Source organism: Tribolium madens, unplaced genomic scaffold, assembly GCF_015345945.1.
Source record: "Tribolium madens isolate multiple individuals breed KSU strain unplaced genomic scaffold, Tmad_KSU_1.1 Scaffold_20;HRSCAF=117;Tcas5.2_LG4, whole genome shotgun sequence".
In the NCBI taxonomy this organism is placed as follows: Eukaryota; Metazoa; Arthropoda; class Insecta; order Coleoptera; family Tenebrionidae; genus Tribolium; species Tribolium madens.
The window spans coordinates 6811017-6871964 of NW_025400985.1; the positions used below are offsets into that span (position 1 = coordinate 6811017).

Here is a 60948-nt window from a genome sequence, read left to right on the forward strand (position 1 = left end):
CATTCCCAACATCAAAGCAAAAAAACCTAATCAATAAAAAATTTCTTTGAAGTTAGCGGATATTTCCCGGTCGCATTTAATCCCTCCTACATGATTGTATCAATGAATAAAACGTGAATTTCCGTCAAAAACGTGTCTAAATTTATTCAGGACGCAATTTGTACCTCTTTTGCTGTCTAACGTAATTTGTGCATGTTTGCAGTTGATTCCCAACATTTGTAATATTGCAAACTGCTGTCGGCGTTGATAAATGTGCACAAGAAGTTATTATTTCACCTGTTGAACGACATAAACAGAATCTTTATGTTGCGCATATATGTAAGATGAGAATTTATTACACACTCGGTACAAAAATCGCCCCAAGAAAGAATATTTCTCTAATTATAAGGAAAAATTGTATAGTTTGGAACTTCATTTTATATAGGGTGTGTTTCAACTTTACCAACGAAAAAAGAAATTATACTAGATTATAACAGTAGTGTTATATTGACACTTTGTATTAGAGCATTTCGAAATGAGACACATAAACAACCCTTTCAGGGATATATTGCGCCATACAATAATTGTACGTCTCGTAATGTATAGTTTCCGGTCCATTAAATGTCCTGGGTGTGTAAGGTGTGAGCGTCCTCTAAATAATTTAGTATAATGTCGAAAATTCCCTAAAACACATATCATCTCGATCTTCGAAACCGCAGATATCGTCGAATTTATGTCGTCGTTAAACTTTTCCAACAATTACACCAAGCGCGCATAATTCAAATTAATTACTTTGTCCTTTATTGTTAGCGTAATCGTTAATACTAGACCGAAATTTGATTGGAGACATTGTAATCGAGCACTCATTGTTACCTAGGAGTTTTGTCTAAGGAAACCCACATGGGGAGAGAAGAGCTTTCAGAGTTTCACCTTGAATGATGTTTTATCCCGACAACAAAGCGATCGGATCGTTTCTCATTAGATTACTTGCCGGCAATAGAATTATTCAAGGATAGGTGAAGCGAGGTTTTTTCGGGATCTGTTAACAATTCTATTTAATTCGAGAACATGCTTTGCCCATTAACGCAATTCATGAATAATGAAACGCAAGCTTTTGAGCTTTTTGGGCAAAAGAGTGCGATGTGGTAGGCTTGATCGGGCTTGTGTAATAGGAAAGTAGCGAAATAGCAAAAAGTTGATTTCTAATGTGTTATCGTCTATTTTGTTTCATTATCGTATTTTGATATTTGGGTTTAACTGACCAAATGCCCGAACATCATGCTACCCGTTTGTAAAACAATTGATGACTTGATAAAGATTGAATAAAAATCGAAACGTTGCCGAAAAATTATATTTCCCAATACAGTTCAAAAACACCAAATACTTTTTTTCTTTACTTTAAGGATGATATTTTTTATTAAGCAACCAGAAACATATAAAGTAGGTGTAATTTTAAAACTCTGTGTAACAAAAATCTAATTTTTCATTATATTATATGGATTTCAAAATAAGTACAAAAATTTTAATAGAATAATTTGTTTTAATGAAACCAGAAAAGAAAAACAAAAGGATAACGGTACAAATGTAAATACAATTTGTAACTCTAAAATAAAATACACAGTGTGCTGCAAAATTATATAATAATCAGTTAAAATATCACGTCAAAAATTGTCGAATATTCGCTTATGAACACCATGAAAGCGTAGCAGGAATGGTGTTCCCAAACGTAATGACCATGAATTAAAATATTCTACAATCTTTGATTACAAATTATTTTCAATAGACTATTTAATAAACCAAATGTCAAATTTGCGTTACACATGATTTCATTTTCATAGCAACCGGTAAAAAATCAAGTTAAATTGAATAGTCTTATTTGTTAAAACTGAAAATATTTTAGATTATGTTACCTAATGAAAATATTTTCTTTTCACAAAAATGCTCGAACAGGTCAATTTTATTTTAAATACAAAATTTTCAACTTAATTTAAAATTGTATGTTTGTTTATATATTTTTGGACTTTTTGGATTATATTTTTTTTCGAAAACTTTATGTAATATTTAATATTTTGGTGTTGTCATTTCGACAATAGTTGTTGAAGTTAATTATTAAAAGATCTATCAAATTAGCTAAAAAAATTAAGGGTTTTTATTTAAGAAAATATCACAACAAAGTGTGAAATTTTACATCAAGTTGAAAATAGTGTATTTTTTAAAAAGAAAAGTGACCTGTTCTAGCATTCTTGCCGAAACAAAATATTTTCAGTTTTAATAAGATTATTTCTTAATTTTGCCACTCATTGTATATGTCACATATAAATTGTTTCAAATAGTTTATTTGAAAACAGTGACTTAAATGTATTTTATATGCTGAATTATTTGCCTCACTGCGTTCGTCAAAATAAACGTTCAGCTTCTCCACATAACCTTTTACTACTAATAACATAATATAATATTGACCGACTGCATTTAAAAAAATTGTGAACTTTTTAAAAGTTAAACAAATCTTACAATAATTTACTGAGAAAGGACGTGCCAAACAATACAAACTTTTTTCTTATAGAAGTTATTTCCTCGATTATATAAAAAATTTAAAAAAACGAGAACTAAACAATAATTTATTGACGATGTTTTTAATGTTGTAGGAAGGAGAAATGTAAATGTAAAATATTATAAAAATTATTTGAAAGATCTCGTTTACGCTTACATTCTTATATATTTCTTCTTTAGCTTTACTTTCAATCATCACAAATTTATTAATACGAGTTTTTTGATTTAAAAGAAACACAAAGATTATGCTGTTTTGAAACTATTTTTATTTTCAATAGTGCCAAAAACAGGATTCATATTAATAAATACCTAATTTATTTTTGTTGCTGTATTTTCAATTACAGAAGTCGTTTTGAAATTTTTTATGATAATGTAATGTCGTTTGGAAAATTCCCTAAAAATGTGTGGGGAAAGTGTATGGGATTTGGGTTTCAAGATGGAAGATGTTGATATATAAGTAAGAGGAATAAACGTCAGGTAGATAAGTTATAGATTCGGAAAGAGTAAAGTAAGCACAAAAAGAGTGAATTCTAGGTCGAAATAAGTCCCCGAATGTGATATATTCGGAATAATTCTGTAAAATATTTCCTGCGAAGAAAAGAGACATGTAAACATGCCTTTTTATAACTCTCCGTTCCGATCGATGTTCAACATCTTTATGCTGCTTCACTTGAAGTTCCGCTTGAATAACTTCGAATAGGCATAAACTTCATCCCGAAGAGAAGATTTCGTTTGTGCAAAAAATTCTTAATTAATAGTTGAATGCGTCTAGATAAAAAGCCGCGCATTACAAAGTCTTCGCAATTGTAAACAGTGAGGGAAAATTAATTACGGGCTCTTTCGCTGATTTGGCTTCCGTCGATATCAAGAGGTTGCAGGCCAGTTTTACCACCGACGCAATTAAGACAGTCAACTTATAACAATAACGGCCGGAATTAGAGTCGAGGGCGCACATTACATGGAAATTAGAGTGAGTGTGTTGACGCTTCTCGAGGAATTTAAATTGTAACGTTTTACCCTCGCACGAGGAAAATAACTAGGGCTTAGGTGGGTGTGAGCAAAGTTCATCTATTATTGCACAGATTCAGATTAGATATTCAAGTCGAGCGACCTTCACTATTTCTGATTCATATTTTATAAAGCTTGATCCAAACTTTAATTTTGTTAAGTCTTCGACGAGGGGTTCCCGACATTTATTACGGCCCCTTTTATTTGCTTATTTGTAATCTTGGAAATGCAAGAGAAAGCTTCGTACTTATTTTCATGATATTCGAGCGGAAACTAAGTGAAAATGTTCATTTATTTCATTCGACGAGAACATTTGCAAACGACCGGAGAAATACGATACAAGGGAGCCAACGATTTACCCATTTTTTTTTCCACCAATTTAGTAAAAGCCCAAAGCTATACAAATACGAAGTACTACTCAAAAACTTTTTAATTTTATAAGTGATAATTCAGATGATTTTTGCAGAATTTAATAATTCGTAGCCCAAGGACATGAAATAATATTCCAAATACTCATCTTGTATTTCCATTCCGACTTCAAAGTTTAAAATCGTTGCCCATAAACGAATTCTTTGATTTCAAACATTATTTCATTTTTAAAACAACCGGTAGGGAAAAAAATAACTTCATAATGTCGAACTAAGTCGATAAAAGGAAGATAAAAAAATATATATTGGTTGGAGCATCTCTCCTCGTTAAAATTGTTTTGCTGGACTGAAAAATTTGCTTATATTTTTTTAATTTTATAAACGTAGAAACGTCTTGATATTTTTTAATAAAAACATTGAAACACATTTAAGTTTCATTAAAAAACCTTCATAAATTGTAAATAAATATGCAAAGAAATTTTTCATAAATTTGATACAATTGGTCTTCAACCTTCAATATCTCAACCACCGTTGAGAAAAAGAAATTAGTTTTGGAAAAAATTACAGAGGAATTCTGCAGAGCGGATTTTAGTTCGTCTTCCTTATTTTTTCGATGGTAGAGTTTTCTGTGCGATGTTCTTAGAACGGAACGTTGCTCTTTTGTGGCAATATTGAATGGCAGACCGTGAACTGGCGACCTACTCTGGGTAAAACCACACCTAAATAAAGGCTCAACTTGACGTATCTTGGTCAGATTTTCTAAATATGTGTCAGAGTATTTGAAAATTTAATAATTTCGAAAATTCCATTAATAATTTTAATTGAACGTCAAACAATGTGATCCTATTACGCTGACATTTTTATCAACGTTGTTAAATTACTTTGGGCTCGATTAAGTCGTGGTGACGAATATATTAAATCATTTAGTGTAAAGCATCGAGTGACAATATATTTTATAAAACAAAACTAAATCAGCTTTAAAAAGATAAACAAGATTCTAATCTAGTCTAATGAACTGGGCCTTTAATTTGAAAGCTTCCGTATATTTGTAAAGTTAAAAGTCACTCAAATGTTGGTCCACAAGCAAAAAAGATTTAATTGAAAAACTGTAGAATAATAAAGCACGCCATCGCGCTACTTGTCAACTTTGCTATGCTTTATCATTTGCATACAAATTGAATTGGTAGGTCAAACTAGAGCTTTCTTGCAACCGTAAAATTGTAAAGGTGTACTAGTCGTGAAAAGCGTTCATTTAGATGCGATCATTACGACTTTTCCCGAGTCAACATTTCCAGTTTTTCCCCTCGCAGCCGGTTTAATGAATAATTAAGAGAGAAAAGTTCTGTCTGATTCGATTCCTGTAAACAGTTTAGGTATCGTCTTAATGATCTCTGGCCGTTAATTTTCCACGTGCTGTTTTTTTCCCTCGCCTTTACTTGATCCTGATTGACTCGCCCTCCATGTGTAGCCAATAACATCAAGGCAAGAGATTTAGAAAAGAGGATTCCTCCTGGTCACATTAAATTAGATCCGGGGTTTAAACTTGACGTTTTCCTTAGGTTATCGTCTGTTCTTTCTAACATTCTCACCTGAAAAAAAATCGACATGAACACTAACTCAAAGCAAACAGAACAAATCGTTCAGAAAACGGGAAAAACGTGTAATTTCATTGGAGCTATAGAGGAGATCTCTAGCATGAACTCGCTGCTAGTTTCGACAGGGTGATCGACATTCATGGCTGCTATCTAACTTTGACCATTCGGATTCAACTATCTCTTTTGCCACGAACTCTTTTAATAGAAAAGACAATTCGGATGGAAAAATATTCGACTGACAGACGGCAGTTTCTTGACTAATCGATCAAGTTTCTTATAAGTATGGATTGAAAAACTTAATTTAATTTTTTTTAAATGGAGATTGAAAATTTTCTATAAACTTGCTCGATGTAGAGCACTTTTCAATTTGTATAGAAATAGAAGGCTTGCAATAACAAATGTAGGTTGGGTATTAAATCAAAATTGGTTTTGCTCAATTGAACTGTCGTACAAGATGTAATGTCGCTATTTGCTGAAATGAATTTTACATTTTTTAAATTTCTACTCGATGTAGGTACAATTGGAAAACAGGCGGATTGAAAAAATACATACAATTTTTTTATGCATTTATTTATTCAAATATTCAAAATACTCAGATAAAAGAGATTCTTTTTAAATTAAAATGTAGTTTAGCTTGGTTTTGGCAATATTTACTTAATCGTTGAAATAATTTTTCTTTTCCACTCACTGTGTGTCATTTCTTGATTGATGAATTGTTCAAAGTGTTTCAGTTCGCAGTCCCATTTCCCATCACAAGTTAAAGATTATGTGAGAATTTAAACAATGCCGGTTTTAAGTTTTAATTACGCAAAATTGCTTAAACATAATTATCCCATTCCTCTAAAATGAAGGCGAAAATATGTTAACGGCAGACAAAGTTACCTAACAACGTGTGTTATCATTCACGCAAGAATTTCCAAAATTTTCCTTTTCTTATCTCATTAAACCTAAATAGAATTCATTTCGAATAAAAATCATTTTATCATTATTCTGGCACCAGGAAAAAGCTTTATCAAATCTAACCTTGTCAACACATTTTGCTCTGAGAGAAATTTACGTGATTTTTTCGCGCAATCATTCACACAAGGAGAAAAATTGTGTGCGGGTGTGTACCAGGAAACGTTCTTGAAAGTGGCAAAAATTCGACCGATTTTTAATCAGAACGCGGAAATTACAACAATGCGCGACGAGTTTGCACACTAAACAGTGAAAAGAAATGAAATTGGATGTGAAATGAGCAAAAAACTATTTTCTAATGATTTGGAAATTCGAAAAAAATTCAAATCGCGACAAACTAGTCAGAATTTCGCATTGCGAATTCGGTTTTAGTGTTTTAATTTAGCCCTGGTTTTACGTTAAAACTTTTCTAATAAAATGATTTTACGTTCCTATTCGAGTGTGGTATACGTTTCACTTGTTGTAATAACAGAGAAACTGCTTCTTCTTATTTTTACTTTAGATTTGTCCACTTTATGATCGAACCTTTGTTAAAACTTTTCTTGGTTTATTATTATTGCAGCAAGTTGACAGGATGCAATACAAACTTTGTTAACTTTAAAACTCTATACTTATAAATAATTTATATGCATTTGGGTTGCAATTAAAAAAAAACTTTGAGTATACACGTAAAAAACTGACTGAATTTATAGTGAATTTATAGTTAATTTAAAACACTTTTGAGCGCTTAAAGTAGACGACAGTTTGCAATCTACCCACGTAAATGATTCTCACAAACCTGCTATACTCATGTTGCTGTTTTAGACAATTAATATAAAATTCCATTTGTTTTACTACTGATGGAGGAAAATTTAGATAATAATTAGATAAATATTTAAAAGCTTCAAAAGGTTAAATTATCTTGTTTGACTTCGATATTTATAAAATTCTAGGTCAGTTTTTATCTCCACAAATTATTAATTTTCTTTGTCTCGGTTTCACAATAGGAAATAAATTTGACACTCATTTTGTACCATTTGTATTATAAATTTCTGTTTTGCCTCATTTTAACGTCATGTACTTTATTCCTAATAAATATTAACTGGTTTTTCTTTTCTGCAAACGTTTTTCCGGGTCACGATTGAAAATAATTTATTGTCATTTCTGATGGAATTATAATTACAAAACGATTCGCAAATAATTTAACAAAAATGGAAAATGTATCATTCAAAGCCGTAATCAAATACACTCCCATTCATTTCTCTCCAAATGACAAAAATCAATACGAATTTCTTGAACCGTTTTCCCTGTAATAAGGAAAACCGCTGTTGTTGCGTTTTCACATAAATCGCAGGCTTTGTCTGCGCTAAATTTCGGATGCAGAAATGGAAAATTTGAATCAGCGTGATGTTTTTCTTTCGCTAATGAATCGCGTTGTTTGAATATCAGAATTGCAATTTCGGCAAAATTAACGCACTTTATGCATCAATTTGTTCAATAAAAAATAAAGTGTGACTCGGAATTGTTTCAAGAGCCAAATTGTAATTTTAAATTAAACTGAAATAATATCTCAATTATTACTATAATCGTTCGGTGTTTATTTTCGGTAATAAAAGAAGACTAGAATTTGTGTTGCTGTATCTAAACAGGAAAGGTTTGTGCGTATGATCAAAAAAAAATTAAAACTATTTAAGATGTCTGCAAGCGTTTAGTTAGAAAACAGACCTGAATAATGTATTTCGAGTTAAATGCGACAAGTGCCGAATGTGAATTTAATTACCAACGACAGAAATCGATTCGGTTTGCTTCAATGGTACCCGAATAATTTAATAAGAAACCGGACAGAAATTGAATTAATAATTTTGACAAAATTTGATTAAACTTAAAGTCGAATCAAAACAGAAACTTATAGGGGTGTTATTTTTGTTTTCAGAACACGGATTCTTTTGATTGGTTTGTTTTGGTTTAATCAAGAAAATTTATTTTTGTTTTCTACGAATTAATAAAGTCATCAAGACTACATATTAACATTCTTATTTCTCTCCAACCCACTTTATTATGAGTACCTAATCTAATATTAGTTTAACTAAAGTTTAATTGCTGTTGATTCATTACCTATAGTAGCTAATTATAAAGAAGTGACTGGCAACTTTCGATCACATATACTTTATTGATTTTTTTCCAATCGAGAGGTATTTATTTAAAACGTCCTTAGAACGATTTGTGCACACAAGAATTCAATTAAATGCACTCTTGTTTGCAAACTTATGATTGACATTTCATATCGCTGCATGAAACTAATAACTTTTGTCATTTTCCTAGTGAATGTGAAACCTATTTAAATGTATACCTACTTTAATTAATCGATCGATTAATCAGAAAATTTTATTTCAGTCCGTAAAAACATTTTCTTATTTCTTTGTTGATATTTTTGTAAAAATAAAAAAATTCTTGGGGCTAATCCTCTTAACAAGTTTCTTTGAAGTCATATTATTTCTCCACTCTCGAAAAACATGTTTTTGATTCTTTTAACAAAAAAATCCAAACATACATGCTTCCAACAAACAAAACATTTGGCCAAAGCTCCCGTATCTTAATTACGGCCGTGTGTGTAAACAACAAAGGTGTGACCCTTGCCTGATTTACACTTTTCCAGGTGCACCAACATTAGCATATTATCTTCGAGCGAATTGCAAAATCCAGTTCGAGTCCTTAAACGCCCGAAATGTCAATCAACTGAGACAAAGTTATTGTTTTCGGGTGTGCTGGTGTCAGCTCATCCCCTTGTATTGCTCTCGGGGGAGTCGGGGCGTGAGTAACGAGGCGTGACGAAACTGTACTCCGGGTATCTAACTTGCGGGCCGACAATTATTTTACCTCACGATATCCGCCGGAGGAATCAGAATGTTTAAATGTTAGATCACGCAACGGCACGTCTTCGTAATCATAAAGGATTTCCTTTTTTTTTTTCTTTTGCAGATGATGTGGGGTATTGCGACCTCGGTGGGTGCTGCCTCACGATGCAGAGACAAAAAGTCGGCATTCCGAAGAAGACAATCAAATGCCAAACGAAATCGGAGGTGTGGCGGCAGCCACGAACTGAATTGAGAGCAACGGGACGGAAAGGCGAACCGATTTTAACGATGTAAGTGATTCGAATTGCAGGATAAGTGATTCAGATTTAGAAACAGCTAATTAAGAGCCAGTAAAGTGAAAATTTTAGCTGCTGTGCGAAATTTTATTAAAAAAATATATGTGTAAGAATAGATTATTTGCAATAAATTTTACGTTTACGGTTAACATATACAGGCTGTTCCGTTTTTATTGTTACTTTAAACAGGTGGTGGAATATTCAGTTTTAAGATAAAAGATAAAAGTACAGGCTGTTCCGGCTAAACCCCACATTAAACGTACTGGAAATTCTAACAATGATATTTATCTAAAATTTTGTTTATTGCTGTAATTGGTTAGGTTCTGCTCAATGAAAATATTTCCAAGATGGCGGCACTTCCTGATACACCGGATCTATCAACTTCGTTATTTTAAAAATAAAATTTAAAAAATAAATAAAAATTATAACTTAATTATAACATGAATTATTAATTATAAAAATTGATTTCTTCCATTGGAAGTCAAAATAACTTGGAAATCATTAAATTTAAGTATAGGGAATGTTGATACAGATCAATGCAGAATTAAATTCTCTTTTATTCAGTGAATAAAAAATTGGGGCCTTCCATTTGAAAAAATTCAGTTGCGGGTGGTATTTGAAGTTTCCCAAACGTAAGCTTAAATTTTGCAGGTTTGTTAATTATTTTATTCACAATCACTAATGTAATATGCTGATTACTAACCTTTTAAAAGTTGGGAAACACATGATTAAATCTCATGAGGAGTAATAATATAACTTCCCTTGGGCGGTAATATGTAGGATAGCCAACCTTAAAATTACAAAAATACCGGGAATTTTTTCTTTCATATTGTCAAGTTACGCATAATATTTTGCTAAATTAGTATTCAATTGCTTTTGTAGCAGTTTCTCTTACTTTTGGGGGAGCACACTGCTCCATTTCGACGATTTTAAATCCGATTCACTCATTATTTCAATACTTTCTTTGACATTTCTAAAATGTTAAAAATCAAACGCTATTTGGATGGCCAACCTCGTTTGGACCTTAACTTTGTTAGAATTTTATTTTACTCAAATTTTTGACTGAAAATAATGTGATTGTGAATAAAATAGCATACAAACCTCGGTGGTAACGGCATTACCCCTTGTGCTTTATCCGATCTCGAAACTGGCGCCTATCGATCGTATACATAAGCACTCGGGGTAATGCCATATTTACCACCTCGCTTGTAATGTATTATTTCCAATCATAAATACACGAAAGAAAAGATCTAACTTTTTTTTTCATATGTCCAAATACGATTTCAAAATAATTAAAAATGGTAGAGTTATCGATTTTTGGAGAGGAAAATACAAAATAAAAAAAATTCAAAAAAGTCTAAATATTTAAAAAACGGTTAAGTTTAGGTACAGTAAAGTCTGATAAAATTCTCTCAAAATCACTTGAGTAATCTGAAAACGCAATAAAAAACATAACTTTCTATTTAAAATAACAAAGTTGATACCCATTTCTGGTGTAACCGGAAGTGCTGCCATCTTAAAAATATTTTCATTAGGCAGGATCTTATCGACTATGGCTATAATCAAAATATTAGAAATATCACAGTTAGAACTCCCAATACTTCTAATCTGGGGTTTAGCCGGAACAGCTTGTATAAGGGAGCTACATCCTCTGAAAGGAGTGCATCTTTTAAAAAAAAAATTCAATATTTCAGAAACCATTACAAATTACAAAATTTGGTACAACTGATAACCTTTATACACCCAAGCGAATTCAAAGATAAAATGTCAAAATTTTTACTCAGGGTAGTCCGAAACTGGGGGGGTTTAGGGTAAAAAGTATCCTAACTATTTTGGCTGTTGGTTCTTGCCACTTTTAGCTACAAAATTCTGAATTTCATAGTTTTTCACAAAAACAGTTCTCTTGCGTTTTTCCGGTATAACTTACCGTTTTTGAGTAAAATCAGTTTACGGTTTGTCTTACAGACCATAAAGAAGATAAAAATTAAAAATCAAATTTGTTTTACCGTTTAAGACGGCCGTGATTAAAAAAAAAGACAATTAATCTTTGAATTCCTTCAGGTGTTTAAAGCTGTACCAACTCTTGTAATTTTATCTATTCTTCAATAGTGGGAAAACCGCATTAAAAAACGCATTTCTTTCAGGGGGTGTAAGCTGGCTTACATAACATTTTTTGATACATGTTTATAGGAAACTTTTGTCTTAAATTTGTAACAATGAAAACGGAACATCCTGTAGAATTGCTAACAAATTAGAAATATTGTTATGTGTTTCTAAAATCGTGGTGTTTTTTCACTTCAGTGGAAGTTCCTTGTTCCGGCTTGTTTTCGTCGTTTGGTCTCTGTCGTTCTTTTGACGATATCTCGTCGTCGTCTAGGTGCGGAGATTCAATAGTAAAGGAAGAGTCTCCATCAAACAGTCTGGCTTCATAAAAACAAAGATTTCATAAGGCTGCGAGTCCTTTGATGTCCGCAATCTAAGGGGGCTTTATGTTCTTCCCTTCATTCGCGATACATATTGGTTGGTAAGCGCCGGAAAATCAAAGGAACGCTATGAATAACAGATCCGTGCGATTGCAAATCTAGCGCGAAGTAAATCCGAAAGGGAAAAGGGCGGCTTTTCCCCGCTGGCGGCGGACGTAGTAATTGTGGCTCGGCCGTTGCCCTGATGTAAAATTCATGGAAACGTCACCTTAAACCGCGATTTATAGCGCACCTTCAAATAATTGACAGCCAAGAAATAGTGCCGATGATATTCGGGTGGAGCTGTTGTTTCATCGATCAATCGACTCGAAAAGGCCGATTTTTAACGATCGGTGACATTTCATGACATTGTAAACATTTCCTTTAAAACATAAAGTTCACAAATGGAATGAATGGCGGAGACCTATTAACTAATTAATTTATTGCACGCGGACGAGAGTGGAACTGTTAAGGAGTTATTCAATTTGCTTTTCTAATCATTTTCAAAGTCGATACTTGATCTACAATAATGGCACAAGTGGGTCACTTGTACGTACTTGCTTTTGCTTGATTAATTGCAAACTAATGCACTGAGATATCTAATGATGACTGTGACTAACAAGCGTGACTGACCACACACTCATTTATTTTATTTCCGACGGGGAAAAGTAAACATTTCACAAAAAAGTGGTAATTTTATTGATAGAAATACATTTTGCTTTATATTTTATATGTGTATTCTTATTTTATTAAATTCTTAGAGTCTTCGCTTCCGCATATTCTTCGTTACATTTTTACGTTCTTGCTCTTAACGTTACTGTCGTCTTACATTACATTCTACGTTTTTATGTCAACGGAATACCTTCTGTTTTTACTTAAGTGTACTTAACTAAATTACTAAATACTTAAGTACAGTTTAATTGCCTTGCATATTTTTTTAGTTTTTAATTCATTTTTAATTAAACATGACCACGATACTTTATACTTACTACTATGCTGGGTTAAGTTGGTTAGGCTATTGAGCCCTTAGCGAGTTTCTCTGCTGTTTTGTATGCTTATACAGGGTGATTCTTAAATAGACCGACAAAATTTTATCCTTGGTAGTATCAAATGAGAACATGCTAGAAAACATATTTAAAAAATTCTTTGTTTAACCGTTCTCCAAATAAAATTTATTAAAGTTATTTTCGAGGTAAAGCGTACGCTACTCATGTGTTCGTAAACAGTATTAGCACAGGTAGTGGAAACCAAGGTATTAATTTGATGAAAATGTACTTAATCATTACAACAATTTGCAATTTGCCGTAAGTGGCAAGGATCAGGGGGGTTTTGCCCCTAAAAGATATAAACGAGAAAAGGGTACAGTTTGTAGATATATTTAGATAGATTTATTCTTGCAAAGCTACGATAAAATTTTGTCGGTCTATTTAAGAATCACCTTGAATTTCGATTTTGTTTCAATATCTATTATTTTTCACTTTTTTTTTAGTTTTGTCAAAAACAAACCTTATGAAATTAAATGAACATTATCTATTCTCTATGTGTCTTATACATTACTAGTCTTAATTATGTATTTTAAATTGAAAATGAAGTTACTTCGATTGAATAGTTGAAAAAATGAAATTATTTAAAATTTTATAAGCAATTCTCAACATTGTTTCAAGTAAATATCTTGTCATAATTTGTAGCTATACAACAATCTGGACTACTTAGTAGTACCTAAAAAATAACTAAAAACTATTTTTAGTCACAAATTTTTATTAAGCTTTAAAAATAGCTTTTCTTATAGTTTCTATGGCTTAGTGAGTTATGTTTTTAATTTTTTGGTAAAATCCGATCTAACTTTTCAACATATTTTTTTATTATAATAAATAACTAAATTCACTGCCCAATATTTTTGTTGTGAATGAGGCAAGTATTATTAAATAAAAGAGTGTGAAAAAAATTCTTACTTTTTGCAAGAATAGAGGGATTCTTGTGTAGGTATAACTTGAAGACTCATCTAGCCAGCATTAGCTTGAGGATGGAAATGGGGGAAAAGTAGGCACACTAAACCAAGTCGTACAGAAGGGAAAATAATAACTAATAATTACACTTATATAAATAACTAATTGAATACCTGGCCATGGCGCTTATCCGAGTAATAGTATTCCATTATGAAATACTTTTTAAATAAAGTAAACTAGTATCATTAGTATCCTTTTGGCCTATTTTTTGGTTAAAACTCGGTTAGCTAAAATCCCTTTAGCCGGTCCCTGAAAGCGCGGTTTATGACCGAAACCGCTCAGGCCCTTCTATAATAAATAATTCAGGATCTATAATTCTTGGTCCGAAATCGAATCATAAACTCGTTGTAAAATTTCATTAGTCGTAAGTAACACAATAAAAATATTTTATCGACTATTAGTTAATTTAACGTAACTGGCAAACAATTTCGACTCGACATATTAATTATCGTATCAATTTTGACAGGTTTCGTTTAAAATTCAGTGTAATTACGTGCTAATTTCTTCAGTAATTAACCTGCTGGCTCTATTGAAGCAAAAATCTGACACATAATTAGATTTTTTCCGAAATCGTGCTTGGCTAATTTGAATGCGTGTCGTATTAGAGCGTTTTATTTTATGTTTTTTTTGCGATTGAAAGCAAATCCAGGATATGGTAATTCTGGATACGTATCTCACTGAATTCTGATATTGTATTACGGCGCAAATCCCCGCTTTAAGGGGGCCACCACCACCTTCATGCACTAAACATATGCACCCTCGTCGATAAATCAGAATCCGCAAGCGACAATATCTTGGACTTGAGGGAAAATTTTTAATTAAAAACTGTAGAATAACTTAATCATAAAGAGAGGCATGTTTACGATTCTTTAACGTCCACAATCTGAAAGAAAAATTAATTTTCAACGTGTTTTTCAACACACAAAATAATTAATGTAAGCGGCTTAAGGAGTTACGATCTCGTATTGTTGCCTTGTTTTAATTACGTTCAGGATAGAGTTTTCGACGGCAAGCTTTTTCGAAAAATTATTAATTGGCCGCTTTTCCATCATTAACTCAGGAAATGAGCCATTCAACAGCAGATGCAAAGATGCTATTTACGGTGTCTTAAGGCTTAGAATAATAGCCGCTTGCAGTATTTGCAACAACTGTTACCTCAATTGTGGTTTAGGGGCCCTAATGACACAAAAAAAAAACGGAAAACAATGACATTGATCATTAAATATATTATAATAGACACTCATTAAATTAAATCAACATTCGAGTAATGAATATTTTACTTTGTAGAGATATTTAATGTAAGACATGCAAATTAAATGTAAATAAAAGGAATTAACTTGCTGTTTTAATGAATGCCATACTATTAAAATATTTGTTGTTGTGTGACTGAAAATCGGTTTTTTATTTATTTTTCCGCTTAATAATCGGGTCATAAACTAAAATAAATTATTGCGACAACTGGAAGTACAAGCATTTATTTTATTTAATTGACATTTCAACAAGTAACTTATCAAAACTTATAAACTACCACACAAATTGCATTAATTGATAATATATAGGATATTAAGAAATTTTCTTGAATAAATATGTTATAAATACATAGTTTTAATTAATAAATGAAATACCTAACAGAATTAATCTCTATTTTGTAAACACTTCTAAAATCGTATACCAGCTTTATTTACGCCATGTTTTCAAATCCTGCTTTCCTGTTTTTATCTCGCGAATGTTTTTTTTCTCCTCAAAACACAAATGTGATCTCGAGGCAATCCTTCAAACGTAAACCAGCAATTTTATGCTAATGACGCGTAAAGCAGAAGCAATAAACACAAAGTTGCAAACTGCTTCATAATTCAAAAGCTTTTATCGTACAGATCCCAAGTATCGGTAATATGCTTATGGCATTTTATTGACAATTTCACTGACCATAAAAGGTGTCAATTGCGATTTTTCCTTTACAAGTAGCTAACCACGTATTGAACAATAAATAGCGGTTTTATAGCCGCCATTACATAATTTTCTGGGACCACAGGAAATTATTAATAATTATATCGTCAAGATTATGACAGCAAAAATTTAAGTAGCAAATAACATTAACGTTAATTAACTTATTCCACGGACGAGGAATGAGTTCTTGCCAAATATTTGATCATCATTACGACTCCATGTTTAACTTAACCGCAATTAATTCGAATTAGGTGATTCGCGCTCCTTCAGAGAAATAATTAAACGTTTGGTCGATAAATAAGCACCCATGTCCCAGCATCCAATTTTACGCTACCATTGTTAGACAGACTAGCATATAATTACAACTGGCACTAACAATAGTGACCTAAAACCTGGTAAACTAATTAAAAATTTTGATTTATGAAGGTAAATACCGGACAAGCCCTCTAAAACCCGATCAAAATAAATCCAACTTAGTGACCTTCTTGACATCTCTCCTAATCCTTTTATTTATTTAGGAAGTGTAAAATGAACGGACAGAGGTCACGCCTAGCTCATAATTAATGAAAATGAAACAAACACTAATATCATAAAGCAAGATTATAATAATTATTTCTGATTTATGCGAGTATAGGTCACATTAAGCAATTGTTCTTTGTCGCGCAATAATTTGATTTTTTAATATTCGCGTACGCTCACGATGTAAATTGAATGCTATTCCGAATTATTTCCCGGCAATTATCCTTATGAAAGCGCAATTACTAGACATTGTCCTGTTAAGTAAACAGCCATCGATCGTCATTGGATAATTCGAGACTAATCCTCAAAGCCGTTTGGTATCATTTATCCCGAGATTAACTTTGTTCCTTTCGCTTCAGAGGTCACTTTTGACTCACTAATGGCCGAAGCTGATCAAAATTAATTCGAGTAAATTATCCGATTGATGAGGAAAATCAATCATTGTACGTATATGAAACAATGGAGGTGAAAACGGCCGTAATTAATGGAGCGGAGCTGTCACATGCCAAAATCTGACACGGATGCATAAAATTTCTTATTTTCTTTGCTCCAGTAAAGCTTCATAAACGCGAACACTTTTCACAATTGCCGGAATGAGTTTTTACGACATAAACCGGAACAGAACGAGAAATTGTGTACCTTCTGCGACTCAATTAATAAAAAGTAAAATAAATTTATAAAATTTAAGCTTTTCTTGCCACGACGATAAATAACACGATATAGTAATGTATGTGGGTCATAATTATTGTATCAAAGTTATGTGTGGAACCCCATTCAGGTAACAACACCGGAGGGAAATTTTATTTTCGTCTTGCGAACTGAGAGCGTTTTTTCTTTAGCTCTCAAAAGGACATAACTTTATTAAAACTTCCTTATTCGGATATGTAAGTGCGGCTTTATTGAGAAGCAGTTACATATTTTTTGTGTGGAAGTATTTCGAGAGAGTGATTTGATAAAAAGTTGACTTGAAGAGTGGAGAGTTTAAGAATTTTTTACTGATGTTTCAAAGATACGGCGAAAATATTTCAGAAACTAAAAAATGAGTTGTTGGAAGTTACCAATTTTTTATTTGTTACACGAATAGACAAATACACTATATGATGAAAAACATGTAACATTCCATGAATGTTTTTTGCTAAATTTTTATCAGTAACTACTAACTTAACCTTTTTTTAAATCGGGTGGTTTATTTAAACATTTTTTACGCAAATGGCCTTCATGTGGCGGTTTTTATTCGCCAGTAGCTCGAGTAATAATTTTCGACTATCTGGTCATGCCCTCGCCCTGTTTTTTCCTGACGACTTAATCTGCATACATGCAATGTGATTACGTCACAAGTGGAACAATAAGTTCGCGTGCCTGTCGAAATAATACAAGCTTATTGGCCATTATATATTGTTTTGTTTACATTTTCCGTCGAATAAACAGAAGAAGTCGTCGATCATGACTCTGTCAATTATCCAAACAAAATGATTTATTATTTAAACCCGCCCGAATCAAATCCGAATTATTTTAATTGGTTTCGGCAATAAATTAGCCGATTGTGTATTTTATCAAATTGGATGCATAAATCTGGACACAAATTAATTACATCGATTTTATTTACACTTTTATTTGTTTTACTAATTTAAACGGCGTCGTAAATTTACGCATAAACGGGAATTATTTCAACCAGCTGGAAAATATTTTTTAAAGTCGCATGTACCTACGTAAATAAGGCCAAAAATGGCAAAATTCATTTATTCAAAGCTTTTATATCAAATTCCTGCAAGAATTAATTTTGATTTATTTACCATCTTGCTGTCCGAAAGAAGTAATTCCATTAACGGTTTCAGTTATAGAATAAATAACTGCACTAGTGCCATTAAAAAGATTAAACTCTTGCCTTTGATAACTTTGAGGGAGAAAAATTTAAACAATATTTTAGAGTAAACTTAAAACTTTCTTTTGATAATTTTTAGTGGTGTAAATAGTAAGAATTTTAATTAGTTGCAAGGATTTATTTACAAAATTGCATTTCAACCGGAACTCAAGTCAAGCTTTTTCTTTTTAGATTTATATCATTGCATTACTCGCAATTTTATTATGTAAGAGATCATAAAAGTAACTCTCTACTTATGCAATTTAGTCATTTTAATATCCAGTGCCCATCTGAGGATTTCCTCCGTTCACATCAAGCCAATAGGAAAAAAATCAAAGAATTATTGTTTTCTTCGAACGGAATAAACGAAGCGTTAAACGTTTATAGTTCTAAGTAGTCGGTTCTGTCGTATATCTATTTCACGCCTACAGGAATTCGATTCAAATTTTTCGAAAATCCGTGATTCCAGTCTTATTTAAATTTATTTCGTTCCGAGTAATTTCATTTGCGATGTGGCAAATTCCTTCACATTTCACACAACGTTTTTATTGTTCTTGTATCTTAGAAATTATTTCCGTGACATTGAGCTGTAGTGTGGAGTGTACAAAAGTAATAAATCAGTGGGCACGTTCATGTCGCGGACGCCACATAAGATTTTATTGTAACAGAGGGAAAAGTAGATTAAGAGCAAGGATATTCATGTCTTTACGTACATCAGGCGAAACCTAGAAGAAAATTATTGCCTGACGAATGCCCTCGCATACCTTCGTTTAATGCTAATGTTTTGATGTTTGCCGGAGATAGAACTACGGATTTTATAGCGATTTTAATGGAACAAAAAATGGGTTCGAGTAGAAATGTGGCAATAGTATTTCGTTCAGAGGTTGGGAAACAAAGTGCCGAAATAAAGAAATGGTCCACAGCGTTCAATTTTTTAGATAAAGTAATTTATTGTTTAATTTTTAGGCTTAACTGTCTAAATTAATCGTAGGGTAATTTTGCAAAAATTGGGCTCCAACATTTACCATTTTTGCAACTACTCTATTGTTAATTATAATTTACTTTGAACGTTTTATTAATTAAATTTAAGGCAGTTTTTATAGTTTTTGTAAATTACAGAATACCTACTTAAAAATATATTACATTTTTAGCTATTTTGTTTATTTTATTTTACCTATTCCACAAAAAATACATACATACATATGTATTAAAATATACAGTGAGCGGCAAAACTATGGAATAATCTTATATATTAAAACTGAAAAAACTTTGTTTTGACAAAAATTCTCTAAAAGGTCGATTTTCTTTTTAAAAAATACAAAATTTTCAACTTGATTTAAAATTGTTGTTTTTTGTTGTTATTACTTTACTTTTTGGATGATTTTTCTTTCGAAAACTTTATGTAATATTTAATATTTGGTGTTATTATCTCGACAATTAAAAGATCTATCGAATTGGCTAAAAAAATTAGGAGTTTCCATTAAAAAAATGTCGATCACGTCATTTCTCAAAAACCATAGAGAGTAAAATTGTAAATCAAGTTGAAAATTGTGTACTTATTTAAAAAAAAAATTGACCTGCTCGAGCATTTTTGCCAAAACAAAATATTTTCAGTTTAAGTTGTTAAAATTTTGCTATATTTCAGTGATGTATTTAGAAATTTTGTATTTATTACTTAGGGTGGTACACTTGTATTTAGAGCGAAATTTTTGTATGATATTGTAATTCAATCTTTTGGAAAAAAGCGTTTTAGCGGTTGGAATATTCTATTTCTTGATAATAGTTATTTGTATTACAAGGGAGGAAAGTGTATCTTTTTCTCCTACAGGTGAAAGTTACGTAGGGAGGAAAAGACACTTTTCTCCGGTACGATCCAGCAAGAAAAGCTTCAAAATAACAATTTTTCTTGATATCCCAGTTTTACCTTTAAACCTAGCAGCATGTTTTTCTGTTTCTATAGGAGAGGTAAATTTTTTCCTTCCTGGGGAGGTAATTGGCCACTTTCCTTTGTGAAATAAAAGTGGAAAAACTTACGTTCTGTGAAGGTCGTGGGAAAATATTTTTGTGTTTCGCGTTTAATAAACTCAAGCTATTATAGTTGGTACCAACAATATTTGAGACTCATTATATTTAGAATAAGACGATTACCCCCCACGGTGGTTCATGGGGCTTGCGGTAGAGATACCATAAACAAATTTGCATTTCTTAGGACAGGCACGTTTCAAAGGTTTGTAGGAAGAGATGGTCCGTAACAGAAATTTGTTTTTGGGCTTTCATAAAAAAAAAATAATTTTAATATTCAACCATATTTTGAGATTGTTTCTTTACAAATTTGCTTTATCACTTTAATATTAAATTAATATATAAATTCCCAAATGTTTGCCTGTAATAAATTACCTACCACGAAAATTCCTGAATACGGCTCTTTGTAAATCTTCAGGGTAGTACCACCGGCAGTGAAAAATTATTACGGCCGACCGCAAGGCTGGTTAATCCTCAATAAGGCTTTGCATACGTCAATCTCAAATATTCCTGGTGACGACTATATTTTATTTAGTTTTCGTATTCCTGCAAATCCAAATTTCTGCTCGAGAACCCCATTTCAATTTTCAGGTGCATGCCAGCAGATAGCGACACATCTGCTCAATCACACGCCTATCAATGCAAATTTCGGCTTATATTTGCTTTGCTAATAAAGTGCGGGAATCAAGCTATATGTGTGTCACTGATTTGAGATCTCGGGATCAAATTAATTTGATATTTGTGTAGCAATGGCAGCGGTATGTATGTGTGCGCTTTCGGCAATCTGTGTGTGTGCCTTTATCCCAATTTGCTTCTAGCGTGATTAGTCGATTTCATGCCTCACCAAACCCCTTACCCTACGCCGCTGCTAATGGCAAGTGTTGTTAACTTTATAGTGGCAATATTTGCCTACATCCTAATTAACGTCTTTGTGAATTAATTCAACACTGATTTGGTCATATACTCATTTTATAAAGTTTCATTTTTAAGTGTTTCATTTTCACGTAAACGGGTTTTCTAAAAGCAGTATTAGCGAAATTTCTTGCTGAAATAAATTATTAATGCCTCAGAGAGTATTATATTAAGTTGGAGAAGCAGCTTGTGTGGTCTTGTTAGAGAACGAAACTCTAAGTAGATTATTAGTTATCCTTAAAGGATATGAAGCAATTAATTGTTTTATAAAAGTTGTATTTTTTTGTCATAGACCTCAATGAGGTTTTAACACTTTTGTAGTTTTGTAATTTATTTATAAACACACCGTATAAATACTGCTTATATCATCTTATACACGTTTCTTGAAGTGACGAGGTCATTACTAACACTAAACAATTTTTTAGGTAATATAAGGAAGATAATTGTTTTGTGTTCAGTGAATGTAATTATAGTTTTTCAGGTTGGAATGTTTGCAAAGTCATGACAGTGATACCAATCGGTAATTGTTACGAATCAATTTCCGGCATTCCAAAAGCTTTTCGAGCTTTTTTCAAAAAATAATCAAATCGTGCTTTTACGATTTTGTAATTTTATTAGATGGTTGATAAGGCCGTGAACATTAAGAAATTAAAGGATGATTCAACAATTGCAAAACGTATCAGTAGTTTCATCTATTAACCTTGCATATATTTTATTGCAAAATGATATCGACAATTACTCAATCAAATATTGTTTCAAAATTTTACAATTGGAACACTTTTCTGGCGAGAGTAATATTTACCCGGCCTGAAAATTTTCCGGTTTCCGATTCACCGGAATTGGAAATTGCGTTCACTGTCACTGTTCACACACTGGACCAAAATCGTGGGTGCGGTGGGACCTTGCTCTTCGGCTCCGTTTTCGGTGTTAAAAATTGCGTAAATCTTAAACACTCGACGGTTTCAAAGACAATAGTTGAATTCTTATTGCATGACCTAGAGAGGAAATCAAACGTTGGGATTGGAGCGCCTCTTGTGAGCTTCTGAAGGTATGGTGTTGTTCAGTCGACCAGTAGACTTCAAGACGTTCACTTCTCCCGCTGATTTGAGCTTTCCCCCGTGCTCCTCCACCTGGTGAGTAATGACATTTTACCCCCCGATGACAACACCCTCGACATTTTTTAATCGGCGTTCAGTGACATTCGACGAGAGAAAGTGCGCGGACGGGCTACCGGAAATAGTGACGAGCGACTAAGACACCAACCTAATTAAAAAAAAAAAATATTAAGCGGTTATTTAATTTTTTTAAATTGCCTTTTATACATCTGTGGCTTTTAATAAATTAAAGCACTTATTTATAAATATTACCAAATAAAAACTGGAGACATCAACGCGTGGTGAAGACACGAACCCAACTCAAAATATTTTAATATATTTTTTTTAAATTTAATTTTAAATAATACTGAAGATATTGAAGACGTCTAATGTTTTTTTAGTTTATGTATAAACATTATTTAATCCAAATTAAATTTTTTTTTATTGTGTAGGTATGGAATAAAACCGTTACCTAAGAAGATGGTTATTGGAAAAAAATTAAGACACAATACGAATCAATTAATAAAATATTTTTGAAAACTTTTGAATATAAAATACCTAAATTTATTTTATTTAGTGAAGTGATTAAATTGATTTCTATCAAGGGATAATTTGGACACAAACACATTTTTATTAGAGTTGTTTTTCCTTTCTTTACATCCGCGTGCGTGTTTTGAGTAAAAAAGCGAGTCATCCGAGCTAATCTCTCAATGGCCATCGGCCATAAAATCGTCTGGTTGTTGGAGAAAAGTTAACAGTTCTTGTTACAGACGAAGCGAAACCGTTTTAACAGTTAAATTTCCAAGGCCATTTCACATAATCATTCCGGTTAATTTAAATAAGTGCAATTTTTTGTAGATAGAAATTAAGAGTCTCGTAACCTAATTGAAGATTAATTTTTATGTTTAAGTGATTTACGAGTTAGAGAGGAATCAAGGAAGTTAGAGCCCCACCTGAAATAATTAGCACCGAGCGCCCCGTCGGGACAATTAGTTTAAAAGGTGTTAACATTGGTGCCATTTCCTGAAACAATTTTTTTGAATTTTTCACCAATTTATTGCCAGGATTTCGCTTGTAATAAATGTTTGCACCGATTGTCTCAAAAGTATTAATCAAAGCGGTCTCTGGATACGTTATTTAAAAAAAATTGCACACATCCTAAATTGTCCTCGTAATTGTTTACCTGTAATTTATGGCCGCGAAAGTGTCGCTTTTAATTAATCATCATTTTAGGAATTTGTAAATTATATCATTAATTCGAAATGAAAATTTATTGAGGCTCGAGAGGTATTTCAGTGTCAACGGATTAATCAAATTGGGGGGCGTTTTTAATTAACGAATTTGAATTTATCGATTGTAGAAATGTCAAGTTTGGGGGTTAAACGATCAAACATTTTTATCATTTTCAGATTTACTTGTGCAATCCAGAAATTGGAAATGTCGTTTCAATTTGTTACGATTTGTCTCTCTAAAATGATGGTCGAGTGCTTGCTTTATCAAATCCTTTAACTAATTTCGTTAAAAATCGGCGGTTTTTGTTCGTCCGCTTCAGTATTGCTTTGTATTATTTTCGTTCCTGAGCATTTCACGCTACATGCTTCAAGATTGATATCTTTTAAGAAATATAAATGATTCTGTCACAAGCACCGTCTATTGCCCCTCCGATTTAATTTCGAACGTTGTCGCTGGTGAAAAAATCGAATTTTCTCATAGACTCTCATCTAACCTTTCAGCGTGTTCCATAATTTGATTTATACATTTTCAAGTCGCAAAAGTGGATATTTCAATTTGATAAAACGATCCAGATTTGGCGATAGTATATCGTATCATGTTTGAATTTTGCATTCAGCGCAATTTCAGCGTCTGCTTTTGAAATTTATTGAAGAATCGGAGCGATGACATCCGATTATAGTTTGATAACACGTGAAATAAGGCGAACGGTTGTGACAGAGCGATATCGACAACAGATGCTCAGATAGAAAGTGGACCGTGACTCGAATATGAGATGCTGCAGATTGCTCGGAAGTGAGCGCTGCAAAGCCTCAACACTTTCTTCGAGATCTTCCGTGTCACGATACACCAAAGAAAACACTTTGAAAACTGGTCATAAGCGAAAAAATTTCTTAAGACGAGAGCTACTGTAGGTATGTTCTGCATTGCGTAAGGTGCTTAAAACGGTAAACACGGATGGGGTTTAACATTGCGGAAATCTTTAATTGTCACTACTTGACTGAAGGACGGGAAAATTTCAGTTTTTTTTGGCTGTTGTGTAATAGAATGTCATAATCAAAAAAATGTACACGAAAGTAGAAAGTGAGAAAATAGATAGAAAAATAAAAAAGAAAAATGTTTGATCTGATGGTTAAAAACCACTTCCTGCTAAGCGAAGTTTTTAACGTACGACGTTTTGACAATACCATGTTGTTGTATACTGGGTGATTCATCTCAGCTCCGGTCTTCTGTAGCTCAGTTATTATTTAAGTGGGAATTTTGATATTTTGTAGACTTTATTTATATTCTACAGGGCATTTCAGGAAAATATTTTTGATTATACAGGGTGACCCAAAATAAGTTACTATACAAACTTATGTTTTTTATATGTAGCGTTTCTTGGCATTTTTGAATGTAGCTTTTAATTTGAATTTAATTTAATTTATTTAATTAAACTTCTATTAGTCGATTTTGCTTAGTTTTTGCATTAAGTTGTTTTTTTTTTTGGCAAAAACATCCTCTTTTTTAAAAAAAGTGTCTATAATTAATAAGATAAAAGATATTTAACTATAAACATAAAAAAAATCATTATTTTAATAGCCAAAAAGTGCACATTTGCACTAGAGATGGAAGAAATATCACTCAATAATCACTTTTATGTTACACTGAATCCATTATTCTTTATTTTTACAATAAACCTATTCAGATTTCGATATTTATGTCGACTTTTACAATTTCTGATTTCTGGGCAAATCCCAAATAACTGATCAGTGGTGAAATTACTATGGTTGCAACAATGCTCATTTTAACGATAGGCATTGTTGCTACAATTATAAATATCTTTTAATTTATCAATTCTAGACATCAAAAGTTTATTTTTTTGAATAGATAATTTATCAGTTTATGAGATGCAAAAATAAAAAATAGGGTGTTCCATTTAAATTTTTTAAGTAGTTATTTAACTGTTAACAAACTTCGACATTTTTTTAACTTTTTGACTGCAATATATTAAAAAAAATTATAGTTTTAAACTTCGTACTTTCTCCTTTACAGTAATATTTTTTTTTCAGCTGTCTTAACTTTCTTTGTAATACATTTTTAAAAAGAGGATGTTTTCGATAAAAAAAACAACTTAATCCAAAAACTAAGGAAAATCGACTAATAGAAGTTTAGCTTAAAAACACTGAAATTAAAAGCTACATTCAAAAATGCCAAGAAACATATGGTGTTTTATTAAAAAAAAACATAAGTCTGTATTGTAACTTATTTTTGGGCCACCCTGTATATTCAAAAATATTTTTCTGAAATGCTCTGTAGAAAATGAATAAAATTTACAAAATATCAAAATTGCCACTTAAAAATAACTGAGCTACAGAAGACCGGAGCTGAGATGAATCACCCTGTATACTATTCTTGATCTCATTATTTAATAAAATTTTCAATACTTATGTAGACTAGAAAAATAAACACTAAAAAAACAAATCAATATTGTCAAACCATTGTCCTTTTTCTCTTGCATTTTATGATTGGCGAATAGTAAACCGATTAAAACATAGTTCGTTAATAATTCAAAGATTAACATTGAAATCAGCTTGTGTCACAAATATTTAATGAACTATTAATAATTTAGCTGATTTTTCAGGTCAAACTAAACAAGATTATGCAATAATGATAAATTCAAAATAATGCATAATAAAAACAATCAACTAATTTAGTAGTTCTTTTATCAACTATATATTTATTGAAAAGATTCTTTCTCTAAACATAAATAAATAAATTTTGAAATCAAATTTTTTACTATGCAATTGTGACGAAAAGTTCTTGTTTATTTAAATAAATTGAAAAGTAATGTTTTGCTTTGTTGCCAGTACTTTAGTACTGTCTAATTGATTCACACCACCAAATTTGATCTCCTCGCCGCACCTGATCCTTGTAAACGTGCCACAAGGCTGCTTTGTCGGGGCGATCGTGTATCAATGCCTAAATGTCACAAAGCCTGCAATTGTTTCAATTTTAGTCACGTTTCGCTTTGAACAATCCTCATGAACTTTATCGATCTTGCCGAAAAATTTTCATTCACTGTCGTTATGGTCAATGATCCGCGCGAACTGCGCCATACGGAAGTACATCATTTATATCATCCCCAATTTCCCTCCCACGTGTGTGCTTACTATCGATCGCGTCTTATCAATCGTAACGACTCTTTGATATTCCATCAATTCATCAGCGACTCTATCGGTACAAGAACCGACGTCGAACATTTATCTCAATCTTCTTCGACTCTCTCTTTCACGGGTGGCGTTTTCGCTTTACCTTTCTCCGGGTTATGTGTGCCACACGCACGTAATTACGCATTTAAAAACCGAAACGTAAAAGCATAATGAGCGAACATCAATTTTTATCTTGCCAAACAACTGAGTTTTTTGTGGAGAGTCGAATTGGATAACTTCCAGATTTCGGATTGCCGGAGGAATCAAATGTTATTGTATCGCGGTAATTGAAATTTCAGATTTTAGATGAAATTCTAAAGTTTCATGTCGCTTCGAACTATTATTAAACTACTGGTAGGAAGTGATAAAAAAATCAGGAACTTGGTTTTGAAAAAATTAGAGAAAGCAAGAGAAAATAAAAATTCTCGAGATAACTGTACCTAATCGGTATTGACAAAATTATAAATAAATTTTAGGTAAAAAAAATCAATAAAAATTTCGTTAGATATTTATTATTATTAATCCAAATAACATAATTAGCTATTCATGCACATAAATTTCACACCGCGATACAATTAATAGAAAAAAGTTTATGTAACTTTTTATTAATTTCAGGTTTCACCTGTATTTTCGTAATATATTGTAAGATTACAAATATGCTATTGTAAAGTGAAACAAATAATATTTTCTTGCACCCATGATCGGTTTTATTAATTTTTATTTTCAGTCTACATGAAAGTCAATAAAATATTACTTAGTGTTGAAATGAGTGACTCATACGAAGATGTCCTATTTAGATTTTATCAGTTAATATCTCTGTTAGTAATTAATAGCATGAGATGTACCTATGTACACATGTGCAAGAGTAACAAACTTTATGAAAGTTTTAATTTTGAGCAACATTTAATATAATGTCTTTGTTTCTGTTTTTGAGTGTGTCTTATTTTTTTGTTCATTTGTAAAATCCGTAGCTTTTTAATAAATTAATTATAGCTGTAAGACAGTTTTGGCTTTCTTTACTTCAACCGCAGGCAAATAATTTTTTTTTTAAACTTTTCAAAATTTTGTTTGTTTTGTTTACATTTCGCGTTTGGCGAATCCTGCTAAGGTCACGGCTGAGGTCGCCCCAACCAGTCTTAGGCAGCAGTGAAGCAGAGAAAGTATCCTTAGCAGATATTGAGTCGAGCGGTCAGGTTCAAGGCGTCGAAAAAAATGTGAAATCGTTTTTTTCTCGGAGGATCTTATCTCGTCCGAAACTGTACCACAATAAAACTGGAACGTTTCCTTATATTAAAGAGTGTCACTCGCATCATAAGAGTTGTATTACCGTTCTATATGGCGGCAGTAATTTTGCGCCGAGCTTGGCGAGAGAGTTAATATTACGAAAAGTCACAAGAAGCCAGCTCTGGTGCCGACAGCGCCTCTTATTGATAGCACTCGTTGTGAAATACAAGCCTCGACGACGTCTCAAATTACTGTTAATAACGAGCGAGGCCCGCAATAATTCCAATGAAAGTTTAATGAAAATTTTCAAAGACGAGTGAGTTCATTAATAAAAGAAATTTTATTCATCGGTTTGTGTTTATAACTGGAATTTTGGACGAATTTAATTGGATTAGGGGGTAATATATTCGTTCGGTGTAATTAAAAAGGAAATTGGCCGTAACTGAACCGAGAGGTATTGAATTTGTGGAATTATAAAATTACAAAGACGGGATAAACGCCACCAAAATACGAACAGATTAAATCGTAATTCGTGTCAAAAAGTACGACTCGCTGTCGTGTATTATATTAAGTTATGCGGGTTATTCAGCTCGTATTTTACCCTAAATATATGCTCGTGACAAATAATTAAACATTACGTTATACACATGCATGGAAACTTGCCAGGTTAAATGATATTTAGTATTTATGGGGTTTTCTAGGACATAATGAGACAACAAGCCTGTTGACTAATTGAAGGTTCGTGACATCGTAAATTTATTCTAGGGTGGGTTACATTCCACTACTTCTTGCCTCTTGCAACTACGCCGACATTTTTACCCTTATTTTAAAACGAGAGGAACGCTAACAAGACGTTCAAGCACTATCTATTGAATTGTTTTCATATTCTTGCGCTAGTAAAATATGAAGTTATGGCATCTCATTCACTAGTTTGCTATAAATTGGCTTCTTGGAATTTCATGAAAAACATCTTGTTACGGAAGAAATCAGCACAAAGACCTTACATGAAATATTAATAGGGGAGGAGGCGGTACCATTGAGTTGCCACGATATTAAATATGGGAGAGATGATAAAGAAATTATAATTGGCAAGGTTCTGCATACACAATGAGATTTTTTACTACTTACCCACGCTACGTACTGAATGGTTGTGGGTTTACAACATCGATATTTTCTCGCGTGAGCGTCAATAACAAACAAGATGATTAGCAAAAAATTTAAGAAACCAATCAACGAAAAAATAAAACATAAAAAAAAAACGTTATTTGTAAAGCAGTACTGTAGTAGTTTTGAATAGAAATCATCTCTAATCGAGTCAATGACAAGCGCAAACATCAAAATAGAATGATAATTAATATTTATTTTTATAATGAGCAAACAAGTCAATAAATTAGCGCTTCTTTCAGTATCAATCCAACAGGTATGTACCTCTTTAGTTTATTTTATCTGACCCAACTTCTCTTAAATAATCGCTTAATTTTCTCTCATCACAATCCGACTTTCATCGAAAACAAACGGTGGGAGTCTTCCTATTTGCAATCCAAACTACAGACCCATGTGAAGACGTGTCAAAATGCAAATGTGGTAACATCGTGTGGGAGAGCTTATAATTAGTCTAAACCCGCATCTAAATAGAATAATATTGAGCAAGATTTATTTATATCTGTGTAATGATAGGTTCCTCTAGAAATAAAATTTTCTTGTGTCCTTGTTCCCACAGTCACTGGGCAAACATCGCGACAATTTATTTTCTCATTATAAAAGCCACGCTTTTGAACACGAGATTACCGATATCATGCCGATTAAGACCTTCAACTTTACACCACGCCGATGCATTTTCCTTCTAAGAAAAATCGATCGACATCGACCCAGTTCTCAACTCACGCGTTGCAGTAACAAAGCTCACGTGCTCTTTACCTTATTTACATTTCCCGGAGTGATAAAAAGTCTTTCATTTAGCTCACCAGCTGACACTACTTCACTTAATGCCTAGATTTCGCTAAAATAAACACAGGCGAAAAGGGATTTTTCGACGGTTAGTAAGTAGATTATGAAAGGGGCGAGCCGCTTGAGTAATTACTCCACATGTTTGCGGTTTGATCAAAAACACAAAAATTGTTTTGTAATTTCGTTAAGCAAACTCATGTTAATATTACAATTATTATTATATAATCTTGCCGGCGATTCGATCTTATTATTATTATTGCTATTCCGCCACCGCTGGGAGGCAATCGAATAATAATCAACAATGCGCCAAATTAATCGCTCGCTTCACACACAAACTGAATTTTTTGACATTGAAACGACTCTTGAATCATTCAGCCTTGGTTCAACTCGAGAAAACCTCTTCCACATTCTTGACTCTTTCTACTGGTACTAAATTGAAATTGCAGCAACTTATTCGGCACTAATTGGCGGAAGATTGTAGCTCACTGTGTGTGTACAAACTATTGGTGCGAATTGTTGTTCCAACTACAAGAAAACACAAAGAATTATTATCCCGAGAATCAGTCCAATTTACGCTTCCCTAAAATTGTCCGGGAACGAAAAAACCTAATTGAGCAACAGTGAAAGGAATGATTATGTCATTAGAAAAATCAACACTCAATCACGATGAAAAAAGGACGAAATTGTTTAGTTATTTTAAATAACGAGGGAAGAAAAAAATTAATGAAACTTTAAAAGAAAGTGGTGAACGCTGAGCTAAATTTATTACCCGACAGAGTTTCTAATCGGCCATTAGAGATTATAAAACATTTAATACCAATTGAGGAATTTGGCTCTTTGAAGCAAAAATCCCATTACGGAAAGTTAATTATTTACAGTTCAATTAGATCGGGTATTCGGAAGTTAATACTTTTTGAAGATAACGCATTTGTAACACTGTTTTTAAAAATCAAGTAATTAAAAAATACTTTCAGAGTAAACAAAAGGGTTTGTTGTTGAAACACAAAAAAATTGAAAATTTTTAAACTGAAATATTATTTTGGTACTACCAAAAATTTACAACTTTGTCTTTAAAATCTATTAAAATTTGAATTCTATGTTTGTCGTGTCTTTGTCCCCAATTAACACAATAACGCCATTCAAATTGCCATTTCGTCAGCCTCCTACGTGTCCCTCATTGCACCCGCCATACAATATCGTCAATTTTCTTAATTTACGTGCAGCGAATTCAGCGTCGCATCAGTTTCATCAGTCGGCATTTCGGCGTAATTGTGTTAGAATACCAGAATGTCAACAATCCAATTAAAGATCCAGTCTTTCGACACTCTCTTGTTTTGTATGACATTATTCTCCAGGAAAGCGGTGCAGTTTTAATTGTTTCCGTTTCGCGCCTTTAACAATGCATTATATTCTAGAATTTTTTTAGGGAAAATATTTTATATCATCGTCGTAATTTATCGTAAATGTTTTATATCTGCTAAACCAGGCAAATGCGCTTTTGAACATTAAAAAGCAATTTACAGTAATGTAATCATCAACGCGCTAACGCTACGGATCGAGCTTTCGCAATCGCCCTCTGCGAAAAATTTTATTATTTTCTACGGGACGTAACGTAACAGTTAATGGGCCGCAGACGAGTCAAGAATTAAGAGTAAACGGAAGAAAGGAATTTGATGGGTTAGAGAGGTGAATTTGCGCGACGGCTCTGAAGCGTATAGCCAATTTTAGCTTAGGGCTTTTTTACTTGCAGTGATGGTGGCAACCAAAGAACATCACACTGTTTTAGGCTGTTTATTGTTTTTTGCATCTGATGTTTGCAGTACTTAAAATGGTACCGTAAATAATACTTTAAAAAATTAAACTAGTGTTGTAGAAACTTCTTATAGTTGCTTCTGTTTAAACACTAAAAATGTATGTTTGTTGTAACGAAATTAGGCCAACATATGTGCGATACAATTATAGTCTCAATAGGCAATGAGAAAATAACTACATATTAAAAAAAAATATTCAGATGCTTATAATTATTTTTTTTCCCAGTTCTGATAGTGTTTCTCAAATACGTAATATTTTTGGAACTTGGAAAATCAGTAATTTGATTTATTTGTTAAAAGAATTAGTCAGTGTTTCTGCTTGAAAGCCGTAATTTTTTGTCTAACAGACTGGCTATTTAGCATTTGTTTAACTCTCTAAGTTTTATGTTTCATTAACCTAATATTTAAATTAGTGCATCTCGCTGATGGCACACATGTCTTAACTTCTCTATTTATGTTCCGCCGTCGGCTGTAATTAAAATAAACGAAAAAATCCGACGGTAAACACCATTCTTTGCATCTGTCCGAGCAATTTGTTGGAAACGCGGTCTGTTCAACAATCAGACCGCAAACACAGAATTTCACCTAAATCACCCGCAACGTATCCGACTTTTGGGCGATTTCGCGATTATTTTTCCTCAAGTCGTAATGACAATTTCTCAATTGTCGGCGACGGCTATTGAATCCCAAACACTTTGTTATACGCTCTTTTGTAACATTTTAATACAATTGTGCCGATTTATGGATCGTCAATTAACAATGCAAGACTCCAATTAACTCTAATGGCTTTCGAATAAATTATTTGTTGCCACATGCCGATTTTCTGAAGACGGGACAATGTCAAAGTCGATCACTGGACCGGGGGTCTATTTACATTACTGTAATTAATTGCAAGGAGGGAATTCTTTCGAAATTAATTTTGTAATGGACTGTGCTCAACACGCTATAACTATGATTGATGATTCAAATTCGTATTTAATTTTTTTCCTAATTCCAGGTAGGAAACGGGAATAATTCAATTCGCTTTGATTCATTGTTGGAGGCTTTCTAATTGGTAAGTAAACTTTTTCCTTGTAAACATTTACTTTTCCTACGCATTGAAACAATGGCTATTCTTTGGATGGAAAAACAATAATTGATTAATATCCACACAAAGAAACTTTCTTTTATTATTATTATTTTAACTTAAGACCGATGATATTAAAAAATCATTGTTACATTTCTGGTGAGATTAAATTCAAACACAACAGGGTAAATCATCCTAAACAAATATTGGCTAGAGTCGGAGATTTTTAGATGAACCTATTCGAATCACGGAAAATTTCAAAATTAGGTTGAGTGTGGTTCTGTTTTATTGTGGCTAGAGGCGTTCTGATTGAGTTTGATAAATTGGAATGGTCTGGAATCTTAATTAAGTCGTAAAGTAAATTTGATTGAACAATCGAAAGTTAAAAAAATGGTTACAAATCGAGTTAAAGTAGTATGTTTAATGTGGGCTCTCAGCCCTTAGCGAATAACGTCCAACTTTCAAATTAATCTGCAAGCGTTTTCATCAGCTAATAAAAAAATCTGTTTGAAGTTAGGGTAAAAATCCAATATTTCAAGTTGAAAAGAATTTTTAATATTTGTAAAATAGTATTCCGCGGGAAATTGGCGAGTCTCTTGGGGAATTTTGATATTAAATTAAACAAGGGAAATAAATGGAGAAACACATCGCAAAACGCAACGATTGCCTCTTTTACTTATTGCTAATATTTGGTAAGAGCTTCACGCTCTGTTAGTTTATTCGATTCGATGATTCCCTTCATAATCTAATCCAATCGGCAAAACCGAATTCGGATGTTGCCCGCCTAAAAACCCTGTTAAACAATAAACCGGCGAAAAACGGCTCTCTCTTAACACGCGCTCAAGTCGGTCGAATCTCTCCGCATACATTATTCATATTCGAACAATTTCACTAATGACGTAAGAAGAGCAATGAATCATTTCGCTCGTTTCGATAACAACAATAACATAACCATTTGTTACGTTATCATTGTTCTTTTGGAATTGATGCGTCTGAAACAAAGACCTACTTCTTCTGACACAACCAGAGACATCAATAACGTTTATTGTACGGCTTTAATGTGCTCTCACAGCAATTGAATACAAGAGCGAAAAAATTTTCACCAGACAACACTAATGAAAGGACTTAGGGACACTCAGACTAAAGTACTTTCTGATAAAAGACATTTTCGTGACGAAATCCACCAACAATTACTTATACAAACATTTTTATGTTACTTTGTCAAAGATGTAAAGAATTTTGAAAAGCAAACAGTACTATCTCGGTAGGTACATACTACCTGAATACTTGATCTACGAAATCACGTCTCGTGGATAAAAATAGAAACACTTTTTTAACTATTAAATTAAAACAATTGAATTGTAACAGTTAAGTTCGTACCAATCACAAATCTACTTGAAATAGCCTAAAAAATGGTTCTGCTGTACTTTACTTTTAGTTCTAGATTTAAAGCTTTGTGTCTCTAAAATTGCATTAATTCTATCAAAAAGCTCCCCTTGCAAGAGTAATAATTGTTAGCGCATCTGAAACATACAAAACAAAGGTCCAGGAAGCCGAATTTGCATAAAAACCGGCACCACGATCTTGTAAACAGTGACAGGAGTCCTTTGACAATGGAACAAAGTGAGGAATGCCACTACCAGACCAAACATGGGGGCACACTCAATTCAATGATGTATTCTATTGTTTCCGCCTTAATACTGTCATATAACAAGCAATGGGGTGTGGTCATTAATAATTACGATCTTCTCGTCATGTACACCTGAAGCGCCATTATAATTAATTGTGATTTTAATGCGTGTCTTGGGACGGACATAAAAGAGCTTTTTGCTTTTTTTCCGTGTTGTAAAAAGACTATCAAGTTTAATAAATATAGATGGGTGACACGAAAATGCTTCATGTTTCATGGAAATTAAATTGGATAATCGGATAATTGTGTCGTAAATATATGATGGGGGTTATTCGAGACGCTTTTGTAGAGAGAAAAGCTCTTTATCGAAAAATAAGTTTATTAATTATTTGTTTTGTTTTCATGAAACAATCTTTGAGATATTAGTTTATGGAAAAGTTGGAGCGTTTCGTGTTTCAGGGAAAAGTTCGCTCACTAATGAAGCTGCTCTGTTCTCAGACAAACATTGATGTTTTTGATTATTGTCAATATTTATTTTTCCCTCGATCTGATTTTTATGTAACTGTTATATAAGTTTATTATCTAAACGATTTACATAGTTGATTAAAGGCGTTTACCTTAAAAGAATTTTCTTTCTCCAGTTGAAAAGTCGAGGTCGAAATTTTTTGAAAGTAGGATTAGCATATGTGATTTTTCAGTGTTTGCGGATGCGCTGATAAGAGATCGAATGATTAAAGCTTTTCTGGTGAAGTTCAGCACGCAAACTGGCCTCGTATTTATCAAATACGTCAGACATACGAGTGTCTAATTACGGGCCAACAGCGGGAAAGCGCCGCTGTATTTTTGTCTAACATTAATTTCGCATAAAGCCGAGCTTTTAAATGCATTCGCCGTCAGTATTTAGGGTTTATTAAAATCCGTAAAACTAAACTGTAATGTTCTTTATTTACGGCTTCGCAAAATAACGTCGTTATTTCCTAAGCTGGAGCGAGGACGATAGCGCGCCAAAACGATAATTAAAAACATTTTTCCTCCCGAGAGCCAAAAGGGAAGTGTTTTAAATCTCCTTATTTACTGAATGACATTAAAATTGCAACATTTTGAAAATATTGCTTCTGATTGTCCAACAAAAATTGTATCCTAGAATTAATAAAAATTCCCGATCTCTGTTTGAAATCGGGCTTGGTGATAAATTCTAATCGACGAGCTCTTTTATTAGTATTAAATCATTTTTAAGCCGAAACGTGACAGTATTAAAATTAAAATTGAACTGATCTAAACTGATTAAATGGAAAATATTGTGATCTGTGTAAATTGAGCTATCGATTGGACAGGTGACGGGTTTGGGGATTTTTGAGAGCGAAAGAGTGTCGAGGAAGAGAACAATTCGGTTATGGCTGGTTATAAATCACGTTGTTTGACTGAATTACGATTGTCAAAATGTGTATAACTCGCGCGATCGTAAATATTACTTTGGAATGCATATGTCTATGCGTTTTATATCTGAGGGTTTCATATTTTATGGTCGTGATATCGGGGTTTAGATTAGTGAGGTGGAAAATTATTTTTAAATAAATTTACAAACGAAAAATTATGGTTTTTCATTTTACAGAATGTAAAGTAGTCTACGGGTTAAGCTGCCCTGAAAGTAGCACTTTGTGTTTGTACGAGTATATAAATCTTTAATAATTCATTAAAAAAAATGGGTGGTACTATTAGTACCACTTTCAGAAACTTTTTACAATATGTCGCAAAAGCCAGTTTCATAATCGAAATAAAGGGACTTTAAAATTAATGTTGGTGTAGAATGTGAAATTTTTCTCAACAAGTCCATAGTAATCAGGGCATTCTAAACCAACATTAACTTTAAAGTCCTTTAATTTGATTTTTAAACAGGCTTCAAAATAGGATACTAAAACAGATTTTAAATGTTGCACTGCCTCAATAAGGTTATATTATTTAACTTAATTTTTCAAAATTATCGCCTGCTATGCCGATCTCTCGAACTCAATATTACTCCAACGACATTTTATTTCTAACATGCAAATTATCTCAGTGCAAAGTTTCTTCGCAATTAACTTTGAAAGTTGCAAGAATACAGCTCCGACTTTAACAGTCAATAAATTCGTTAGTCGAGAAACTCAGCAACGAAGTAATTAATCGATATATCTAAAGTATGATAATTTGTGAAAAAAAGGCTACATTGAGTAGAATTGGGACGATGCATGTGTAAATTCGTCTATAAAAATGTGCAATAAAAACCGTGAATAATGCAACAAATTCGTTGCGTTTATTCGTTATTTAGCTTTATAGTAAATTTAAAAATGTGGTCGTAAAATGAAAACAATCGTACATAACGCCCCCATAAAACACGCCAGGACGGTATAAACGACACATTAAACAAACAACAACATTAATCGAATTCAGCTAGCGCCAATACGGCAATCTGTAATTTATCCACGGTGTCGATATTCTGTTAGGGTCTTGGAAATGGCACTTTTGGCATCGGTTTCGCTATGCAAATGCCATCGTGGATGCGATTCCTAGGTTGGCTAATTAAAGATTCATAATAGGAGGACTACAGGATCGGTTAACTCAATTACGAACATCTGCGGATCCTGTAACTTGTCATCCGGTTAAGTGAAACCGGCCCGGACTTAATCTTGATTCGATTAAGCGATGGCCACTATTGCAGCGGCAAAAATTCGGTTAGGTTGTTGACGCGGTTTAACCGCCGCGCTGCATCGCATTATTTCGCCACGACGTTATAGGCAATAAACATAAACGCGCTATTCGACGAAAACAATAACAGCCATTTCGCGAAGGTACGACGATGATTAATGGACTTTAATATCACGCGTTTAACGAAAAAGGACGTGCATTAGCCGAATGTCGCATAAAGAAGATTGTTGTTTAATAAAATTAAACGGGTACTGTTGCTTTATTGAAACAATCGTATTAAAAAAACTTTTATAAAATGGTTCAATTCTCTTGTATTTGGTGTTGGTAAAATGTTGCCTCTTTCCTTATCTTTGTAAATATAAGATTTGGAATATGTTTATCGAGATCATCATTTCCATTTGTTGCATTTGCGTCGTCCCAGCCGTAGCAATTTCGAAACATATTACATATTCAGGAGGACAAATCTGAATCACTGGAGGCCAAAGCTTTCAGTCGGTAGGGTCAGAAATTGAATTCGTAGCTGGGGAAGCTTTTAAAGTTGATGATGGGTTCTGATTTAGATTAGTATATTACATTATCGAGGGACTCCTGACATGTAATCGCATCAGGAGCGATGCAGCCGCTTGGAAAGAAGTAAATTACGGCTAACAGCATCATCACTCGCTCGAAAATGTCACTGACATAAGTGATTTCGACTCGGTTTGTCTCGTTTATGATGCAAACCTTTTGATTGTTTTATGCCATCTGCATGAGAATGTCTGGTTGTCACTGCCGACGACGTCCTCACTCGTTTTCTCATCAACACACCTCGATTCTGATTATGCAGACTTGCCGAGTGCCTTGTTAAAACGTAATTAGACCGAAAATTAATTCACGATTCAGCGGCTCGAAATTGCGAAATGATGTATCCGAAATATTAGAGAAACACGCGAGGACGCCACAAGAACCAAAAATTATTGCGCCCGTTGATTTTATCAAATTTCGAGACAACGTCATTTGCATGGCGGGCCCATTGGTCGTTGAATTGACCTCGGTTTTGAACTGAGCCAACAAAACTAATTTTTTTTAATTGGCTGCACTTGTGCCCGCTCGTTCCGGGATAAAATATGCAAATTATATCATACGGCGTACAGCACTGGTGCTAGTAAATACACGGAATTAAATTCAACATCTATCTACATAATAAAGAGCCGGAGCAAGTCCGGAATCATCAAATCAAAAGCTCCGGGAACACGTTAAAAAGTCAATAAATAGCCGACAGCTCGAAATAATGGATTAAAAGGCACACATGTTGCTAAATGCACCAACACTACTTCAAATTCTCGACGAGATCTCTTTATCCGAAAGGGTTGAACGAATTAAAATACTCAAATCAAAATTAATGCGGGACAAGTACGCACGATTTCGGCTTTGATTTTTATGGTTATACATTATTCATGCCGGAACGAGATGTTTCTTTATATTTACAAGAGGCCAAAATCGTACAGAAAATAAATAGCACAAAAAATTTGTTTTTAATATCCCCTGAGAAAAAAAATTCTCTTTACTTAAAAAACTGACTATACGAGCAAAATTTTTTTTATAAAGAAAAGCGCAATGTATCTATATTTTTGTTGCACATTCACATTCCACATTACTAAAACTTACAGACCCAAACAAAAAAAGCGAGGTTTTAACACATTTTGTTCTAATATTGCCTTTATTTCGTCAATGCCGAAAACAAGTTTCAGTTTTGCGCCTTTAAGAAGAATTTTTTAATGCTATATTATGATTTCTGTTAGAGATATTAAAATCAAAAACTTATGGACTATAGAAACCTGTACAAACAATACAAAAATAAAAATGTACGAATTTGTTAAAATTAAACCAAATTTTGAAATTAAAAAAGAAATATTTCTTGCTTTCATAATTTAAATTTTGTGCAATATCTATTTCAATAATAATTGTAATGTTTGAATCTGATCTTAGATTAACGATCTTAGATGGTTTTTAAATTCAAATTAGAGCTTTCGCAACATGCGAGAAGTAAGAAAACATGGTGAAGTAAGAAAATTATTTAAAGCTGTTGCTATATTTAAAAAAAAAGATTCTAAAAAATATTTAGATATAAATGTTTTCTAAAACTCTTACTTGGTTCATCACTTCATCAGACTCAGCTTGAACAAAATTTATTAAAAACTTTTCACTGCTAGCTTATTGCTAATTGTCTGTTTTTCTAATTTTTTTTGTAATAAGCCTGAAGGTTATTTATTTGGTCTTTTTGGCATTTTGGTCACTTTTTCTTGATCACTTGAAACTCAAACTCAACACAACTCAAAAGACCGAGAGCGATTGTATCTCGTATCAATGAAATGCAAAATATGAACTAATGTATGGCTCAACCAGCAAAACAATCTTTTATTGACGAATATTGAGAACTGAAATTGATTAAATATACCAAGAAAGTCACGTACATTAAATTTAAGCACTTAAGTAAGATATAACTTTACAAAAGGAGCAACGTGCAGTTTTTTAAACCAACTCTTCGGTAAAAACTATACTTATAAGGCTGCACAAAATATTCCTTAACCGAAAAACAAAACTATAGGTAGTTTTGTAACCATTTTTTAATGTATTTAAGTATTTTTTTGCGTCCGCATATTGTGTTATCTTTAATATTGTGGCCTTTCTCGATTTGGCGCTCCTAGGCAGGGGCCTGCTTCGCTTATATACCTAGTTTCGGCACTGTATTTCGTTGTTGTGTCTTCCACTTTGGAAATTGTGGGAAACGAGTAATTTAAATCTTCATCAAACAAAATGTATTGTGTGTATTGAGCTAGCAATCTTTTGCTATTTTTCCTGCATCTGCGGCATTTCCTTGATAATTGCCGTTGAGATTTTGAGCTCAGATATGCGCATCACAACTAGTCGTCAGCGACGTGCTACAACGTCCACAAATCCTGCACCATTATCAGATCAGAGAGTCGCGTTAACACGCGAATGCAAATCCTCCGATCCTTTCGCTTATAAATGATAGCCTAGGCATTCGGCTATTGTTTCGGTGACATTTGTATTGTGTATTGTGTTGCCGGTGGCGGCGGCGACCGCCGCCGCCGACCACCGTCTATTAAAATAAAGTATTCGGTATAGATTATAGTCCCGGCCAACGTTACAAATCACTGAGCGTGAGTTAGATTAGGGCCGGTATAATGGCGCCGAAACACCGGAGATTTAAATATCCGCCGCCATGTCCTTTAATGCCTCCACTATCAACATAAATCGCTCCCTTCAAAGTTTCGGCCCTATTTAAATGCTGGAACAAGTCGAGCGGAACGTCATGCTTAAAATACAGATTAGGTTGATTGATTTTCGACCCGTGGACGAGAGGGCAGAGGCAGAAAGCGCGATTTGTAGCGGGTGATTAATAGAGAGACGATCTGTCTAGACCAGAACGATTTATCTTTGGTACGAATTTTACAAGGCCAAGTTCACGCTCATTTGCATAACGATATTTCGATAATTTATGCCAAAGGTGAAACAAAACAACAAATCTACTAACACCATTTTTGAAGCTTTGAGAAGAATCTATTCCAATGGGCGAAACGTGACCACTACAAGTGTCAAGGCACAGATAATTAGTTGACATTTGAATAATGAACACAGTTTTTTATGAGCTGCAGACAAAGAAACACGAAATGCAAAAATTACACTTTCAAAATTTGTTAATTTGGTTAAAATTAAGATAAGTGACGTCAGGGAAAAAATTGAATTGTTTAGCCAAAGAAGGCCAAATACACAATTAAGTGTGATTGTATCTATCCTGTATCCTTTTTTATTCAAATGCAAACACTCAAAATAATTAACATTGTTAGTGGCGTAACTAGACCCCCAGGAAAAGTTTTGATAAAGCAAATTTCTTACATATCTTCTAGTTTTCTAAAAGTTAAAACTGCTCAAATTTTTGGAAAATTGTCAGAATTAAGATGTTTTGTTTTACTTATAAAATATTAAAATACGCAGTGATCCAGAAAGACTGTCTGTTGGTAACAAATTTGAAAGTATTTTTGTTAGGTAATAATTTCCATCACTGCAACCTGATACGGTTCAAAATTGTTAAATTGTTGTTAATCAGTAACGTCTTTCATTAGTATCCTTCAAATTTAAAAATTAGAGTCAGGATTGACAACAGATTCATTCATTTTGGACACTTTGTATAATAGTATATAATAGCGTTTTTGCTCAAACTTTAACGTTTTTTTGGAAAAATTTAAAAACATTTTTCAATTTATTTTTCTCTTTGTTTACTATAGGAAATAAATATTTTTATTTTGGATATTTGGATTGTGTATAATAAATTTTGGTTCCATAAGTCGCCTCAAGTTAATTTCTTTGACAAAGTCATCATTCCGAAATAGCAAAGGCTTTGATTTAGAAGTTATGTCTAGCAATCGGGTCCCTAACTCTACGATTTGGCTTTCGGTTTGAAGGTATTTGGCAAATTAACAACAACCCCCAACAATTATCGAGAAGTTGCTCGAAGAGGGATTGAAATTGGAATAACATGGATCGTTGCACCGACTAAAGGACTAATTCTGGCAAACTTGCTATCGCTCCGAATCTAAATCACCATTTTCTTCCTGTTTCATATCTTGAAAGGCACTAAGGCGGAAGGAAACGTCGTGACATTCGAAGAAATAGCAGACCTAATCGGGCTCTTAACGAGATCGAACACTTATTCAACAGGAATTCATTTGTATTCGCTTTGTTCCCGAAATTATTCTAACATATTCGAGGAGCGTCGTGGAGGTTTTCTCGTGTGACAATTATGCGAGAGAGAGAATATTAAATATCCGTGTTTTATATTGTGATAAGGTTTAGCGTGTTTATCGATGCTCTTCCGGTTCCGATCTCTTCTTTGCTGCTGACTTGGATCGATAGTAAGACGTGACAGGAAATCGGAAATGTTTCGAAAAAAGGATCGTCTAACAAACAAATCAGGAGAGATATTTTTAAAGGATTGCGTTCACGTCCGGAGAATTAACGAAGGAAACACGAATTTTGAAGAAACCTTGATTCCGACGCAAGTATCACCGATCTTAGGTCTTTTCACATGCAAATTACATTCTTTACAAATAGTTTTTTCAACTTTATGATTCATCAACAATGCCAAATGTGTGAATAGAATAAGTAATTAAGAACGAAACGGATGTTTGAATAAAATTCGCAATAAAATGAAGCCTTGAATTAATGAAACAAAGCACCAAAGTCGAATTAGAGCCCCAAGGGTAGACGATTTTTATTTACATATTGAAAAATTGTTTTTTTCCGAAAATCCTCTTACGATAATAACCACTTCTGTAGATTTTTGAATTAATTATTCAGGGAATAAGAGAACGCGAATGTTGATTTGTCGAACATTTTTTAAGTTATGCAATCAAAAAGTAAAAACAAAGAAGATTATAAAATAATTACAGTGTAAGTTATAATCTGCTATCGGCACAATTGAAAGTAAAACCTCAACACGCTAAATGCTTCTTAGATTGGTAGTCAAGGTCGGTGCAAATTTTGGCCGAAATTAATTTATTTTGCGGTTTTGTGTTATGAAATTGTCGAAATTTGTTTTTCGAGTGAAATCACATCGAATTGATGTCGACTCCGAGGAAACGTTTCTATTCCTAATTCCAATTTGAATCCTACCAATAGCTCCCGACTGCGAGATACCATCTATTACATTAACTTTAGTTTACTGCATATTCCTTTAGGATTTCGACAGAATTTGCATTTTAAGGACCGCACTCCCTTTATGGAATAGGAAATGCTCGGCTCTAATAAAAGCTTTTTCCTATACTTTATCATTTTGGTCTGTTTGCGATATTTCTACTGTTTACATAGATTCGATAAATCTTCTCTTTCCGAATATTACCAATAATGTGACAAAAACTGCCTCGACATCAAGAAAAAAATTATGGTTTGTCTTTCGGATTTTAATATAAATTGGAATTTTAACGTTTGCTTTTCTCGTATTTCATCAGGCGAAGATAATTGGTTTGATACTGACGTTTCCAATTTCCTACAACGTAGAAACAAGTTCTTAATTACTTAAGAGACTATAATAAAATGACCATCATGTTACATATATACACAGGTTTTGTTGGAACATTACATACCAACATTACCAACAGTTGCATGCTTATCGTAGCTTATCGTTCTCCAGTCCTAGAGTTTGCATTGTTGATATTACGACTTATATAGACGATGCAATGTAATTTATTGTTTTTAGAAACACTCATTTCGATAGTATCAAATTGGAAACGCAACAGTCGCATTCCTAGAAATGCCTCACGTGACATGTTCTTTAATGTTCTTAGTTTTTAAATTTTGAAATTACAATTTTGTGATTTGGTGTTTTAATTTCTAATTTTCGTATTTCGAATAAAAAACTTAGAATTCTAAACATTTTGAGTTAGTGTACTAGACTAAAAGCAGAATTGTTAAACTTAAAGATTCATTATTCGCAATAATTTGCAATAATTGTAAAACCATGCGTTGAGTTTTTCCGGTCACGTGGCACGCACTCAATTTTTTTCCATTCCAATGTCGCTCTAATTTTTCAATTTTAGTTTTTTTGCACAATTAAATCGCGTCAGTTTTCAACAGTTCATTAATTTCACATAAAAAGTGCTAATTGTTGGTGCATTAAAATCTATTTTCTGCCTTGGGCGGTACATGTCCTTTTTCAAAGCGGAATAAATTCATCTGTTGGATAATTAGAGGAATGTAAGTGAAACGTTTTGACAAAGACCGAGCACACAAAAGAATTCGTTTGATATAACCGGAAGCCCCGGCTTGTGAACGAGTTTGAATAATTTTCGCTTGTAGTCACTGTGGAAAAGTTAGTTTCACATTTTTCTATATTGGCTGGTAATTTTTCAAGTTTGATTTGAGCACCCTTAAGGAAAAGACTTAATAAACGTTTATTTTTTCAAAAAAATAACAATTCACAAGAGATTCACCAGAGGTGAAAGTTGAGTGATCCCAACGAGAATTTCTTGATAAATTACAAGACGATTATCGTAATCACAGTGTGGTAGGGTGTTATTACGAGAAAAATCTTTCCATTTTTGTCTACTAAACGAAAAATGTAATTCTGAACCGATTATGTCATGTGTTTTGAAATATAATTGATTTACATAATTTTATGTGATTGGAAAATTAAAGCGTAAACAGAAAAAGTAATTGAGTTTGTGTCCATTCTCTTGTTTTGGCTTAGGAAAACCATCTTCCTCGTTTCACAAGACGCTTTCTAGACACGAATTAGCCCGATTTTGCAACTAGAATTCTTCATTTTATGAGCAATTCATGTAAAAATAAGAAATTCAAAAATTCCAAATCGGAAAAGAATGCATTAATTAGAATTTATATGAATCATAACAAAAGAATTATTTTTGTGTTTAACATGTTTTTTTGTAATAAATAAAGGAAAATAAATATAGATTACGCTTGGAAATATTTTTTTCTAAAATTGACCAAAAAATAGTTACAAAAAAGCCTAAATTGAAGAACAAATCAGGTGTCTGTCTCTCCGCTTTAACATCTTTTCTCCTCCTTTTTCTCTCGATTTTAATCCGCAAAAATAACGATCCAATTGTTCGTCCCATTTTTCACTCTTCCAATCCGTATTTTTTGGCTCTCTCGGTTTCAGATTCGAAAAGATGTGACAGCATCGTATCATAAAACTTAATGATTGCCGTAAAGTAAAAAAAGTTTCGACTCCGAAAGGAGCGTTAAAACAATATTTCACATTTCTTAAGAGTCTCCAGTGGCTGGGTCTTGCAGCGTTGCAAAAGCAAACCATCTTAAAATTGCTACGTGCTTCGAGATTATTGAAGAGATATTTTTAAAGTATGTGTCAATAAAAGAGAACGGCCCCACGATAAATATAAAGTAAAATGTTATTGAAAATGGCTGGTCATATCGCAAGGAACCAATTCCAAAGACGCAATGAATAATAAGAAAGTAAATTTGAAAGTGAGATTTGACGGAATATCAAAAATTTCACTCTGAGGATAAATCAAGCGATAATTAGTTGGGAGTTTGCGAAATACTACGGTCGATATGACAGTTTGCTTAACATGCTTAGGCCGTATACGGGGAATCCACACAGGCAACGTCTTCAACGGTAAACAAGGTTGAAGTTTACTAATTCCTCAAATCAAAACAAGATTATTAGTCCTAACTGGATAAGTTAATCACTAAGGATTTCAAATTGCTCGAATTACGTCCTTTAGGCAAGCTCTTACAGCATACGAGAGTATATCACGTGGCAAAGACACGAGAAATTCATTATTCATTTTTACTCACAGGCAAGTTCAAGGAGACAAAAGGACATACTAGGGAGGGACCAAGAGATTTTTCATCGGGTGTGACCGTTGCGCAACAAATTCCAATTCGCGGTCAAAAAAGCGCTTTTTATGAAGCATTGTTGTTGTGTCAGCTGTAATGGTTGTCTCGGAGACAAAAAATGTTTTGATTGATTTAAAAATATGTGCTGACTAATTTTAAGACGTTGACTGCACTTATACTTTGAAGATATCTTTTCTAAACTTTTATCAAAAGCTTTAATTAAATTCGGATTTATTAACATACGGATTTTTCACTATTCTCTATTTGAATTAGTTAGGTTTCTCAAATTTGTAAAATTGGGTTTATTAAGTTCGATTTTACTCTAGTGTTTTAGGTTTTTAAGTTTGGGTTTATTTCAGTATTTCAGATTTTCCAGTTTGACGTTATTCAAAGCATCCCAGAATATAAGATATTTCTTATTTTATCTCTTGGCCATATCCGACTATATCATTTCAGAATAGAAAATAGACATTTACAGAATGATATTTGAATTTCTCACATTATTTTAAACAAGAAACTTTGCTTTGTACTCATGCATATTACAATATAAAGATGGAAGAATCGTGTAGTTAATTTAATGAAAAAAGTGGTTCAATTATGAATACATTTATGGATGCATTTTTTTATAACTATTTATTTTGCAGACCTTTTATCCATTTGTCTCCGTTTCAGTTCTATTTCTTATCTCCAAACATTTTTTTTTGTTTCATTGTTCATTTCTCATTATTTCTCGGCGAATATCTCTATTCTCCCAAATTAGTGCGTTTCTTATCCTGAAATGTAGAAAATTTATCCGTTTCACTGCAACTCTATGCGAACTATTCCGTAATATATGTTCGCGAAAGTTTCCCCAAAATGAAACTCTTGCACAGCCGGCAAAACGTCTTTAATTTACTAGACGAACAGTCTCCTCGTTTGCAAACTTTACTCAAAATCACTTTTTTTTTCAGGCACTCGTCCCCGGATAATGTGTTTGGTGTAGAATCGCAACACGATGGATCGCCGTCTTTTCTTCCTGGCTTGCTGCTTATTTACGAGTGAGTATAATAATTTTTGCACGTATTTATTTAACAGACTAAGACTTCGTACTTAATGATCGCGGCTTTCATATTAACACAAAACAAGAATGACATCCGTTTGAATTAAAGTTGAGCAAACGCATGAATATTTATGTGCTGGAAAACTCCACGTTTCTCTTTTTAATCATTGAACTGAAAATGAATTTCACGTTTTAATTGTCTGGCAACCATTTACCTTACGGTTTTTCCGAAATTCTTCTGAAACGGAAATAAAATAAAGCCGCGTCAACTTCGATACGAGAATTTTGCTGAAATGTACGTTTATTTTTCATATTATCCATGCTCGGATTCCTAATGTACACAAATGTTGCAGTTTTTAACCGCTGCTGCAACGATTTTATTAAAACCTGAAAAGATTTTGCGGTTATAGCTTTATATCTAATTTCCAAATAAGATATTGCCTGCAACACGAAATGAAAATGCACCAAGCAAAAGGAGTACCTAATGCATTTTGAACATTTTAACTTTCAGAGTATTTTTTGTTGCGTCATTTATTTAAAAAAGTAAATAAATTCGTGTCTAAAAATTCCATGCTTTGTCCGTCTAACTTTTTCCCGGAGTGAAGAAAATTGAATTTTCTGCTTAATCCTCCAACATCTATTCCGTTGAAAGCAAGTCGGTTATGCTCGGTAAAAACTTTAGATTTTTTATGATTTATAAATTCTACAGTTCCCTCAAGTCGCGGTAAACTTTCCCATCTTAGGTACATGTGGGCTCAGATTTATGGGATAGTAAATAATGTAAGAGTGGAAAGGAACAGAAAGCGAGGTTTTTGGCGTGCGTTTTCACACGTGTTCGAATAACATTTTAAATCGCGACAATCGGGAAGAAAAAGTTTTTGTAAAAAAAACACAGTGACGAAAACGGAATTGCAAGGAATTAAATTTGGCGGATTTACGGTCGGATAAACGAATTTGTGAGCAGGAAAAACGAATAAAGTAAGTATGTTTGGATATACAACTACAACGAAATTGAAATATAAACGGTTTTATGAAATTTTATTTCAGACAAAACGAGATGTTATTCAAAATTAATAATCGCCCAATTAATAATTTTTTTTCTTTCAGTGCTTTTAATAAATAAATATGTATGTATATTATTTATAAGAGCCTGATTTTATTTTTTATGTCGGGAGACTCATAAAATATTTTGTCCCAATTCTGAATGCTTTTCTTTCATCGTCTGCATATTTTACATATATATTTGGTGAAGTTTTCTCCATTGTTTTAATCCTCCAATATCGCAAATAACTCCGTGCAATTCGACCGAGAAGACAAAAAAACTGTTCTGTAACTTAGTAAAAATCCTGAAAGTTTGCCGTCATCTGTTGCGAATCTCACGTCCGCTATCCTTTCTCGGCAATATTTTTAAACGCGGGGACTCATTTGAGCATTTTTGAAAAGTGGAACCTTGTTCCCGTTACCTTGTAACAAAATCCCTCTTGAAGACCATAAACATAGCTAACCTTGAGTCAGTTGCACTACGACACAAACCGTTACTGCAAGGCCTCCACACCCACTCTTATCATCGTTTTATTAATGACAACAAACGTAAAATGAAAATCAAACATATCGATCGCTTGACGCAGTTATTTTCGTTCATTATAATCCAATTCTGGCGTTCCCTTGCTGTTAGTTTATTAACAAACATGCCACGACACTTTTTAATCATCCGCTCATTTGGGTGAAATTTATCAAAGCGAGCTTTTGTGAGGAGGGAAAGAATCACACCGGAATCGAACCAAACATTCCATTTTGCGGTTTACAATTGCAGACGGTTTTAATCAATAAACGCGTGCATTTCATTTTCACGCGATAAAAGGCGGAACAAATGAGTCTAGGAAATCGGACAGTAAACAAAGGCATAATTTCGTTATTACTCTATTTTCGACTCGGAAAATTGCCGATTTTATTGTTACGAAAATTTTATTTTATTTACTTATTCTCATTCAACGCATGCAAACACATTTTCGAGTCCAACTTTAGTGAGCGTTTATCGGAAAGTAATAAACAAACAATTAATTTATTTAGCAGCGGTATAAAATATAGATAAAAATCAATTATTTAAAACTTTTTAATGACAATTCTTTTGCACGTATTTGAATTGAAATATTATAAACACTTTTATTAGTTGATTTTCACCAAGTACTAATTATCTGGCATTGTAATTAACTTTAAACGATTTGACGTCAATGCATTTTTCGTGTTTAGGAAAATTCTATTCCGGGAAATATTTTTAGGAGCCATTTGGTGGCTGCTTCATTTATATACACTGGCCGCCAAAGTTAACCGGACAACTAAAATTTTGCGTTTTTTTTTACATTGCAATACTTTTGTTATTCTGTGTCGGATTTTGACGAACTTTTGTTTGGCTTCAAGAAAAAACTTTGTAGATCATTGTAATTTAATTCAATAACATTTCCAGTTTCTGTCTTCTGAATGTGATACTCAAAAGACGAAGGCACTGTTTTTTTACTAATTTTTATACGGAGCTGTAGTGTGCGACAGAGACAAACTTAAGTTTTTACTGATTTCAGATTATTGCCCATTCTTTTCTGAATTATGTACCACATTTTCTATAATTTTAATTCTTGAGACATGAGAAATATAAACCTTCAATAAAAGCATTACATTTCCAATTTCAATGAATGTTCGTATTATGTAGGTCAAATGTGTCAAAAACTCAAAATAGGCGCATGGAAGCTTCCAATAATTAACCGTTTTACTTGTTGTAATCCTTCGAGATTCCAAGTTTTTCAGACTTTTTGTGCTCAAAAACGTAATTGTGCTTTTTTGGTGACATAAGCAATAATTTTCGGTTTAACTACCTTTTTATGTAGCCTACTTTCTGAACGAATATTTAGTAACACTGGAAAAGCAACATCTTTTTCAATGCTTTGTATCTCTGGGGCACCAGAAAATAAAATTTTAAAACAAATTGTCCCTCATTCAAAAAAGAACGGGCAATAATCTGAAATAAGTAAAAACTTAATTTTCCCTCTATTGCACACTACAGCTCACTATAAAAAAGTAAAAAAACAGTGCTCTCGTCTTTTAGGTATAACATTTACAAGACAAAATTAGAAATGTTTTCGAATTAAATTACAATGTTTTTCAAAGTTCATTCTTTAAGCCGAATAAAAATTCGTCGAAATCCGACAAAGAATAACAAAAATATTGCAATTTGAAAATTGCAAAATTTTAGTTGTAGTTGTCCGGTTAATTTTGGCGGCCAGTATATTTTGGTGCAATTTTTGTAATATGTAGCAACTGTATTTTTTATAAATAAAAAATAATTCTTTAGAATTCGTTGATTAACATGAATGTATACTGAGTGAATTAAGCGTGAATATAGAATTCGTGTAGTGTCTGCGATAGTTTCTTGCTTATTTATCGCATTAAGTTTAAATGGTTCGAGCATATAAATTGTTCCATATGCCGGAGTTCGTGCACTTGAGACTAATTGCACTTTATACACCGAAGACAATTAAACCTGTTCAGGCAAAATGCAATCTGTTTCTGGTTTATCGTCTTAATTGAGTAACATTGTGTTCATACGTCTTAATGTATTAAACTCCAGCAAGCGTTCACTTCGCTTACTTTATCAGCCTTGTCCGGAATATTCGACCCGAGATCAAGTTCAAGTAACAATTTTTCGAATTGTTTGCAAACATTAGACATAAATCGAAGTAGAGATAGTCACCTGAGCTCAAAAGCTCTGTTTTTGACGTTACATACTTCCATGTTATTAATGTCCACGTTTTATACTGAGCCCACATTACGAGTATTTTCTTCTTGTTTTCATTAATTTATGACTGTGGGGCCGTTTTGCGGATATTGGCATTCCTGTGAGACACACAAAAGGTGAACACTGAGAGAATATTTCTCCATAACCTTAAACCTTGTCCAAAAAACTAGAACATACATTCCAGTTATGTTTTAATTGATTTGACATTAGAAGTGGCAATTTTTTTCCCCGATCAAAACAAAGAGTTCAAAAAACGTTAAACCTTGAATTGTTTTTCACTGTTTGGGAAACGTCGTCATATAATCTGAGTGAGATCACCTTATTAGAATTTAGCAGAAGTGTCACTTTCTTCTCTTAAATAATAATTATTAGCACAAAAAATAATTAAATCTTTTATAATTTAGAACAATGCAAGGCCATTCTCTTGATTCACTTAATTAGAATCTAATCCAATTAATTAACCCAAAATTTCAAATCCACGATATTTATTCAGGATTTTCTGTGAAGGTCAAGGTTTTGCCCTTTCGCACATTATCACACAATTCCCTAAATCAATTTTCGAACAAAACGGAACATGATGTGTTGGCAGCACTTCCAGGGGATAATAACAATTTCCAACCAACATCACCAGGTTTCATGCATCGCTTCATCTAAACATAATTAGAATCGGCCATTTGTAACCGAAGCACAAACGTTATTCTTGTGACTGTGCTTTTCTGATATTTATTATCAATCCCAACGTTTAATTTATTTACCGCCTGAATAAATCGAGTCTCGACACGAATGGAAATTCCAAAATCTATTATTTGTGTAAGAGACACATCTGCTACTTTTAAATCTCTAATGAAGGGCTTAAAAAGTTAAAGCTCATCTTAAATCCCAGGTGTGTGCAAAGACCGAAATAAAGAATTAATTCCCATTAAAAATTCAGACCATATATGATCCATGGCAAGTCAATAAGAGCTTAATCTGACTAAAACATGGGTAAATAAAGAAAAAATGACCAATGTTCTAGAATCTCTTTCAAATAACAAAAATAATTTATGTCTACGTTAGATTATTTGGTTCTGATCTGCTTAGTAGGTGGTTAAAATCTGACAAAATCAATGAGTGTTAGATATGAGGGCGTGTTTTTTCAATCTAGATTTGTATTGCGCCAAGTACTTGACAATAAATAATTTTCTTTCAATTCGTCGATAAATCAAGCGTTGAACTGCGTTCAAAGCGTTTGACATTAATGGGGTTACAAGTCAAGGTTTAGTGAAACATGAGTCAGCTTACAATATTGTAAATTGTGATAAATAATTAATGCAAGAAAAAATCTTTGAAGAACGTAAACATGTAGGTTTGCAAATAATGGAAATGATTTCAGCTCTGGGCAGAAATACGAATAGAGAAAATGATTGTTTTTCAAAGTTTAGTCCACAATGCAGATCAATTACTAGATCATGCGATTAGAGTTAATCTGAGCTTTCGGACGCAGCCGTCTGACCCATGTCAGTATTCTGGTTTTTATTGCTCGCACGCCTGATTAAATTTGAAAGTTCGCTAACAACATATGAAAGCAAGACATGAAGTTTATAATTAATAGCAGAAGCGGTCGTTAATACGAAGAGGGACGGCGAAAAATCACCTCCGGATTAGTCCGGTCTGCTACTTATCGTAAACAGGAATTGTTTTCGGATGGGATGAATATTCATTTCCGTTTTTAGTGGCGATAAAACAAAAATCATTATTCAGCAGCGTCGGCGATAGGAAGGGCAATAATTTTCGGAGTGACGTTGCAGAGGTGGCGTTATAAATTAAACACAGACGTGGGGTCTTGCTGCTGCGGTACGAAAGCCGTGTTTTCAGCCGACTCTTGACAGCCGGCGCCTGAAATCCGGATCACATATTGCGAGAGACTTATGGCACTCGTTTCCTATAAGAACCAGAAAAATACGTCTCAATACATTGTTTTGCTTACGAACCAACGCCCGAATTGTTTAAATCCCATTCGTTCACGTCCAATTTTACAAACGAAAATTTATGCTAACTGGGAAATACTGCAATCAGATTCCGCCATATCTACAGAGTTTTTAGCCCCAATTGAAAACATAATTATGATTTCTAGTTATAGAAAATTATTTTTATATATTAAGTACCAAGACCAATCATTTGTTGTTAATTTTGCTTTAATTTTTGTCAAAATGCCATTTACGTAAATTTTACTTTGTTCAAAATAATCTGTTTAGCGTTGCTTGTTTTTTATTCAGTAGATTTCAGACTTATCACTACTTCCCCGTAGCCAAAGTAATGCTTCTCCTTTATGCCGGCATTAATTTGGATTATGATTTCGTAATAGCAATACCAAAAGATGAAAATGTTTCGCATAAATTTGGCTTCCAGTTTGCTGCGAATTTCTTTAATTAAAACAGAAACCTGAAATATTTGATTAAGTTTAATCCAATTTGCTTTAGACTAAATTACTAGGTCGTGTTTTCTCTCCGACCATATATTTTGTCTGAGAGAACGATGAAGAAGATAAAACAGAGACGTAGAGAATTATTAATTTAAGAAGATATTAAACGACACATCTGCAATAGCGAGAAAAATTTTTTGTTGAAAATTGCTAAGCGAATATTTAGATTTGTATACAAACTCGTATTTACACGTGATAAATTACGAGCTAATTGAACCGGAAAAATTCCGCATAAAAGCTTTTTTGGTTAAGACAAAGTAAATAATTTTAAATGGAAAATTATTACATGTTAGCAAAAGGCTTCACTAAAATTTCCTCTATTTTTGCGCACAGTTGAGCTGATTAAAAACACTAAACCTAATCCAAGTTATTCATGAAACTTTTTTAATTATGAGAAAACAGCAAACATTAAAGAATGTTTGTTTCATCACATGTGAGATAAATTATTTATCGCTGCCCTAAATAGCATTTCTAAATATAGTCGAGTCTTTTATTGATTTCATCGAATTCATCATTTGTGGAGTGGCAAGAGCCCTAAAGTGAAACGTGACCCATAAAATCCGTTGCCCATCTCTTGAAAACTGGTCATTATCTCAATTTGGCCGAGCGCGAGCTTAATCTTCATTTTCCTCTCATAGCAATTATTCAGCTTTTCCCCATCACTTCCTAAATTGAATTATTTGGTTAAGCTCATAATGCCGCCTTTCGATTTTTCTACTCGAGCGATGGCACTCTCGAACTTTTCTTTCCCTAAAAGCTTAATTCGGTCGTGATTAAAAAATTAACGATTTTATTTATGAACACAGAAACAAACGGTTATGCTAAGCGGCAAAGTTTTACCTCGAATCGGAGCGGAAGAGATTTAAGCAGCATGCGAGTTTTTGGGACAAACGAGATGCACCCGACTGAAAGTCGAATGGAATCGAAAAAGTTGATAGTTTTCATCTTGATATAAAACAATATCAGAAAAGCAGATAATTTGTTCCGTTTCAATAGTGAAAGCACGGCTTTTACGCTTTTTTCCGATTCTTGATTGAGGTTCAAAGAGAAATCCCAATTTAAAAATGATAGCGTAACGAATAAATATTTCATAAACTGATTTCATATCTTTGAATTTTCAAACGGAATGGGAAACAATTTTCATCGACTTATTCAAATTTAACAAACCTGTGACATTTATTTTAAAAACAAGAGTTTCATTTAAGATAAATGACAACACGATTTGTTGGACTAACCGCTAGTAAACGCCTTCGCTTTATTTGTACCTATATTTCCACCACTTATGCCCAGCTACTCGATTATAATAACTGACTTAGTGCTTTCCCCACTACTTTTCGTTTACAAAGCCGTTTTAATGAACACTGTGAGTTTATAGTGATTGTATGAAGCTTCTATAAAAGTAAACTTCTTAAATTGTTCTCCAGAGCTACGAAAACGAGCAAACTTCCGTCGCTCATATTTCATAAACTTTTCTCAGAAATATCGTGCAACATTTCCTCCGGTATAATTAAAAAGATTGATATTTTCAGTGAATTTCGTTTCATCGGATGGTCCTGTATTCGTCAATCCCTCATCAGTCACCCTTCCCCCAGCTGTTAATCAGGGAAATTACGTCACTCAAACTGTCTATGGCTTCCTCGACTTTACCACTACAATCGGAAACACTGTCATGGTTTTCTCCCCGCAAAGCGCCGCTGTTTCAGGTATTGTGAATTCGAGAGAAAACAAAGTTACATTTTTCCGGTTTCAGAATCGCCAAAAGTAGAATCTTCAAATACCGTAATCGATACGAGTCCAATTGCGAAAAAAGAAACAGTTATAATAAAACCAAGCAAGACCGAAGTTAAAATAATTTCCAGTAAAGTCGAAGTTAAAACTTTAAGTCAAGACAAACCAAGCACAAAAGTTTCTCCAAGTATTGTTACAAAAGTGGAGGTCGTGAGTGGTCCTCCGGTAATATCTAGTAAAGTCGAGATTGTTACAAGTTCGGAAAAAGCGATCAGTAGTGTTGTTTCGGTTAAAACTGAAGAAGAACCGGCGGTTATCCTCGGCAACAATATTGCTGAACCCGAATATGACTTCCTGTCCCGCCAACCGTCTGAAGTTGTTGAAGAAACCTACAAAGTTATTAACCTGAAACCCAGTTCAAAGTTCCATCTCAAGCCTCGGACTTCTGAACCCAAAAACAAACGTCCGGATTCATTACACCCAACGGGATTAGTCACGAAATTAGGAGGAACTGTCGTAAAGGATGGCACGACGACTATCCACGAGACTAGCGTGATTGGGACTTACATTTCGGGGAAATACGCACAAGTCCTCCAGAGCACTTCACATATCCACAATCCGCAAAAAGCCAAGATCAGTCCGTCGCCGACGTTGCGAATTCTTAAAACAGCCGCCCCTTCGTTGGGGAAAAGCAAGCATCATCGCCATTTGGAACCAACTCCCGCGGGTTCCATCGAGGAGACGATTGTAGCGGCGGAATCTTCGAATTCCATCAAATCGACGAGGAAACCGGCGGGACCCACATTTAAGCCGCGGTTCAAAAATAGACAAAAGGAGGAGGAGGAGGAGAGCGAGGAGGTGCAGCATACCAAGAAGAAATCGCAACGTACACGAAACCAAGGGAGAATTTCTAAGTGAGTTGAAGTGTGGATCCACCGATAGAGTGCACGCTGATTCGACGTTAAAAAAAGTGGAATAGCAATTACTGTTAACTTTTAATTATTGACATTCCATATAGTCTGTAAATTTAATTACCTGCGATAATAGCAGCGTGCATTCCGTGTGCCACTAAAAATTCCAATGTATGAAAATTTGAAATATTCATTCGGTTTAATTGCAAACGGAAGAAATGGTTTTATTTATACCGATATTACTTTTTGATGTGAAACAAAATATAATTTGAGTGTTTTGTAGGTACACACATTTTTTTTACAAAAAAGTTGAGTAAATAACATACTAAGAGTAAAACCTGATTAAGCAATCCGTTTTTCTTAATATTTTTATTTCCAATAAAGTACTCCTATTAAATTCGTAGATCACCGTACCTTTGGTAAATGTTTTTATGAAACTCAAAATCTTGAATTGGAGCTTTATAAGTAAGTATATCTATTAGGTACTTTAAACTCAAAATAGTATATTAAAAAACAAGTGTCACAAACACCCTCATTGTGATGTGAGTAGCTTATGACACGAACTACGCAGTGGCGAGTGTTACAAACGCACGATTATCAGAATGAGAGGTTGTAAAACTTGTTTTTATTGAGCGTTTTTTAAATTGAATTTATTATAGGAGAAAATCAGCTGTCAATAGATGGTACAGTTGCGGAATTAAAATTTCAGGAAGTACCTATTGCCATTTTCATAATGTAAACCCTAAAACAACTTTTACATTAATAACTTCATTTTTTACTCTTGTCATGTTTATGTCACTTTGACTTACCTATTTACTTTCAAAAGTAACGTCACCGACAGAAAAGTTTAATTATCAAATGTCAGTCTTGATGACAGTAAAAGGCAGTTTACAATAAACTTTTTGAAGTCACAGAAAAATACTGCCCGGAATTTTAATTCAGCAACTGTACTAATACCATCAATGTTTTCCCTATTTGAATAGTTTGCAGTTGATGTGCCAGATGTCTCTTTTAATAATTTTGACGCGTAACTTAGACGACGACGGGATTTTGACAAAATTTAGTGACAACTTAAAAGTTTTATTTAATCTGTCACCTAACGTATTTAAAAGTATTTTTTTATTTAAAATGATAATGACAAAAGTTGAAATCTCTATCTCAGAATGTAACGCATCAAAATAGAACCTCTCACATAGTTTTTGCAATGAGGTACGGAGCAAAAACGCTTGCAAATACTCATATTTACATTGATTTGTCAAATTAACAAAAATGGAAAACTGATATTGTCAAAACATGTTTTCCTCATTTGGATATGATTCTAGCCTGACTACTTTGCTGATTGTCTTCTACAATATTTGACAGTTAAAATTTTTGACATTTGACGTATGGGAAATGCAAGTTGCTCAAAAATAGTTTAAATTGCATTACTTTCGGTGAAATACATATAACTGCAACAATGTTTTACTTAAAACGATAGTTGATGGCCAGTAATGACCAAAGTTTGCATAAATTGTCGCCAAAAAAACAGTGCCACAAAATTGCATTTTATACAACTGTTTTTAGTTACAAACTAGTACGAGTGTCTATATTAAAGAACGCGTTTCGTATGACAAATGACTTATAAGACAAATTTTTATGCTATTTTGTTCTATTTTGCGCATTTTCCGTACAACATAAAAGTCAATTTTATAAAATTTAGGAACTTCTGCACTAATATGGTGGTGGTTGATAATAAATGTCACAATGTTTGAAAAATTCGATTTTCGAAGTGTCAATTCTCGAATATTTTTCAAAATTTTGTTCAATTTGCAATGAGTACTACAAATATTTCATGCACACCACCTGAAATAACAAAAATCGCTCAAAAAGTCGCTGAAAATCACCATTATCAACCTCTAGAAAGTAAATTGTACTAGTCTATTTCAGCACCCGAGGTGTTGAAATGGCTTATTAAAGCATCGGTTTTAGTATCAAAATAAGTTTTCTTCTAGGCGCAAAATAGAAAAAAATGCTCATTGTGACACCGAAATAGAAAAAAATATTTTAATGAAGTTATTAATATTTTTAAAAATTGTCACTTTGACACAATACCTACTTAAAATTGTGAAGATTATAAAGTAAAATTTGGAAAATAAATTTTATTGAAAATTTATATTCAACATTGCTTTGTAAATATTTCTCGAAATTTTTAATTAAGTTGTTTGGCATATTTTCATACGGAATTCCAAAATGTGCAACCGCTATGAATATTTCAAATGCACGATTGCATGAGCACACAGCACTAACACTTGTAAATAAAATACAGACACAACACCTCACACAGACCTCACAAATACGGTCGGAGTAGCAGAAAAACTACAACATCACGACCTTCTGTACACAGTGAAGAAGCAACAACTTCGTCGAATAAACGCTACCAGAACCGTCGTAAACAGCAACGTACCAGCACGGAATCCTCAGGCTCCGGTGGCTACAGTCGTCGTGGCTACAAGCCCAAAGTCCAGACCTCTACCGTGGAGCAAACCTCCGCATCTACAAGCCTCTACAAGTTCAAATTGAATCGGTCTCCTGGCAGATGGCAATACAAGACGACACCCAAGCCTCGCGTTACCATCAGGAAGCAAAACGACGACAATGACGCCAGTAACGAGACGCTCGGAACGACGCCGACGACGCTGCAAGACGTGTCTCCGGCACTCAACGACGTCGTTACGCCCCAAGCGAGGTCCGACGACGTCGACGGACTCGAAGAATCCGAATCAATTGCTTCAATTATTGACGATCAAAGCTCCACCGAAAATAAACTTGACACGCCGTTTCCACTCGAAACGCTCAAGGTGGAAATTTCCACGCCGCCGGATTTTAAAGATATCTATTACGAGATTGCCACAATCAAGTCACCTTTCACCTTCCAGGTATAAAAAACCCAAGTGATAAAATATTAGGGACAATTTTAGCTAAACAGGCTCGAAAGGAAAGTTTGATTCCCAGACGAATTTTATACTGTAAAAACTTAATTTTAATGTAAAAAATTCATATACTTTAGAGACTAAATTTACAGCAGCGAATTTTGGTGGAGGCGCCGGGATAATACCTCGAAATATACAGAGTAATAAATTTTTTTTAACTAAAAATTATATAATCATGTTTTTTCTTTAGTTACTTTTTATTCTTATTATTTATTTATTAGATTATTTTATAATTTTTAATTACACACAAGGTGAACAAAATGTATGAAACTAAGCGTTTTTTACAGACTATAGTTACCTTACACAAAAATATTAGTGCAATGCAAAATACAATAAAAATGTGATTGTGTATTAAGAACAATAATTTAAATTTTTTTTGTTGCTTTCAGGTTTTTCAAAAACCAGACTTAATGGCAATCTACTATGACAATTTTTTTAATTAAACTCTAGTGCTTCTAAACAAGTTGTTAAAACTACGTTGTAAGCTCACCACAGACATTTTAGAAATTCAAGCGTTCGTAAAAAAGAAATTCAAACAAAAATCCTGTGAAACGCTCATATTTTATACGACTTTACGTTGTACTAATTATTTATTTTGTAAAGTAATTACTTTCTTGCAAGAACGCTTGATCCCATACTTTTTATTCACCTGATATACAAAATTTGGCTTTTGAATTTTAAAATTTTGTATATTTAAAAAAAATTACTTTATATTGAATGTATTTTAAGTACATTTTTTATTAGAACAAGCAAAAATTTAGTTGCCTTTTTTATTTTTATTGTTTGAATTATTATTTCAACAAAAATTCTTCTGTATTTTCTTTTAATTTTTTTCTCTATTGTGTAATATTTCATTAACCATCTGTTTCCTTTTTTCTAGGCCGGCAACGTGAAAAACACCCGTTACATAACCGTCACGTCCACATTTGAAAAAAGTCTCGTGAACACTCCCGAAGCCACAATCTCGCCGTCAGGCAGCGAGCCATTAACGGAAAATATTTTAGCCACTTCAAGCAATTACAAAGACAATAATTTCTTCGATTCGAGTGTTGCCACGTTACCACCAATTTATCTGGCATCCGACATGCAAACTCCGCCCTTGGAAACACTCACAGAGACATTCAGCACGACTCAAACCATGCTCAAGACTCATATCCTGCCCGTCATTCACAGCGGTAACGAAACAGCCACTTCAACACTCGTTCAAACGTATTTAATAACAAGATTAGTGACGGCGACGAAGACTTTACCACCTATGGAAGCTTATCATTTCATTCCGAGTAAAACTTTGAAAGAGTTTAATAGTCATTTGGATGAAGCGGGGTCTGAGTTGCATCTGGAGTTGGAGTTTGGGGATCAAAACGATCAAGAAGATGAAGGACAATTGAAAAGAAGTTTCCCTCAAGATTTGGATTTAGCCAAAATTGGTTCCGATTTTGATATCTCTGATGTTGACAAATCCAAACTTCCGGAAATTCAGAAAGTGAAAACAGGAAAATCAAAACCGGTTTTGAGCGAACCTCAACAAACCCCAGCTTTAAACCCTGATCAACTCCAACAATTGGCTCTCTTGAGACTCTTAAACCCGGCCGCGGCTCAAGGCCAAGTCATCACCACCTCAAAACCGGTCTTCAAAATTGAAACAGTTTACGAATCTCACATTATTCCTATCGTAAACGGGGGAAACACAGTCTTGAGCACTATATCCAAGGTTCTAGGAACTATAACAAAAACAGACTTTGAGTTTGGGACTAGTACACTGGCACCCCCTGCGCTCCCAATCCCACCGATTCCTCCGGTGAATCCTCTGTTTCCCGCGGCTCAATTCGCCGTCACTTCGTCGCCTGTAGTCCAAAGCACTTTGGTTACGCAAACTGATAGCAAGGTGCTCAAGCTGACTTTCGGGGCTAAGACGGCTTATACGACGATTTTCTCTACGAAAGTCGTACCGAGTTTGGTAACGACGTATATGACGGCGTCGGTGCCCGTACAACCCACGGCTTTCCCGGGATTCTTCCCGGCACCGTATCCCGGATATCCCTTTGTGGGGTGAGTGACGTGCGGTCGCGATGGACGATCCTTGTACAGTTTTGTGTAAATAAATGTGAGGGAAAATCGGTGAGGACTGATTTATTTATAATCTTCATCATCATTTACTACTACTTGTAAATATTTTAGTTAGTAATGTACTTTTTATATTGTAAAAATGGATAATAAAACTTTATAAAATAAACTAAAGTTATTTATTTAGTTAGAAAATGAGTATTACGCAAAAAATGCATATTACTGCATTTTTTAAAAATTCAAAAAGTTGTGTTTTAATGGACTTAAGCCGTGTTAACGAGGCTATTTTCAGCTTTCCATTTTAGTATTAATTTTGCAAGTTAGCTAGTATTATGTTGTTTTTTAACTTTTTTTATTAGATGTAGCTTTCGGAAATGTAGTATTATTATACAGTATGTTCCCGGATTGAGTTTATA

The 60948-nt window shown here is 33.4% G+C and overlaps 1 protein-coding gene across 2 annotated transcripts; it reads left to right on the top strand.

Annotated features, from left to right (window-relative positions):
• The first annotated feature begins 22351 nt into the window (after positions 1–22351).
• LOC123005317 lies at positions 22352–60701 on the top strand. 2 transcript variants are annotated; one of them, XM_044399002.1, is made up of 7 exons: positions 22352–22449; positions 32811–32867; positions 46524–46610; positions 54390–54563; positions 54611–55502; positions 57805–58414; positions 59349–60701. In XM_044399002.1, the coding sequence occupies exons 3-7, from the start codon at positions 46568–46570 to the stop codon at positions 60519–60521; spliced, it is 2892 nt and encodes a 963-aa protein (XP_044254937.1). In that variant the 5' UTR covers positions 22352–22449; positions 32811–32867; positions 46524–46567; the 3' UTR covers positions 60522–60701. The 2 variants fall into 2 exon arrangements, with proteins under 2 accessions (XP_044254937.1, XP_044254938.1); XM_044399003.1 differs by having other exon boundaries at positions 57883–58414.
• The last annotated feature ends 247 nt before the right edge of the window (positions 60702–60948 follow it).

What these genes read in the sequence shown, in the direction of transcription:
- LOC123005317 (XM_044399002.1), top strand. Translation starts at nt 46,568, where the DNA reads ATGGATCGCCGTCTTTTCTTCCTGGCTTGCTGCTTATTTACGA. An exon ending in AACCAAGGGAGAATTTCTAA is followed by an intron (nt 55,503 to 57,804) that starts GTGAGTTGAAGT and finishes AATAAAATACAG; the next exon opens with ACACAACACCTCACACAGAC. An exon ending in AGTCACCTTTCACCTTCCAG is followed by an intron (nt 58,415 to 59,348) that starts GTATAAAAAACC and finishes CCTTTTTTCTAG; the next exon opens with GCCGGCAACGTGAAAAACAC.